Source organism: Sander lucioperca, chromosome 18 (assembly GCF_008315115.2).
Source record: "Sander lucioperca isolate FBNREF2018 chromosome 18, SLUC_FBN_1.2, whole genome shotgun sequence".
Classification (NCBI taxonomy): domain Eukaryota; kingdom Metazoa; phylum Chordata; class Actinopteri; order Perciformes; family Percidae; genus Sander; species Sander lucioperca.
Window position 1 is genome coordinate 9,718,060 of NC_050190.1, and position 72,089 is coordinate 9,790,148.

The following is a 72,089-nucleotide window of genomic DNA, read 5'->3' on the forward strand; positions in this document are numbered from 1 at the left end:
GAAGCCCTCGAGAAATAATGCCATTTAATTTGCTATTTCCTGAATTGCAGCACGACATGCCAGCATGTTGCAATTCATACATGCCAGCCATTCACTAAACATGTTTCTATTATTATGCATAGCATAGTAGTATTGTTAAATTTGATTGTATTGGCATGGACTCCATCTCTCCACTGTCTGTTTTGATTGTTTAGCACTTTAACCTTAGGCTGCCCTTTAATGGATATCACTTCTGAAGTCATGTTGACTGTTCAAACATTCCTACTTATCTATATTTTATAGTTCCATTTTCCGACTCACGATGCAGTACAGCTGTGTTTAATTCAGTATCTGCATGGTGCTAAGCAAACTGCATTGTAAAAATGTATTTCTGTTGCTAATTCAAACAACAGCAAACTGATTGTAATGTTAAGCAAAATGAGCCATTTTGTACTTTTTTGCATCTTTACTACAAAAAGTACTGTGCTTTACTATCTTACCTTTGACTGATGTTTCATGAATAGCATATTTTTAGAAGAATATTAACTATAAATAACAATCTAATTACATAATAACTATAATTTATAATTTGATATGTACTTATCCCGACGTTGAAAGTACGTTTTTAGTCCTGAGTAGTGTTGGCAGGTATTACTTTCAGGCTGCATACAGCCCCAACACTGTTATAGGCAGCCTGTATGTAGCCTGAGAGCTGAAACACAGGGAAATAAAAGTCTGCATAGCACTCGCAACCATGACGGAAATGACGTCCTGGTTTGAAGCTGATCTGATTACAAAAGGATTCCTTGTAAAGCTCCAATAGTCTGCTCCCATGTCCATCTAAGCATTATTCCATTTATCCCATCCCATTTTAGTGCACACTTGAGTAAACATTAGCTGACAGCGGAGGTAGCGATGGCTCTACCTCCTCTAAGCTAAATCAATTATCTCCAGTGGGGCCATGCGGTGTTTGCAGGCCTGCTGGGTTCAGAGGGTATGCCTATTTAACCCAGACCAACAAACAGGCTGCCACACAAGCTGCAGCATCTGCTTGGATTTGGCCCAAGCCTAAAGGGAATGAATTGGATTTGTAGTTAATGGGTGTGTGCAACGAGGCCAACTGAGCAAGGCTGCGATATTGTATACGGCTCCAGTTCTGCTCTTCGTCAGATCCACATGAACAAATTTGTAATTTTTTTGTGCTTGTTTTTAGTTTGATTTTACTTTGTTGTACCCACTTTTTCCTTGGTTTAAGGAAGATAAATGCACACCTCACCTCATTGAGCTGAGATATGCCTCCCTGTGTTAGATCTTCAATTTCAAAGCCAGATGTAGAAGCTAATATATTTCACACAAACAATACAGCCCAATTTAGGCAAGGCCTGTTCTTGATTGAGAATCTTTTTCCTCTCATCCATTCATTATGAACCTCATTACCTCATTGTGCTGTAAACCAGACCCTCAGGAGATAAGCCTTGTCCCTGACTTGTTTGATGTGTAAACAGATAAGCTATTCAGCCATCTATCAAACATGCTACTGTGTGTGTGTGTGTGTGTGTGTGTGTGTGTGTGTGTGTGTGTGTTAGGCCTGTCACGATAACAAATTTTGCTGGACGATAAATTGTCCCAGAAATTATTGCGATAAACGATAATATTGTTGTTCTGAGACAGTTTTCATCTAATATAATGATAATGGCATAATAATGCAGGTACACCTTTTCAAAGATAAAGAATATTTAACACTGGAACTGGAAGACATTTTAAATATCCACAATAAATGAACAAAACAACCAAAAACAATAATTAAAATGGACTCTCAGTCTCTGTTAACAAAAAATGCACTGGAATAAACCCAAACACAATCAAAAACAATAAATAAAATGGAAATTTTTCCGGCCGCGATAATTTCCATTTAAAAATGATCAAGCTCATTTTTATTTATCATGCGATTAATTGATGTATTGCATATTGCGACAGGCCTGGTGTGTGTGTGTGTGTGTGTGTACACCAGAAATATATTAAAGAGACAACTGAATGAATAAGTTGATGCTGTCCATGAAAATCTTCTTACTAAGCTCGGTGCGTTCAATATGACAACACTATAACTGAGTGTTATTACCATTTATTTTTATATTATCTCTTTTCCACTGATGCAATGAAGCATGACTGTCAGATTGTCATGCTGTGTAATACTTCACCCATCACTAGTTACAGCTATTTCAAATACATCTGCACGTCATGTTCTTTACACATGAAGTTTTGTTTACTCGTAACGGGGAGCACTATACAGCCTGTGAAAACAGTTGTATTATGTCTTCTGTGGTTCTGGAGAGAGCTTTCTTAAGTCTGAGGAAGGTTGTCTCTCTTTTGGCTTCAAATTTGTAAATACTAAAGACTTAAGGACAGACTGTTGACTACTCTTTTTATTTAAATGTGTTTGTTGCAATCTACCCCATCTTTATTCAAGTACAACACTAAATATCTGAAGTACTACTTTAATTTCATCTTTACTATGTTATTTACTATATTATAATTGGATTATTTTACAGTCCCTAATATCTTTGATTACAAAAAGTAATATACGGAGCTTGGGAGGTATCATGAAGAAGAAGAAACTAATTTGTGCTCTCAATTTATCATAAAATATCACCTTCATGCCATTAGTGTTGTCTTGTGTGTACCCTTTACACTCTCACGATGGATTGGATTGCATATGGTTTGTATATTGATGTTGGACTGAGATATGTGAATGTACTTCTGGTTTTGGCTGTTAAACACAAATGCACTGCAATGAGCTACCAAAGAAATGGCTCAGGGATACAACACATTAAAATGAATAAGTGTTATTGTTTAGGCACTTATTGGTATTTAGGATTAATTATTTATTTAACCTTTATTTAACCAGGAAAAAACCTCATTGAAATTAAAAATCTCCTGGCCAAGAGAGGTAGCAGTACAGTCACACATACAACACAAAAACATGAAACAACAACTAAAGCAGCATGTATTTCCCAAAGTCAACCACAATCATAAATGACTAGGATCCTCAGCCTAATCATAAATGGTGCTCAATAATAATTCAGTGCAAATAACAAACTGTAAACACAACTGTTTTAAAGGCATTGGACCTGGTTATTGGACACATATAGAGCAGTGCAGGACTAAAGCGCATGGTTTAGGAAACAGCAGTGGATACTCACTGACACTGTAGGACAGTATACTAACCAGTCCACTATAACAATAAAGAGCTACTCCTGTTTTGCAGCATTATTAAATTTCATAAATGCTGCACTGCAGAGCAGCAGTTAGACCATCGTTTGTGTGGATGTTGAGCATGTATTTGCCTAGGTGGGTACCATCACTACTCTGTGCCCTTTTCTTTGCTGCTAAACAGTACATTTGTGTCTTTGATGGAAGGCAGCCAGTAGTCAACCACCCTCACGGCCATTTGAATGTCATAGTGCTGGACAAAGCAGAGGCAAAACATATGCAGAGTTTGGTTTATAAAAATGTTCACGCTCACCTGAGAGTCTGTAAATGAATGCCCTAAACAGACAAGGCTGCTCTCATCTATTATTTAATATGCCTATTTATTGTCACGGACCAAGCACAATAATCCCCCTCAAGAGCCCAGCTGCCAATCAACACTTAGTTAATGGAGGTGATTTGCAGAGTTGGACGAGTCTCGACACTCGTAATGTGCCGGCAGAAGGATGTGTTGACTGTGAAAAACCCAACATTTGTAATTACTGTGGCAAACGCTGTTGCTTGTTTTTTTCTGCATCTTTGTTCCTTATTTACCCATATTTCAACATCACTTCATAGCTTGCTGAAGTGTGAAATACAAAATATTCCTGAGAAAATAATTAACAACTATACAAACCTTATTCCTATAATCAAACTTGTATATTTCTCTCCATTGCTATTTTAATTGTACAAAATCCATCTAACACACCTCAGTCACTTTGGCTTTTACAGTGCACATGTGCATATCTTTAAGAAAACAAAATACATTTTAGTTAAGCATTTACCATTTGTCACAAAGTTGATTAATATTTCTGTCGAGTCTCAGCAGTATTTTCTCTGTGGGTTGTATTACAGCGACAAGTGAATTAGAAGTGGCCAGCATCCGTGCTGCCACTCTTAAATAATAAATTAAAGCCAACCTAACATATAGAGGGAATGCCTTCTGTAGTGATTCCCACTGGGACACAATACCACATTTCCACATCTCAGTTCTTATCATTTTCATTGTACTTAAAAGTAAGTCAGCTCGCCATCCCATGATCATTTTCTGTTACCTGGAGGCAACATGGTCAGTGTCTCTTTGTAATTCTGAGCACCATTAACAGTAAATATGTTGAGTTTATATGTCACAAGTCCAAAAGTCTATTTGGGGTCTTCTAGGTAAAAGAAAAGCTTTTAATGAGCTTTGCATGCTTTGGATAAAATGATAAATTGGTATTTTTTTCTTTTGTTTCTGTTTAAACAAAAATATTATAATACTTATAGTATTAAATATATTTACAGTCAATCCAAATGAAATCCTGAGGGAATCAGACAGAGAAGGAATGGTGTGAAGCAACATTTTTCCGGAGTGTTTTTTTGTAATGACATTTTTTAAAGACAGGAAATGATGAACCAGGGATGTTATAATTACATGGTCAGCATCTCAAACCACTGCAACCAGGATGCCCCATATGTACGCCACAACACTGTGAACAATTTTATTAGGGCAAGCAGATGCTATGGCAGAAAATATTAAGTTATACCACAACAATCTGAAATAATATGAATAGTATTAATTGCTTTTATGTTGAGAACGTACATTGAATACCTTCGTAAAGTGTGCTGTTGTGTTAGTTCAGTGTGAATAGCAAAGCAAACAGGTTATAACTTGGGGGGGGGGATTTATATTTACCTCGCATGGAGATTTTAATGTCAGTCTTACAACAAATGTAATAAATCAACACAGCGGCTGGAGGTGTGTGGGTGTTAAGCTGTGTGTCAAGTAATAGTGCTCCATTATATGTTCAGGTCAAGGTTGAGTTTACAGATTGTTCACATGAATTTTTTGCCCCTTACAGTATGTGGGGGATTTGTCATGTAGGTGGTTTGTTTGTGTATGCACATGTTTACTATGGGGGAGGGGATGATGGTAAAGTGGAATGTAACTAATCTTCTTTCCTATCTGTCCCTCTCATTTGTCTCACCTAGGATGAACATGATGCAGAGGAAGCTTCATGACAAAACCTTAGCTCTATGGATGCCACTCCTGAAAGAGGAGAAGCTTACACACAAGCATTTAACCCTGGGAACCTGAAATAAAAACTTTGCTGATCACCACACCACATTTCAGCAAACTTCTGTACAACTGCCAAAAGCTATATGGATATTGAACAATTATACACAGGAAAAATAGATTTTTTTCCTCATCTGCATTATGTAACTGTAAAATTCTGGTTTTACAATATCATCAAAGACACGAGGCGCAGCCAAGTTTCAGTACAAACTGCAATTTAGAAGGCTTCATGTGGACTTGACAACAGATAAGAGAGAGATAACAAGCAAACCTTTTGTATCTGTCATCATCATCTTACATACAGTTCCACACTTAGCTTTATTGAAAAGGAGGAGCCCATTAAAGCAGTTGATAGATAGGAAGGTTTGGTCTGAAGGTGTTGGTGCCGGCTGGCTGCTGGTTGGAGATGAGATAAGAGCGTTGGGATGAGGGAAAAGGAGTGCCTGTCTGACAGGAGCTGAATACAAATTAGGATTCTTCTCTCCTGCAGCTAACAGTGAGACAAATTATTATTAGAGAGAAGAAATGGACAAATTAACTGGCTTCAATTACAGGAGCATTAGTTGTGGATGGAATTAGATGTTTGCTGAGGGTTAATATAAAATCACATTGCAATACAAGGGATATTGCAATGTGAAATGAGGATAAAATACTTAGCTTCTGCATTTTGCCTGAACTGATGTCATGAGGTGGGTTTAAACCTTGGAGATAAGGAGGTTTAAAAGTTGCAGAGGCGAGATGGAGCTGGATAATAGTTCACTGGACTACTTTACCAGCAACTTCACAGAGATTCCTGACACCACAACAACTCCACCCTGGAGCAAGGCCACGCTACTCGGCCTCCAGATCTCCCTGTCTGCACTGTTAGCTGTCGTCACCCTGGCTACCGTGCTCTCAAACGCCTTCGTCATCGCCACCATCTTTTTAACCAGGAAGCTCCACACACCTGCCAACTTCCTGATCGGCTCCCTGGCTGTCACAGACCTGCTGGTGTCTATTTTAGTCATGCCAATCAGCATCGTCTACACTGTCAGCAAGACCTGGTCGCTGGGGCAGATTGTCTGTGACATCTGGCTGTCGTCTGATATCACCTTCTGCACGGCCTCCATCTTGCACCTGTGTGTAATCGCATTGGACCGCTACTGGGCCATCACAGACGCCCTGGAGTACTCGAAACGCCGCACCATGCGTCGGGCGGCGATCATGGTTGGGGTGGTATGGGTGATCTCTATATCGATTTCCATGCCTCCACTTTTCTGGCGGCAAGCCAAAGCCCACGAGGAGCTGACGGAGTGCATGGTCAATACAGATCAGATCTCTTACACCCTATACTCCACCTTCGGCGCCTTCTACGTCCCCACAGTGCTGCTCATCATCCTCTATGGACGGATCTATGTTGCCGCCCGCTCCCGCATCTTTAAGACGCCGTCTTCCTCAGGGAAACGTTTCACCACAGCACAGCTCATCCAGACCTCTGCAGGCTCCTCTCTCTGTTCTCTTAATTCTGCCTCCTACCAGGAAGCACACCTACGCTCTGGCAATACGGGGGGTGGGGGAGGAGGAGGGGGAGGATCGCCTCTATTCATGAATAGCGTTAAAGTGAAGCTGGCAGACAGCGTGCTCGAGAGGAAACGTCTGTGTGCGGCTCGGGAGAGGAAAGCGACCAAGACACTGGGCATCATCCTGGGCGCTTTCATTGTCTGTTGGCTCCCGTTCTTTGTGGGCACGCTCGTCATGGCCATATGTAAAGAGTGCTGGTTTGATCCAGTGCTTTTTGATATATTTACCTGGCTGGGATACCTGAACTCCCTGATCAATCCTATTATCTACACCGTATTCAACGATGAGTTCAAACAGGCTTTCCAAAAACTCATTAAATTCAGACGATGCTGCTGAAAAAAAATTTATTAATTAAAATCTGTTGGAAAACAGGGAGTGAGAAACACAAAGAGAAAACAAGATAATAATGATAATGGAAGTACTGTACACTTAAATGTCCCATCTTGTAAACACATGCTAATTGTGATATGTTTTTGATTTTTATATTCAACAGTGCCGTGCCATGCTCTTTAGATACCTACAGCATTCATATAGACTTATGCATGCATGCTAAAAAAAATAGACTAAGAACTGTGGAACTCATCCATGAAAACATTAATAAAGAGGATTTGAAGTCTATTTCATGTCACAGGGGCCCTGCTGTTATTTAAAATAAAAAATAAAAAAAAAGCAGAGATCAAAAACAAGGATTGGTCTAACTGTATAGCAATATCAACTCAGAGAGAGTGGATTTAATCCAGCGGAAATGAAAAGACATGAAATATATGTTGTCTTTTAATCTCTGTGTCATTCTGTATGCTGCTGCTCCCCATATAACGTTTATGTGGTACATAAAGTACTTAGAAAACTGCAGAACTCTAGAGATTCAGTAAAACCATTGCCATATATGCATTGAAAGTGGTGTGTCATTGTCTGTGTGTGTGTGTGTATGTGTGTGTTTCTGCATGAGTGTGTGTAAAAGTTACTTTACTGTAATATATGCAAGTTTGAGGAGGGGAGGATTGTCAAGTGTTTGACGTTTATACTGTGCGTGCTATTCTTCAGCGAGCCTCGTCCCGTTGTTACAGAGGCAGAATTTGAAAGCGTTTTAACTCTGACTCAGAATTTTAAGTAACAGCCAATGCCACAGCAACAAATAAACCCTTGATTTTATAAAATGATGTGCTCAAGCAAAAAAGACGAGGTAAGAGCAAATGATCAGACTCCCGCCTACTGAGGGCAAATTGAGACTCATTTTTAATAATAATAATAAACTTTACTTATATAGCACCTTTCATACAGAGTGTAGCTCTAAGTGCTTTACAACAAAGTGAGAAACCACAAAACAAACAAAAAACGCAAATTAAGACAAATGCAGACACTTGTGTGATAAAACCAAGCAATCAAATGAGCAACACACAACAGAAGCAGCAAATATCAAGAACAATAGAATATGTAAAAGATAAAATTAAGACAAAGGAAAGCATAGGAACAATAAAACATGTAAACTATGAAAATAAAACGAACAAAGAGTGGCAATGAGTTAAAAGCAGTGCTGAATTAATCGGTTTTAATTGTCGTTTAAAAATGTTCAAAGAGCTTGCAGTTCCATTTATTAGTAGTTAAATGTGTTTGTATTCTTAAAGTGCCCATATTATGAAAAAATCACTTTTTCTGGGATTTGGGGTGTTATTTTGTGTCTCTGGTGCTTCCACACGCATACAAACAAAAAACCCATCCATGCTGTTTTGAGTGAGATACTGGTTTCTGTATATAACCTGCCTTCAGTCTCCGGGTGAGCTGGTCAAAATCTGCAGGGCTTTCTATGTCACTAGCCGAAACGAGCATGCTAGCAGTTAGCCCCCTCATTCTCAATGGCAAAACACTGCTACAACACACACGAGTTCACCATAATCTACAAAAGATCTACTTACATGTCCCTGTTCTGCAGGTATTCCACGCAAAGTTGGAAGTGCGCTTTCGTTTAGAAGAAGTCTCCTGGCTAATCCTGCCTTGTACTGACTGAAGTTAGAGAAACAGCTAGCTAGCTGATGTAATCCTTACCTAGCTACTGCACACGTGTGACTCGCAACAAAGATGTTACAGAAGTGAGATGTCTCACTCTGTAGCTAAAACAGAGAGCTCAACACAGGATGAAATGAGGAGCTGCAGCAATGTGTAGTACAACAAAAATATGGGTTTTTTGAAAATTAAACCATGTAAACCTATTCTGGTACAACCTCAAAATACAATTATGAACCTGAAAATAAGCATAATATGAGCACTTTAATGTAAATGCTTGTTTTTCAGTTATGTAAAAGAGTGTCATTGGCAGATGCTACGCAGGGAAGCTGATTTAATGGGAAATACAGTATGCAACCTGAATTGCTACTACATTTGCTGCAGGTCAATTTAGTAATTCATTTATACAGTAGTCGAAAGATATCTTTTTGACATCTCTGATTTTCATCAATAATGTACACACAATATCTTAATGTCAAGATTTTGAAATGTAAAAACAGGAGACAAAACAGTGGAATTTGGATAACCATCATGTTTGTCCAGTGGATTGTTTTCAGAAAGGACCTCTGGAGTGGTCACTGTTCAGTGTGTGCCAGCTATCCTGCAGGCATCAGTTCAAGAGGCTGGTGGCAGGCCACTCATATGAGTCAATAACTTGATCATTCTTTGTCCAGTCCAACAGATACAGAAATAATGATACATTGAACATACATGAAATTTTTTTTTATTTTTTTTTTTTTTTGTTTGGATAAGAGATGTAGTATAGTATTGTTATATTTGCAGGTGACTCAGTCCACATCAAACCAGAGTCACCCTATCACCCCCTCTGCAGCGAGAACACAAAGTGAATTCTTAATGTCCGTCTCTCAGAGTGCCTGCTGTATATATGCTATATATACATACATACATACATGCATACATCTCTGTGATATCATAACTTGCAGTACTCCTACTCTCTCTCCACTGGTCTGAAAATGATGAACGGCGAATGATGAACCAGTGGACTGGACAGTCAGTGCAGGATCAGACTAAATTTAGTCCACAAGAAATACAACTGAAGACCAGCTTAGTCTTCAGCAAATGCCAAGCAATCGCTACATCTTGGGTTTAAATCATGCTGCATGGGTCTCTCTCTACTGTGAATTATCAAATAAAGGCTAAAATGCCAACAAAAGAAATTACGAAAGGGAGCCAAAAGTAGTTCTATTTCTGTGGATCAGCGTGGATAGGAGATGGCTTTAGATAATGTTAGGCTGTCTTGAGCAGTGAAACCAAAAGGTCAGGCTGCACTTAACCTCATAGGATGGGGACGGTCACTTCTCAACTCATTATCCACTAAACAAAACAAGTCCCCAGAATCAGGCCGAAAAATAATAAGGTGCCACTCCAATATATACATCACATTAATTAGCCAGTTAAAGGCTCAACAGATCTATCAACTCAGTATCAGCTGCTTAAAAAAATCCCATGGGATTTGTTTCTGTGCTGCTATTTAAGAATGAATTGTGCACCTCAGTCACACCTCATCTCTGTGAGTTGAAAACATGCAGATCACTAATGTGGAAGTATGTCAAAATGACGGTAGGGCTGGCACCTTTTTTTATTTATTTTTTTTAAATGACGAATGTCTCACACATAGTACAGATCTAATGTTTAATATTCTTACGTTAACTTCCTGTATTTATTTTGAAAGATTCGGCTGTCTATAACCTGACTATGTCTTTACCAAAGTGTCAATATATCAACATCGTGTGAGAGACAAACTATCAAATACTCCTTTCTGTAGTCTGAGAACAAAGAGTTGCAGTAGGCTAGTAAGAGAGGAAACAGTATATAAATTATGCAATCATTCTCAACATTAGACGGAGTGCTGTCCACGAGTTCACAATTTGATTAACAAGCACATATGCAATTTGACAAGCTTCTCTCCACCTACCCACTATAGACTGCACTATGTATGTCCATGCATCTATAACACATGCATATTCAGTGTGGTCTATACTTCCCATGTATACACATCCACACACACTCATAAAAACACCTTTGCTAACTCAACATACATGATCAAACACAGGAGATAAATGATTTAAGAGGCCACATGAATACTTTATATTTCATGTCTTCTACAAGACAGTTTATTCAAATCCTTTCAAATGTACTTTTAGGGCAGAAAGCAAACATCATGGAGTGGCAATGAAATGAAAAAAACGTGCTGGCTCCATTGAAATGGGAATGAAATTAATTAAACAACTGTGATACTACTGAAAAAGAAAATATCTTCTTTCATCCAGAAACAGTGAAATGTTTTACTCCAGGGAGACAAAGAACAAGACTTAGTGAAGGATAAATAAAACCGCCCTTGCAATATAAACTGAAGTAATCAATCGAGTGAGTTAAATTAATTTCCCAAAACTCACAGGGAAGCTGTGATATGCTAATCATAGCCAAGATACAATGTTTAAAATACAAATGAAAAAGTAATGCTGATAGATTGTTTCAAAGATGACTTTGTTCTTTTTTTGTTAAAGCTTTTCTAGCACAAGCTGAGAATTCATATTTTATGTATGAAGCAAGAGCAGCAGGGGTCCATAAAAACATTGGTTTAAAACATATATGAGCTTCAGACACATTAGATTAGACCTCTGTCATATGGCATCAGGTTAGGAGGAGGTTGTCATCTCAACATCGACAACATGAATGTGTGATGTAAAGTACACTGCAAGCTCATATATACATACATACATACATGCATACATCTCTGTGATATCATAACTTGCAGTACTCCTACTCTCTCTCCACTGGTCTGAAAATGATGAACGGCGAATGATGAACCAGTGGACTGGACAGTCAGTGCAGGATCAGACTAAATTTAGTCCACAAGAAATACAACTGAAGACCAGCTTAGTCTTCAGCAAATGCCAAGCAATCGCTACATCTTGGGTTTAAATCATGCTGCATGGGTCTCTCTCTACTGTGAATTATCAAATAAAGGCTAAAATGCCAACAAAAGAAATTACGAAAGGGAGCCAAAAGTAGTTCTATTTCTGTGGATCAGCGTGGATAGGAGATGGCTTTAGATAATGTTAGGCTGTCTTGAGCAGTGAAACCAAAAGGTCAGGCTGCACTTAACCTCATAGGATGGGGACGGTCACTTCTCAACTCATTATCCACTAAACAAAACAAGTCCCCAGAATCAGGCCGAAAAATAATAAGGTGCCACTCCAATATATACATCACATTAATTAGCCAGTTAAAGGCTCAACAGATCTATCAACTCAGTATCAGCTGCTTAAAAAAATCCCATGGGATTTGTTTCTGTGCTGCTATTTAAGAATGAATTGTGCACCTCAGTCACACCTCATCTCTGTGAGTTGAAAACATGCAGATCACTAATGTGGAAGTATGTCAAAATGACGGTAGGGCTGGCACCTTTTTTTATTTATTTTTTTTAAATGACGAATGTCTCACACATAGTACAGATCTAATGTTTAATATTCTTACGTTAACTTCCTGTATTTATTTTGAAAGATTCGGCTGTCTATAACCTGACTATGTCTTTACCAAAGTGTCAATATATCAACATCGTGTGAGAGACACACTTATTCAAATCCTTTCAAATGTACTTTTAGGGCAGAAAGCAAACATCATGGAGTGGCAATGAAATGAAAAAAACGTGCTGGCTCCATTGAAATGGGAATGAAATTAATTAAACAACTGTGATACTACTGCAAAAGAAAATATCTTCTTTCATCCAGAAACAGTGAAATGTTTTACTCCAGGGAGACAAAGAACAAGTGAAGGATAAATAAAACCGCCCTTGCAACATAAACTGAAGTAATCAATCGAGTGAGTTAAATTAATTTCCCAAAACTCACAGGGAAGCTGTGATATGCTAATCAGGAGGTTGTCATCTCAACATCGACAACATGAATGTGTGATGTAAAGTACACTGCAAGCTCATCACTACTGTAGGTTTACCAGCAACCTTTAAACCAGCCATGCAACTTACAACCCCAACTGAGGCTAAGCAGGATGGTGAGGCAGGATAAGAAAGAGTTAAGATCAGGGAGTACGGGGGGGAAGCACTAAGTATTTGCCAATTCCACAAGAAGCGGCAGATTGGACTGAAGGTTAACCAAGCAAGAAGAGCTTAGTTGGAGGCTGAAGGACTAAAACCTTAAAAGAGAATTCCGGTCGATTTCAACATGTAGCTCTGTTGTTTGTTAATTTGGAGTGCTGTCAGTAGCATGAAAAACTAAAACAATCGGTGCTGCCTACACCGTGTTATCCTCCTGCTAGCATTAGCACCCAACAGGCTTAAACAGGGCAAGTTTTAAACGTGTTTTTAGCCTCTAAACATGCTCGAAATGTCATGTGCAGTGATTCCTTCCGAGGGAACACAGCAAATTCGACTGGAATGTTGGATTGTATGAGTTCGACAATCGACTAGTGTGGACTTGACATAAACAGAGAATAGAAATAAACAGAGGTATGTGCACTGGCTGGATTAACACAACTTTTATGCCTTTCTGTCACATCTACTGTAGTCAGATTCGCTGTGTTCCCTCGGAAGGAATCACTGCACATGGGTAGGCACTTGTAATGACATTTCGAGCATTTTAGAGGCTTAAAACACGTTTAAAACTTGCCCTGTTTAATAATAATAATAATAATACATTTATTTGTAAAGCGCTTTCAAGTCAAAGTGCTATACAGAGCATAGAAAATACAGTTTAAAAACATTTAAAATAACTGAAACAAAAATAAACACACACTCGGACTCTCAGGAAAACATACAGAGAAATTAGGCCTCGTACACAACAGTAAACAGATGGGTCTTTAGCTTTGCTTTAAAAGCCTCAACAGAACAAGCCTGCCTGATGTCCAGAGGTAAACTGTTCCACAATGTCAGTGCACGGAAAGAAAAAGCCCGTTCACCAATTGTCTTCTTTTTAACCTTTGGGACACTCAGAAGACCCAGTCCCTGAGAAAGCAGGGCTCGAGCAGGCACATAGGGGTTCACTAGGTCTTTAAGATACAACGGTGCGCTGCCATTTAATATTTTATAGGTTAGCAGCAACACCTTAAAGTCTGCTCTGGCATGAACAGGGAGCCAATGGAGAGAGGATAACTGGTGTAATATGTTCATATCTGGAGGCGCCAGTCAGAACACGAGCTGCAGCATTCTGAACCATCTGCAGACTACGAAAACTTTTCTTTGGCAGACCCAACAGAAGGACATTACAATAATCTAGCCTAGATGACACAAAGGCATGAATGAGGACCTCAGAGTCCTTAAACGACAGTATTGATCTGATCTTGGAGATGTTTCTAAGATGGAAAAAGGCAACTCTGGTCACCTCCTTTATATATAAATCAAATGAAAGTGTCTGTTCGAAAAGCACACCAAGATTCTTAACTTGGTCTCTGCGATTGATTGCACAATCAACGAGAGACAAAGTAATGTGATCAAAAAAATTTCATAATTATGCTGGTCCGATAACCATCATTTATGTCTTAGCAGAATTAAGCAACAAGAAATTTGTTGATAACCAGCTCTTAACAGCTGCAAGACAGGCCTCAAGTTTAGCTGTATTAGACTCGCTTCCTACACCTAATGGCATATACAGCTGCATATCGTCAGCATAACAATGAAAAGCAATCCCAAAAGAACGGAAAATCTGACCCAATGGGGATAGATAAAGTGAAAAAAGCAATGGACCCAGTACAGACCCCTTCAATTTTTCTGCAGCTCTTTCTAAGGATTTGTAAATCCTCATTTAACCAAGGGGTATGGTTCTTTATAAGACACCTCTGAGTCTTTACTGGAGCCACAGAGTCAAGAAGGCCCCGAAGAGCACTGTAAGGCGGTCAACTGAAAGAGCCTGACTAAATACTGGATCGACCACATCCGGCAAACCCATAGTGAGATCATGTAAAGCTCTTGTGCTGATATAACGAGATTATCTTATTATCCTTGTTTCTTTCCTTTAAGCCTGTTGGGTGCTAATGCTAGCAGGGGGATAACATGGTGTAGGCAGCACCGATTGTTTTCGTTTGATTTGCTACTGCCAGCATTGCAAATTTACAAACAATTTAATTTTAATGAGAGATAATGGTTTAAAAATGGTTTAATAAACCTTTGTAGGGGCAGAATTCAAAAGTGAGTAAACCTCTCTCCAATTATCTTCGAGCAATGCAGAACTCACTCTCATCAGTTTTCACTGTAAGATATCATCGGTTGTTTTGCTGTCTAAAAAACATCCACCAAGAATGAAATAAACCCAGAGGCAGGAAGTATGGCCTGTAGTTTAGATATTTGTGACACCCAACAGCCAAACATTTTGATTTAAATTGAGTGCTGTATTGGGTTTGGGTGTGGCTCTGAATAGTTTGAGGTTGATTCAAACGCCTGCAAAAAAATTGGGTCGACACCTAACAATGCCCCAAAACCCAAGCAATGGCTTTGCTGTCAATCGTCAATCGAAAAGGCATTGTTACAAAGAAGCAATATACATCTTGCTAATAAGGCTTCTTGTCTCTTCTATCCAATTTTTATCTCTGACGATTTCAACACACTTTCAAAGCAAAACTTTCCAGGCCTATTTACAATCAATTTGGACCCATTATCCTTTGAAATGGGTTCCTTAAAAGCTCCAAATCTTTGAGTAAATATTTAGCAAGCACTCCTAGCCCTCACAGAGTTCTTTATTTCTTCTTCTTCAAATAGATCTGTGATAGAGGATTTAAGCCTTGTCTCGTGTACTTTCCACGGGGAGAAGTCTCGTAATGATGTTTATAAATCTTTAAAGCAAGAGGAGAGGAGAAAGAACACCAGAGTGAAAGCAGATAACGTTCAAATACATTGAAAAAAAAAAGCATCCCTGTTAGAAAGTAGTGAACAATTTAAGAAATCCACAGCCAATCAATCCACAATCCTTCAGTTAAATTCTCATTTTGTAAAATAAATGACTCATGAAAGTAGTAACAGATAATATCTTAAGGTTTTGTCATCTTACATAAATGTATCTTTTTTGGGATTAGTCTCATTATGTTTGTGCAATTTGTTGCGAATGATTTACACAATATACAGAGCTCCAACACAACTGAGCTTCCCCAAAACTAAAGCTAAGCTGCACATGTTGTACTGTGTAATGTCAGTCTTGCAGTTTTACATTGCTGTGACATAATTAGCCGTTGACAGTTTCTTCTTTGGGCTACTGTGAGGTGCTAGACAGGAAAAGGTCAGGATATTAAAGGTGACTTAAGACAACAATTTGGTCACTGAGGCTTCAGCAATTAGCAAACCCATGACAGGTAAAGCTGTTCATAAAAGAAAATAGGCAGTTACTATAGGAACAGATTTAAACTCCTTTTAAAAATATACCCGTCTGTATACTCGGGAAGGGCAGGTGGGGGATTGGTTTGGAAAATGAGTAATGTCAGCTACCATAACAACAGAGAAAAATCCTAAAACTGCATATGCCTTGGCACATACATGCACACGTTTCATGCACTGACCGGAAAAGACGAGCTGTATGCACAGGTCACAGACACAAAGACAGACTGATGCACAAACATGAGCAAAGGGCTGCCATAACAACTCTTGCTGCTCACAACAATGTTAATCATGCTGAGGAGATCTTAGCAGAGAAAACGTGAGGTCTTAAAGTGAGGGGAGAAAAGAGAGAAAGGGGGAGGGCGAAGGAAGGAAAGACACGCACACACGCAGCCCAAAGGTTGTCTGTTCCAGTCAGTGATCTATCTCTAAGCAGATGAACCACAGTTGAACCCAAATGGAACGAGGCATGGCAATCATCTAATGAAGATTTTTTTTGTTAAAATTATTCAAAGCAGATGTTTGCTGTATGTATGTGCATCCAGAGTTGAAACAAATTAAATAATCTTCTGATTCTTTTTTAAATATTATTTTTGAACTCTTATTTTTCTGGAGAGGATGTGCAATGAATCCACTGGATAATGATGACCTCCAGGTATGTGCCCATGAATAGTCACACTAAAACACCCACACACTTCACACACCCTGAACACCTGGGACTGCAACCCAACACATACATGGTTGCTGTATTGTTTGTTGTTCTGTAATCAATTACTAGGAATTGTGAGGGGACATCAGCCATGTAATCGCTACCTCATAAAAAACAAAAAATCCTGTTATAAGGAGAAAAGAAATCATTAATTATTCAGAGACAATTTTAATTGTAGACAGATTCTTGCATCAAAAGATCTCTGTTCAATGACAACATGATCTTAATATAAAAAATATAAATCTCATACTAAAACCTGGCAACATTTTTTACGATTATTGTATTATATTCCTTTAGAATCCCCCTTTAATAGGAATATATCATTGACAATAATATATTATAGCAATATTCATTTGGTTAGCTTTGGGTTTAACCTTGGTCCCCTACTATGGGTAATACGTTCTACCAACACAATTGAAGAAACCTTATTTGGAGTTTGTGGAATACATGTTTTATGGCATTTTAATGAATGAATGTCCTTTTATTATGTCTATCTTCTTTTTATGGACACTTGCAATAGCTGCCTCAGTTGCAGCTCACCTTCAGTTAGAATAGGAGTTACGCCATCAATGGTGGGCTGCAACTGCTAAGCTGAGCAGACAACCCAACCACAGTGATCCTCCTACGCTGTCCAGTGAAGGCTCCAATAAATATTAAATAGTTGCTGCTCATCCAGGAATACAAAATGTCTTGGAGCATTAATACATTGCCTATCAGAAATCCTCCAAGAATTTACTCTCTGCCTAACTTTCCCAGAAATATAATTTCATGATGAGATAAGATGGTTAAGTCATTTCCATAGTTGCTGTAATGCCTGCAAAGTAGCATCGGGACTAATTAGTGTGTAATGGCAAAATGAAAAGTCTGATTTTAGGCACGTTTTGAAATACCCAATTATGTAATCCATCCATACCTGGCAGGAAACACATTTTACATGTCTGAATATGTGCCATGAGCTGAGAAGCAATGCCCCTAAAAAATGGAGTTGCACATATAAAACTATTAAGGTACTATTATGTAATTACCCATTCAAAAAGAGCTTACAGACAGATGATTGATGTGAAAATGCTTCAAAGTATTAATCCCTTAATGGTCTCACTTTTTATCTTCAAAACTGCCAATATACAGCATAATCTTGTCTATAGATCTGAGTCCTGATGTCAAATTCAAATTTCTCCTTCTGCAGGGTGATTTTGAACTTCATGTCTGGCTGTGAAACCTCTCCAGACATGAAGCTGCATTTCTTTTTCTGTGGCGTTCAAGTACATTTATAGGTCAAGTTTGATGGTATCTGATTTGAGCAGCCTTTTATCGATGTGGAAAAGCTGGCCTTTCTGTCAACCTCTGTCTCAGTCTCAAGCCGCCTGTATTCCCCAGATTAGCCCGGGCAGCTGGCTCATTTTCTGACCTGAGTAACTCACCAGCAGAAAAGAACTGAGCTGAGAGAGAATGCAAAGGATAGAGTGAGGAGGAGATATGATGAAGAAATGTGAATAGGACAGAGAGAGAAAAGACAGCATGAGATAGAGAACAGAGGGGTCAGAGCAACCATTGACTGACAGAGAGACAGAGCGTTATTTCATTTCAGAAGCTTTTTAGTAGAACTTTATCTCTCATGAAATGTGGTGTATGAAAGCAAGGTGAAAAAGCTGAAAGCAGACATTTTTAAAAGCTACCATCATAATCCACTCGTTTCACCACTCATAGGAGACACGTTTTAACAAGATGAATAATTAATGCTGCTGTGGAATTTTAGTTTTAGAAAAAGAAAATGTACAAAAAGAAACATCCACCTTACAGTCAGAAACAAGTCTTATATTTCTGCTTTCTGTCTTTGGCAACATAACTATAACCAAGTCTTACATCAGCACAACAGACACAGCTATATCATCACAAGTCGTCTCTAGTGTAGTGATAGGGCAGAGGACTGTTTAGTTTGGTGTTGTATCAAATGTTGGCTGTGTAAATATGTGTCTTTATGTGTGTGGTTTACATGGAAATTGGGTAAAACTAGCTGTCACTCTTCATTTAGATGTGTTGCCATTAAATGGATTATATTTCAATGCTTCAAGAGTTGAACCATGGAACAAGTTAAAGAACCATTGTTTTTTATTTTTAACTGTTGTGCTTGTCGGATGGTCAAACATTATCACATCTCCACCCTCTCTAGGACAGCAACCTTCAAGCGTGGCCATCTGGATCAGTTGAGGCAACACCGGTTCTGCAGACAACAAGTTTGAGAATAAAAAATTCAAATAGGGTCACTTCTGGCTCCAAAAAAATCAAGATGGTGATGGCCAAAATGCCAAACTCGAGGCTTAAAAATGCTAGTCCACAAACCAATGGGTGATGTCATACTTTATACAGTCTATGGGGGCTACATTATCCACTACTAACATAACACACCTGAATCTCCAGCTTAACTGCTGGCATTTGAGTTGCATTGTGGTTAATGTAGAGAATTGCATTGTGGTTTATGTAGATGCCAAGTTTTGACAAGAAAAAGACAAGTCATGAGATTTGATGAAGCGGTAAAAAACATAAAGTGACTGTTGCGTTCTCAGAGCATACATAAAATGAGCCATTCATGTACGTAAGACCAAATTTCAGTCAGTAAACTAGTGACAACAAATATGCGTGGGAATTAAAAACTAAACTGCCTGTGGGGTGTCAACCAATCAATCACAGCAACTGTTGGTGAAAGGAATATATTTGTACAAAGCAAAGACGTTTTTATACTACACCATTATTCCTTTGTAATCTGAGTTTATGCATTATTGTATTTAAACTAACTCAAAATGAATCAACATAGAAATGCAACTTTGCAATGTTTAAATCTGATTGTTAGTGTAGTTCCTCTCTTGAGTCTAAGCCTTTCCCTCTTTCAGCCTTTCCTCTCTTGCTCTCCCTCCTTCGTTTAATGTACTGACAGATGCAGCCGTGACAATCCTTTCAATCCCTTTTTCTTTGTTTTTGTGATAGATAAAGGGAGGTACAGACAAAAAAGAAGAGTCTGTGGTCTAACCCCGGGGACTCAGTTACATTATTGACATGTCCCTCACAGTGTTAGAAGAGCCTCCAGATTTCTACTGTAAAAGAGGCAAACGGTAAACAATGGCTACCTCAGCTTGTCTCCTTCATTACAACCCAAGACAAGACAAACCAGTGTTAGAACAAACGTCTCAGTGAGCACAAGTAGCCCTAGTCTTTTACATTGATTGCCAAACAATATAACTGCAACCCAAAGCCTTTGTAGTTGTCACACAACTATTATGATAACATGCCAATACACTATAATGTTTCAAATGTGGATGTGGGCATATTCCCCCTCACATATAATATTTAAAGCCTGTGTATGTTTTGCGCATGTATGTGTGTGTGTGTGTGTGTGTGTGTGTGTGTGTGTGTGTGTGTGTGTGTGTGTGTGTGTGCATGCAGGTAATGCATGTGTTTGATGTTCCTTTTAATGTTTCATAACCACCTGACAGACCAGAGCTATAGGCTCTTTTTTCATTCCTGTAATCTCTGACATGCCTTCGTCTCAAGCCGTTACAGACATAAGGCAAAAATATATCTGTGGTAAAATCTTATTATTACATCACTCCCAGCTCAGGGCTCAGTGGAAAAGCTGAAATCTCAGGTTTCCTAGTAAAGACGGCAACAATGATTCAGCCAGAGAATAACATTTCATTTAACACAGATTCAGTATGGGCCAGATTCACAGCTTGATTTGAAACAAATCTGCATTACTTCAAATATGCAGATCCCAAACCATACCATACTGTAACTTCATGCAAAGTGAGCATTAAATGTTCAAGCTGTATTTACATTTGTATGCATGTGTGTGTTTCTTGAGATGAAAAACCTGAAGGCGTTTCTAAAAGCCACACCAGGCCCTTCTGACCTACCACAATCCAGAATAGACTCTGAAAGATGCCGTTTGTGCTCTCATGGTGATGAGACAATTTAAGTTGAAAGCTGAAGATCTTGGCTCTCACAGAAATGAGAAACAAACTGTAATTGTTTTTTATTCTCCACCTACATCTAGACTTGTATACAATCATTAAAATCAACAGTTTTTGGCAAATGTCTAATATCTAGATTGACATTAACCTTAAATAGCTTATTTCACATACTTTGTAGTTTCAAGTCTGAAAGGTGAGACTTTCTGTTGAGATTTTTTTCGTTTTAATTTTCAGATTGCCAAATAAATCAATGCAAAGTCCCATTTCACATACTTTACAAGCATAACCAGACCTTCAAAATAGATTGAAGACCTAATAGCCCTCAGTGTGCTCCGTGATTAGTGAGTCTTTAACTTTTCCTGCTGTTGAAGTAAATGATTATGCAGGTTAGAGAGCCAAAGGGAATGTACTGGTTCTGAAAAGGCCTTTAATCGCTTCAGCGAGACAGAGGTGAGGATGGTGGTATGTATAAAGTCAGCACAAGTCAGCCAATCAATGGCCATTATGTCCATGTCAGAGCTCAATGGTTGGTGTAATTTTTCTTAATGAAGTTCTGGATTAGAAGGGACTTCTTTGACATCAACCATAATGACTTGTAATGGATGGAAAATAAAAAACAAACTTTGATTCTGAGGGTCTTCCCTTCATATTCTCTCTGTCACCTCAAATGAAGATCTATGTAAATTAACACACCTGTAGTCTGGATTGACAGGAGTGTGTGTGTGTGTGTGTGTGTGTGTGTGTGTGTGTGTGTGTGTGTGTCAACATTTCAAGATCAAGCTTTTGAAATAACTCAAAGAATTATTTTTGAGAGCTTAAAGCAACACTAGAGCACTTTTCCCGCTTTGGTCCCCCTACAGGTTGGAAGTGGAATTGTCCGGCTGTCGTAATGTCTCATTATGTCTCATTTGAACTGTAGTTCGAATGAGACATAATTATCCGATCTGGCAAACTTGCATAATGTAATGTAATGGACAATTCCGCTTCCAACCTGTAGGGGGACCGAAGCGGGAAAAGTGCTCTAGTGTTGCTTTAATGTGCTTAGATGTGCAATCAACCTAAATCTTTTCAGGTCGAATGATAAAAAGTGTCTGAATGCATAACATCTCTATCAAAGGCAGAAATCAGGCTGCAATACAAATGCAAATGGTAGAGCCAGGGAAGAGCTATCCTGGGAGCACTCAGACACCCCAGGGAAAGAAAAAGAGGTTAAAACTGGTGCAGCATGAGCTGTAGGTTGCAGAGCATGAGGTTTGATCCAACAGCAAGGTGACTGCAGAAAGTAGCTGCAGGTAAAAATGTTACCTTGAAGGAACTGGAAAGTTGAATCCCAGAGGATGATGTTCCTGAGGCAGGCCGTACATGATGTTCTTCCAAGTCCATCAAACACGCCGTCAGCTGGGGCAAGGTGAGGGCACCTGGATTCTATCTCTGTACACAGAGTGAGAACACTCCATCATGTTACACATAAGCATGTCAACATCCAATAGTTGCTAATGTTAAGCATGTTAAGATGCTAGCAGTAGCATGCTGATAATAACAAGAATGGCTTTGTATTTTACCCAGCAAATACTTTCAACATTTAGTAATTATCAAATATTTTAAATTATAATTGTAATTTAATCTGGGCTGGTTAGTCTGGAACCAGGCTAAGTGAGGATCTAAGAATGTTAAGACTTAGTCTAATTTACAACTCATTGTATAATGTTGATTTATTTGGCTTTTTCATGGCTTCAGAATGAAGAATCAAGAAACTTAATACTACCCAAAAGGACACATTTGATTTCACTGCTAACATTTACTTGTTTGTACACCCTGAATATGTGAATATATGCATTAGTTTTAGAGGTATTCTGTCGTTCGAATTTCCCCTATTGAGAAACATAAATTACCGTCTAAATCAATCTGCCAAGCCATGGCAGTTCCCTTTCACAATGAAAGCAGGTAAACAGACAGACATGCAAGTGTGACCGTGTGTGTCACAGTCAATACACATGTATGTGTTATCATTGGGGACTGTGCACCTGCGATACAGCACAGTGATTAGAGTCAACCAAGCCACCTTTCCCTTGTTACTCTCTGGTTATCTTTTGTTCTCTCCAGCAATATTCTTCCATTACAACAAGCTGTCCATTTCTCTCTCCCCTCAAACCCCTATCTCTGTCTCCCTCCTGGAAAAATAAACAAGCTCTTGATGAGGCCCATTGGCTGGACAGCTTTCTTATAAAACAAGCTGATGTTATGGTAACTCACACTTCACTGACTGTGCTGCACAGCACTGGTGTAAAATAAGTTAAATTGTTGTAGAAAGGGTTAGAGAATTTAAACCAGGTAATTCTCAAAGAAAGCTAAAAAAAAAATAAAATAAAATAAAAAAAAAAACGAAAATAATAAAGAGTCAGGAAAAGAGAAAATGAATATTTGAGAGAGAAAATTGTTCTCAGCCTGAAGTTGATAAATGGCTCTGGGCAGATTTATATAGGAGAAAAAGTAATTATTGAATGATAGTAGAAATACAAATATTCCCCTACATTGTTGATATTCTTTATTACAAGCTGCCTGTGAAATATTAGTTTATTCATTGCATTTCTTTGTGAAGAAAGAACATACTGTGATGTCTCACGCACAGTCATCCATCCACCCAACCACATGCACGCACACAAAAAAACCTATGTTGTTGCATTCACTGCTGTTGCTGACAGGAAATGAAGGGAGCCATATCACCCAGTAATAACGCCATGTTGATGATAAAGCTCTGACCATGGATAGAGGGAGAGATGGAAACAATGATTCAGAGAACAGAACACTCTCGGTTGCAACCTGATCAATACACACCAGTGTGCTGCATCGACAACCAGAATAGAAAACAATCCTACTCTGTTTGTAGCCCACACGTGTTCATTGCTCATGTCAGTCTGTACTTTTTTCTCCAATCAGTCATAATAAAACATGTGCTCGCTGTACATGTGAACACGTGTCAAAAGGACAGGTATAGTTTAAACTCTTTGGATTAAGTGGGAGTTCATTAATCTTTCAACCTACAGGCAGAGGTGAATAAATTCAAGTAGGTAGGGTAATGTCATTGAAGTTGCTTTAATGCAAATGAGTATTACAGGATCATGTGGGTAGTTTAAGTTTTCATCTATGGTTTTCACCCAATTTTCCAGGAAAGAAAATCAGATTTTGGGTTGTTAAAGTTACATTATCGTTGCATTAAAAATCTCATATGACAGGATTTCCTAAAAACTCCTTGGCCCCAAGTTTATCGTTTTTCCTCATGTACACCTGCCGTTAGGTAAATGAAAACCACTAGGAATCAATCTTATACAAAGTTCAAAAGCATGCAACACTCCCACCACGTGGACAGAGTTACATACTACAACAACAACAAAACAAAGATACATGGGGAAGACGAAACAACCATTTCTCATTGATGTGTTCTCCATGGAATAGCTGAGTTGAACTTGAATCTACACTTGAATAAATCTAATATGGATTTGTAGTTTCCATATAGTCGGGATTTCTGCTTTATATTGCCATTTGTTTGGACGGTGGTGTTTATATTCAGTGTGTTTATATTGCAGATGTGAGGATCTTGAAAATTCCATCAGGGTAGATAGGAAACATGAGTTTGTTTTTCACGATTCAGCATTTTTATTCTTTTATTTTGCCCTATTTAAGGTTTTTTTTCAGCTATCTGTAACACTGTTAAATTCACTTGACACCACCATGGCCCAAACAAGTTTAGCCTATAAACTTTAAGTCCATGTAACATCAGCCAAAATAGTCATGTCACGTCTTATTATACATCCTTGGACTTACCCATTATTATTATTATAGCCTTCATACATGGATTTGGTATTAGGCTACTTTATGTAGTAGCCTAGCCTACAGGCTTATAAAAGACTCACGCCCATTGGGAATAAGCAGTTCTTTTGCTTCTCTATCGAAATCTATCTCTATCTTTCTCCTGGTGTTGGTCGCTGAAAAGTTCACTTACTCTGTTGAATTCCTATATAAGCTACAATATGTGTTGTTACGTGTTTTGTAGTGAATGCTTGAAATGGGTGGGTCACTAACATAGCACTCCATGACGCCGATGACATAGCATGACAACCCTGAGTCAGAGCTAGAGACGCCGGTCAACCCATCATCTCTACAGTTGAAGGCCTAAAAGTCTACTTCCTCTTTTCGAGATACACCACTGCACTCATGTGGCAGTTACCAAATATTACAACCGGCAAAGGACACACATCTCTCAGTAAGGCTGGAGGACACAGCAGGTAGGCTACCATAGTGCAGCCACCGGCAGCAGTAAATTAGACGCTGACATGAGAACATAATCAGTATTTTCTTAAATTATGAACTATATCTTTTTAACAACGCATGAGTTGTGGAATGCAGCCAGCGCGGAAGCAGGATGACATCTAGTTGTAGCTCGGACTCAGTCACATGGTGTTTGGATGGTCAGTCGTGAAAGCCACATCAGTAGTGATTAGTAGACAGACGCTTTAACAGGGCATCTGCTGCTGTCTGTCTGTCTGTGTGTGTGACCACTGTTTCACCGCGACCTGCTGACACCGGGGATTCCCATCTCAGCATGCCTCACAAGAGCAAAAAAGAAAAGGTAACGTGGATGTTTGATGCAAATGTACTTTATTGTGATTATAATGTTGTGTTTAATCAAGTTTTGATCCTTTACTCTTTAGGAAACTAAATCTGGAAGATCTAAAAAATCGGAAAGTAAAAATGGGCCTGCAGATGACCAAGATGTAAGTATTTTGGAACTTGTCACTGTCCAAAGAGGACTTACATTGGCTACTTTATAAAAATGGGCAATACATTAAAGAAATGCATTACTAGCATGTAGAAAAAAATAAACTAAGCCAGTTATTTTAAAGATACTACAGGATACTATAATAAATATCATAAAGCAAGATCAGTGTAAACTAAATACTGAGTTTTATGTCTTCTAATATAGATGTTATGATTTGTTTTAGGACACAAGCTTTTTTCTTTTCTTTACAGTTTTCTTATGTTCATTTAGTCTTTTTTTGTTGTTGCTGTTTTTAGTGTTAATTGTGTTATAATGAGAGATAGCCTGAGGTGGAAACTTCTTTTGGCTTCACAGCCAATGTTTGCTTCTACTCAAAATCAAATACACACATTAAACATATTGTGTGCAATGATATTACACAGATCTTTTACTTAGCCCTAAGTTTAGCAGTTGCTTTTACAAAGGCATTCTCTGACCAATTGTTGTCAAGATATCCAGAAACACACTATTTCTTTTTATTTATTATACAAGTTTTCTGACCTTTTGTCCTTATGAAATGAAGGCAAAGTTGCTCATGTGATATCTCAGCATGATCTTATGATTTTATTTTCCCTGAAAACACTTGCATTCAATCCCTAGTTCTCCCCATCATGACTTGTTTTGGGCTCTGAGTATAATACGAGCCATTGTAGCAGCTATTTCTGTCCTTATCGTTTCTGGCGTGCGTCAGTGATGTTGAGTACAGTGCTTTGAGATTGGAAGAGACCTGATTGATTGACTGCTGGACCTGCTGTTTGTTCCCATTGACAGCTTTATCAGCTCCATCTGTGCTCAATTATTCTGTCCACTGAGGTCCATCACAAACTCTGTCAACAGATGCAATACATTACACCAGCGACTGTGATCAGGTTGCTTTGCTGGATCTGATTCGGAAAGGAACTTGACCCTTAAGCACAACATCCTCACTCCTCTTCTCCACTCCTCTCCTGTCCTGTCCTGTCCTGTCCTGTCCTGCCCTGTCCTGTCCTGTCCTGTCCTGTCCTGTCCTGTCCTGTCCTGTCCTGTCCTGTCCTGTCCTGTCCTCCTTTGAACTCCACAGTGACACTTGAGTACAGTGATTCCTGTGCCATTTCCTTTGGGTGCACGAACTACCTCGCCCTACCTTGCTCCAGTAACGGGAGCTCTTCCCTGCGACTCTTGTTTCTGCAGGGTTCCAATAAGAAAGTGCCTCCTGCAACTCAGGTGATGAGGGTGAAGCAGCCGGGGTCACACTCTGCCGCTAAGAGGGAGAAGAGGTTCAGCACTTCCTTTTTCCCTCTCAGTGCTAACAGAGAGCTACAGAAACTACTTACACTGACAGGTATTTCTCCTTCACTGTACAGTATCTCCGAATGCAACTTCACTAAATGTTCCTCCTCTGTAATAACTCATATACATAAGCTGTTACTCTTCTCCTGGAAAATGCTAGCATACCTTTATCTATGATTGTATGTTTGGCCCATATGGAGGAAGGGAATCATATTAACAATTCATAGCCTTGGTGGATCCTCATAACCGCCTTTTTAACCTTGAGGTCTTTGCTCACTACATAATTTATAGCTAAGCAGACTGCCCATCAGCTTCATCTGGAATGCAAATGATGTGCAATCAGCTGCATCTCCAGGCGTACCTGGAGGAAACAGATATTACCCCTGGAGGGCTTGCTTATGTAAGATAACTCTGACTCAGACTGAATTGACAGTTGTGGAATCTGGGCCATCCAATAATAACTCAAAATGTAAGTCCAAATCAAACATGAACACTCTGTGTTATGATGAATCATGCACACGTTGAAGGAGCTGATGGGATAACATTTCACTGGAATTGTAGCTTGTATGATTTCATGTGACAAATAAAAGTAATTGATTGATTGAACTGTAAACTCTGGCATGTCGTGGAGCATCAGGAGTCCTGCGTACACTTCAATGCTGCACTTTAACACAAGCTTATTTTGTAATACAGCCTGATCAAGCAGCAGTAAGAATAACTTTGATGGGTCAGTTTAGTTCGGCAAACTAACCATAGTAACTCTAACAAGCCAGCTGGTCCCACTGTCAGTGTTTACTGTAAATTTAACATGTTGATTAACTTTATTAGTAATCGCCACTGATGCCAATTCTGAGACGAGACAGTGAGGTTGAGGTTTGAAGATTTACATCAATCTTTCATTGCTTCTTTGTTCACACACAGCACTACAGGCAGGATCTGGCCTAAGTGGTTTCCTGTAAACTATACCCAGCTATGCTTTGTTCTCAAACCTGAATGAGCTGGGTGACACTTCGGATAAACAATAGAGATGGACAGGCCACCGTTGACAATGTGGGAAAATTATTTTAAAAAATACAAAATTAGCTCTGTGTTTTAGTTAAAGAAACACTATTTCTGTGAGTTTTGAGAAGAAGTTGAGGGGGAAAGAAATAAGAGAATAAGAAAATAACCTGCCTGACCCTTCAGTCGACTGTAGTGACCTGAAGAAACATGCATGAACAGGCAGGGCTCTACAGTAGAGGTCGGATGCAATTAGAGCTGTAACAATTCCAAATTTTGCTGTACAATTAATTGTCTCAGAAATAATTGCAATTAACAATATAATTGTCTTTTAGTCAAATTTAAAAATATTTATTTATTTACTTTTTCAAACAAATTACAGTTTTGAATGAAGTCCAGGTACATCTTTTAGTTATATCACTGTTAAGTGACCCAGATAATGTAGTAACACAGGTACACAGCCTATAAAGTAATCAACACCTCTTTATTATCATAAAACATTTATTCTAACTGTATCCCCCTTGTCATTTTTGGTGCTACTGTATAAACATGTATAGGGACAGGTGCCAACAACTAGCATAGCTTTAGCTCAACAGTCCAATAATTAGCCTACTTATATAATTACAGTTTGGCATATCTAAACAAAATCAACAATTACCCTCAACAGTCATACCCCTTAAGACCTTAGGTAATGTTAGCAAGTAATTGCAGTTTTACAAAGAAACTGCGATTACGAAAAGGAATTGACAATCAGACAATTATGTAATAATTGTTGCAGGCCTGGATGCAGTCAAGATAATTGCTTGCTCTGTTCCGCTTACTATGGCTGAGTGGCTGTTGTACTGTTGTTGTAGTATGTATGTAGTATGTCTCAGTATCTTTCTAATGTATCTTTTCAATTAGATGAGTAGACACTATACATTTGAACTATTCTGACAATCGATTCATTGGTTAAAGTCATCTTTTAAAGCGAAAAATGACAAATATTACGCAGTTCAAGCTTCTCCAAGTGAGGATGTTCTGCTTTTCTCTGTTTGATATCATTACAAATTGAATATCTTTGGGTTTTGGACTGTTGGTTGGTTTTCAGTTTTCTGACATTTTATAGACCAAATGATTAATTGATAAATCAGCAGATAAATCAATAGTAAAACAGCTCACCAGAACGATATTTAGTTCAGACATTTTGCATGGGCCTCCCTGTATGACATTTTTATTGTGTATGGTTAATTGATTCAAAGTTTTTCCAAACAGGTTTCAGTCCAATATTCTTGACCTGCAAATGTAGGTTTTATCAATCGCTGTACATGTAGATTTTAGGAGTCCTCTTAAAGAGGAAATGCTTTGCTTGTTATGTGGTTTAGGAAAGTCCATTATATGTTTGATTTCTCCTTCTGTTATTATTTAACATATAAGTAAAATGTCTGAGTTCTGTTGACGTGAAGACTTGAGTTGTGTTTTGTGTCAGATTTTATTTTTAGTGTTTGGGAGAAGAGAAAAAATTCATTACTTGACTACTTACAATGAAATGTTATATTTTACATTGTTTTCTAACAAATGCTGCTTTAACCCTTCCTCACAGTATATTTGCTGTCTTAGAAGTTCACGTGGGCTTGTTTGCATGACGCAAATAAACAAATGCTTCTACTGTAGTTCATCAAAATATAACTACATAGAAAACTACTAAAACATATCTTCATATATATCATATATTAGACCTTAGTGACAAGTACTTGGAGAGCTCAATCAGGCCACAGACAGAATACAAAAGTATTTGATAATGGATCAAATATACATTTTATCTCACTTTTTTGTCTTAAATTGCGACTGTTGACGGAGCCTTTCTTGCTGGTGTAGGCAAAATGTTGTCAGTAGGGCAACAATGCATGTTTGATGAAGAAGAGTTAACAGTATGTTGTTCCAAGTGTTAGTAAAACATTTAGTGATGGGCTTGTGTTACAGACAAATGGCCCATCCTGTGCTGCCATCTTCTGGCTGAAAATGGGAATTCTGTTGTTTCCTTGGCTGAACTTTTATAGTATGTTGAGCATTTTCACAGCATTTTAATATAATGTCTAGCCTTTTTATTTGCGTTAAGCTTTTGCCATATAAAAGAATAAGGCTGTCTTTGCTATTATGTATTCATTACTGTCAACAAATGTATTGAAAAGACCAAAACCAAAAATGTGTTAGTCTCCCAACTCTCAATGATTTCTCTACTCTGTGTGGTACTCAGCTGCAAGACTGTTTGTTCCTAGTGAAGACATGGATCTCTAAAAACATATTGTTTAATTTTTTTAAAGGGTTAAGTAATTTCCTAAAACAACTGTCCTACCAGTAGGAGGTAAGTGGCAGCTTTCAGAAAATACCAGCGCCCGTTGTCATGGCTGTGGAATGTAATGGCACCTCTTGGAGAGGCTTTGGCCCCTCAGTAAGAGAATGCCAAGTAAGAACTGCTTAGTGATACACTTGGCCTCCTCTCCTCTCCTCTCCTCTCCTCTCCTCTCCTCTCCTCTCCTCTCCTCTCCTCTCACCACCTGGGTTCTACCTGTCAGGAAGTCAAGGATCACTAGTTGTTTGGAAAACAGCAGGACCTGACGGTATCAGTGGTCGGGGTCATCAAACTCTGACCAACTAGCGCTGGTGTTCACAATTATCTTCAACCTGTCACTGGCTTAGTCTATACCCACGTGCATCAAGAAGTCCACCCTTATTACTGTGCCCAAGAAAACAAGACCAGCCTGCCTGAATGACTACCAGCCAGTAGTGATGAAATGCTTTGAACGACTCAAGGATTACATCTGTTCCCAGCAAAATGGAATCATCCCAATGGAATAGATCAGTGGAAAACACCATAGCACGCATCCTCCACACCACCCTATGTCACCTGGAAAAGAAAGGAAGCTATGTGAGATTGCTGCTCATTGATGTTCAGCATTTAACACTATAGTTCCCTCAAGGCTCGTCACAAAGATCAAGGACCTGGGATTAAACACCCCACTGTGCATTTGGACTTCCTGACAGGCAGACCCCAGGTGGTGAGGGTGGGCAGACACACATCTTCCACCCTCATCCTTAACACCGGAGTACCCCAGGGCTGTGTTTCGAGACCCCTGCTGTACTCCCATACACACACGACTGTGTAGCCACTTTCTACTCCAACACCATTATCAATTTTGCTGACGACACAGCTGTGGTGTGCCTGATCCCAGGCAACAATGAAAAGGACAACAACCTACTCATGAATTTCAGCAAGACCAAAGAGATGATGGACTTTGGGTAGAAGCAGGGAAGGTGTAGCCCCGAATGTATTTAGAAAAGTTTACTGACAAATATGAAACCGGACGTCGCTTAGTGTCCACTCTCGCTGTAAAAAGCTGTGCAGCTTCAGGTTTATGGATGCGCTCTGCTGTCGACATGCTGCGGCAGATGTGTCGCGTTTGTGCTCCGTGTATTTCTGCCATAGTTTCGGTTTTCCACCTCCGATGTAGAGCAGCATACAGCCACTTCCCTAAATTTTGTCTCATTCAGAGACCAGAGACCCAAACGGGGCTCTGTGTCTGTTAGAAGGTCTGAGATCTACCGTATCAGCAGAGCAATCACGTATTGCACAGCAGACTATGGTGCAGGTAGATTAATTTCTGAAATATAGTGACTTTATTCTTGTAATAGCCTATTATAACTTTATTTTCACAAAATATCATGACTCCTCCAAACCTCAGAGAACACAGATGGGATGAGTTATATTTTGAATGTGCACAAAGTTTTGGACATGAGCAGAAATCTTGCTCAAACATCTGAAATATTACAGTCCAGGGGTTTATTAATAAATTAAAATGAATAATGTATCATTGAGGTGAATAATTGGCATATGCACATTTACGGAGGTTACTTCCCCAACAAAAGATGCAAAAGAGAAGGGAAGAGTAAATTATACCTAGGCTGCTGTGCTGACTCAGATACAATTAAAAAAGTCAATCCAAAGGAGAATAAATAATTGAAAGCAATACAGAATGCCTGAGAGCCTTACTGCAATATATTCCATTATGTTTTTATATTTGGATTGTAATCTGTTTCCCTTTACTTAAAGATATTTCCAGCATATTGATTCAGAAAAAGGTAGAAATAGGTGCATAAAAATTCACCAGAATGCAGGAAATGAAGTGTTTAATGCTCAAAATTTTCACCTCCAGACCCCCTGTATCATAAGTTGCCACACAAATCTGGAAACAAAACCTTGGCCTTTGGGTTGCCAGGCCAGTTATGATTAGGCCAAATGTTGGTGCCATCTAACTTACATCTACAAACTAGAAGCTAAAATGAACATACACTGGCTATTAACAAGCTGGGCGAGCCAATCGCCGTTTTGCATTGCATTCAGTTTATTTAAATGGGTCCGGGCTAAGCCCCGAACCTCCTCAAGTCCTAGAAACGCCCCTGCTCAAATACTGAGGAATTTCTACTCCTGCACTAAGAGCATCCTGGCAGGAAACATCACTTACTGGCTTCTACCCTGAGGCCACTAAGATCTTACAGTAAATGAGGGCACTGCCTAATACTGTCCCACACAAGCACAAGCTTGATGGGATTACATTTCACTGGAATGGTACCTCGTACTATTTCATGTGACAAATTAAATTGATTTGATTGATTGATTGATTGAAATGGCTGTGAAATGACTGTGAAACAGGTGTCGAACCCCACTGTTATGTAAACTCTGGTCGGCATTGTGATGCAAATGTGGTTTCACTTCATGTGTCCTCTGATGTATCACATGAAATGAGGGACAGCTACAGTACTTCATTATGTAAAAATGAAATGCAGATTATGTATTTGTCGCTGTTGTTGGACTTATTTTGGTGTGCAGATTTTTGAAATAAGGGTTAGTCTATATTTAAATTACCTATATTGTGAAAGTGTGATAGGCTACTATGATTTGTTTTTTTAAACAGATGTTTAAGCCACTAGATACACTTTCAGACAGGCTGCAAAATACTGCTCAGAGCTGCAGCAGTTTCCTGCATGGTGTTCCCGTGCATTTATTTTTCTGTCCTCTCGCTTTCATTTCCTGTTTACAGCTAATTTTGTTAAGCACTTGTACGTCACTCAGAATAACATAATACAGCAAATACTGCCATTGCCCTAAATATTGTGTGAGTCATACAACCCTCTCACAAAAAATAATATGTGAAGCATAAAAATGAAAATGGTTGATTGAAGCTTCAATTTGTTCTAGTACAACGTCTATTTTATGTCTTTTTTAAACTGGGTCTAATCATTTATTTGATTTCATATTTTTTTATATTCAGGAAAACACTATGACACATTTACAAGGTCTTTCGTCTTGTAAAGTGAATAATCACACAGCTATCTACTGAATTTATTTGGATTTTTTGCTGGAGAGCACTGGAGTTTGAGTCTCCAATCGTCCTGTCCTCAGCCCTTATGTGGTTTATTCTTGTCTCCTTCTGTTTCTCATTTAATCCAAAGATTTGAGGCCCCCTCTGACCCTCTCCTTCATCTCCTTTTGATAAAGAACCAAGCAGAGATGACAGAAGGAAACAATGAGAGACTTTGAAGATGCAGCCAGGGCCTCTCTCTAAACACACTCAGAGTAAATTATTCCCAGCTTCTTATCCAAAGTCAGATTATGCTGAAAACCCTGCTAATGGTTAAACTGCAAAGGATTTAAGTCAATCTGATCTAAAATCTGTAGCAGGGCCTGCCTTGCAGAGCGTCACCAGAGACCAGTGAGTGGGGAGGAGGAGCCGGACCAAAAATTCCACTGCATGACCCGCCCCCTGTGCATCCTATCAGCCAATCACCAGCCCTCTCTCCCAGCAGCCTTTGCCTTCATTGCTCCAGAGCAGATTGACCTCAGCCAATCAGCTGGCTCATTCACTGCATACATCACTAACTAGCCAGTTCCCTCCAGCAGCGGAGAGCTTCATTTTCTGATCTGCTTTTGTGCTAAAATGGAGGCTGGCCTCTCGCCCTGAGCGGATCGCCTTCCTGGTTTAGGTTTAGATGTTGACATGCAATAAATCTGGAGACAGGATGGTTGTGGATGCACCTAATTCCAATGGGCCTTTTCAGCCGGTGGCTCTTATGCACTTCAGAGGTATGTAAGGACATATTCTTCCTGTATTGTCCTAGGGAATTAAGGAGAGAGAGAAAGAGAGAGAGCTGTGTTGCTGTGCTCCGGTTCCCCTCCACTGGTTACTGCTTGGTTAGTCAGCATTCAGACGTTTGAGGTACGACCATTGTTTTGTGCTTTGGAAAGCAGCTCTATTGTATTCGAAAGGGAATCGATGAATGGTTATTTGTAAGGGTTGTGTGCATTACTCTGAGACACAGGTGCTACATTAAAATCTGGTTTTACTAGCTAGCTGCTCTCTCTGCCCATCCCCCCGCCAAGCTAGTGATGTCAAAGGAAGTGAGGTCATAGCATAGGGAAGGGTCTTCTCGTGTGTTTAAATGTAATTGTGTGTTTCCGTATTTATGTATGCAATTATTAATTGTAGCCTTTGAGGAAAAGCTGAATAAGAGTCCTATATTGTGTTTCATCTTCACCTCCTTAGCTGCTCTACCCAGCACAGCATTTTTGTCACACTCCAGTTCATCTGGGCACACATTGGTCATAGTGTGTAGGCTGTAACGTTAGACAGCCACTGCTCTGCAGCAAGCAGCCCCCTACTCTATCCCCCCACCCTTTTCCCTTGTGAGCGACATGCATTGCTTAGGCACCTTTTTAGACGTTTTTTCTCCAAACAAGACACAATAAACTACATGTGAATGTGTCTCTTAAGTATATCTCTGTCAACAAAGCACCGCTGTCAATATGACCCAGCCATAGCAGTAATGTTTTAGGATTACAACATCGAGTTAGGCCTCTTAATATGTGTACAATGTACTCAGTCATGTTTGAAAGGGCCAGCCTGTTACCACTGTACTCGGGTGCAGCCCAGCGTTAGATGAAGCCTCAGGCAATTATTGATTACACTCTATTGAGCCACAGAGGCCACTGCCTTGAATGACAACTCAGTGTTGGGGGACAATCAGACTCTCTCTGCCTCTTTCCTCTCTTTGTGTGTGTGTCTCTATCACTCTGACCCTGTTTAGACCAAATGTCTTGTATCCAGATTTTTCCAGATTGTGTCTAGATTCAGTTGAAACTGATTGTAGTGTATACCTGGCATCTGAATGTGTTGAATGTTTGAGTGACCAACTGAGCTATGAGTTTTCACTTTCCTTCTCACGTTTGATTCTGTATGTGGGAAAGAGAAACTACTATAAACCAAAACAATGTTTATATGTTCATTTGGACATGCATATAGATTGGACAGAATCACCTCAGGCAAAGATTTACAAACCAGCATCGATGGTTATTTAGGCTAGTTTAGACAAATATTCTGTGTTTGAGCCTCACACGCACTACAAAAATGATCAGGTGGCTTATGAGTGTTGTTGAGAATGCATTTGCATCCATGGCCACCTCTGAATCAGACTCTACATCCCAACATTTCCTCAGTATGTTTTGGGTGCATTCATTCCTGCATTTGACCCATGTTCATGTTATCAGAAGTTTGTGTGAACACGGCCTCTGACTCTCTTTTGCTCCCTGTTTGTTACTTTGAGATGCAAGACATCATTTTAATAACAAGCACTGCAGAGCACTTTTTTCCTATGTCAGTCACAAGGGAGCCTCCAAATTGCAGCCATGAATGTGTCTCAAGAGGGGCAATTTTTTAAACTTTTCCCAAACAGCATGTTTGAGACGATTCGTGAACCGTACTTTACTGTATGTAAATCCTGGATGCATTCTCAGGTGCTGCTTACAGTGCAGCCAAACTTACTTTAATTAATTTGGCCAACCTAGTTGCTCACATTCCTTCATACCAGCAACATGTTGTCACATACACTATACACACGGTCCTCCTACATAGCTGTAAATAGCAAGCAGTCGATGTTTACATTGATCATAACATACTGTCGATAAAGCAGATTGCCAAACCAGTCCCAACTCCAGACTGGACTAGCAGCTGTTCATTTGACCCACTTACAGTGATAAAGTAGAGACTGTGACTCCAGTTATTTATTATCTTTGTTTGGAGGGGGGGGGGGGGGCATTAAGATAAATCTCTCTCTGTTCTCCCCAAGACATGATACACGTGTGTGCATGCGCATGCTTGTTCCCCTCCTAAGGCTTTTATTAGCTTAATTAATAGATGTCACATTGTGGTTAACATCAATTTTGGGATCACAACACTGGGTCTTTATCTGTTACACAACAACTCACTGGATATTTTCGGAGTGCACAGAAACTTTATAACACAAGCAGACAGACTTATGTAACGGGAGCAACGCAAGTCTGACACGGTCAGGGGGAGCAAGGCAGTACATTCCAGTGCAGCTTCATGTCCCAGTGCAACTAGCACAAATGACAAAATATGTTACAACACAAACCTTATGCCAAGGAGAGAGAAGGTTCACTGACAGAGTTTAGTGTTGGAATTGGAAATAAACACTTACAAATAAAATAAATGGTAATCTTATCCTTTTTTATTTCTGTTGCTGTTCCAGTTGTTTCTACCAGTCCTCTGGGTTGAAACTGGTGAACCTCAGTTGACCTAACAGGACTCATTCTGAAACGTGTCCACTTTGGAGTGAATAATATTAATGATAAATGTCTTGGATGAACCTCTCTTATGTGTTTTTAATCAGGCATTCTGGAATTCCCAACCTCTCACTGTCATCAAGATGAATTGGCCGACTCGAAACTGACACTGCAGAAGTGCGTGTGTGTGTCCAAGCCAAGTCTCCATTATGTCTGAATAGGATATCTCTCTTCTTACCTAGAATCTGCCTATTTGCAAGAATGTCAAGAACGTGTTTGTGTGTGTGCCCTTCTCTGGCCTTTGTCACTCTTTGTGTACATTCTGTGGAATTAGGCCATAAGCGAATAGGTTTAGCGTGTCTGTATCAAGTTTTTTCTGCAGTGCTTTCCTTGTTACACACCTGCGTGAATGAATTGGCAGAAGGTTTCAATGCCAGCAGTTAATTGGCTCATTACTTTCCGTTAAATTAAAACAAGATACATGTCAGTAACACAACACAAAGAGTTAATGTATCTCAGAATAATTTGTTTTATATACATTTCTGCATTAATATAGCATGTTTGCAATGCTCTGTTTACTGTCCTCAACTGGTTATTATTTATCTTTTTTTCCTTATTTGAACCCTGTGCCAAATCATAATTAGTCTAGTACAACCTAATTTTCTTATCTCTGTAATTGGAAGTGTTCTGCCTACAGGTTATTGTACAGTCGTGGAAGATAAATGGGATTTATCTATTTTTTTGGTTTCCTTTTGACGTATATGCTATGTACATATCTAATCGAATTCAGCTCACCCATGGTGCCAACATCTTCATTCATGTACAGACAGCTTCCAGGCCTCTGTGTCAGCCTATTGTTAATGCCACACCCTTATACTGATCAGTGTTGGGGAAGAGAAAAGTGCATCTTTTGCTGCGTTGTATGATTTATTGAGGTTTAACACCATATACAGTGGATAGGCTATATGAATTTGCTCACTGTACTACCTTACGTCCTTATTGCATTTAGAGTAGTAGAATTGAATTTCAGAGAATACCTGTTTATAAGAGGCCATTCCGGTTGCAGAAATACAGCAAAGTCTTAATGTAAAGCTACTGAAGGTGTGTGTAGGCTCTGACTCTTAATCTTCTCTCAGATACAGAACAAAGTTTACCAGCAGGGACACTAATGAAAGCATATATATGAGTCTAGTAAACCAACCACATTAAAGGTGCAGTAGGTAAGCCTTATAAAACTAACTTTCTGTCATATTTGCTGATTCTGACCCTATGTTCCAGTAGAACTACATGAAGCAGGTCATTTAAAAAAAAAAAATCCAGCTCCTCTGACACCACCTACAGCCTGTAGTGCGATTTGCAAAAAATCCACCGCTCCCTGTTCAGATCCACCAATCAGGGCTAGGGTTTTTTTTTTTTTTGCATCTTAATATACAACACCACCAGAAAGAATTAACCCTGGTTCCAGAGTTTGCACTCCTACTCTTTTTGATAAGAAAACAGTAATTGAGTGTACATCTGTTTATTTTTAATGGCCCTTTTGGCAATAGCTATACAATTTAATAAATACATTTTTTTACCTTCTTGGAAAGGGTTAGATGAGAAGATTGATTCCACTCTCACATCTGTTTATTAAAATGTAAGGCTGCAGCCAGTTAGCTTAGCCTTAAAGTGCTCATATTATGCTTTTTGGCTTTTTCCCTTTCCTTTATTGTGTTATATATCTTTTTTGTGCATGTTATAGGTTTACAAAGTGAAAAAGCCCAAAGTACACCCCAAAGGGACTTACCATCTCCAACAGAAAACACTGTTCACAAACTGCTCCAAACAGCTCTATTGTAGTCCAGCCTTTACTTCCATGACAAACGTGCGTCACTTTGTAACACACGTTATAATGCTCGCCTAGCTGCTAGCATGGCACGCCCCCATACTCTGCAACTGACTAGCTAGCAGTACTTACTGCGCGTGTGCGACTCCCAACGAAGATGTAACAGAAGTGAGATGCCTCACTCTGTAGCTAAAACAGAGAGCTCAACACACAGGGTGAAAAGAGGAGCTGCAGCAGTGTGCAGTACAACAAAAATATGGTGTTTTCTGAAAATTAAACCATGTAAACCTATTCTGGTACAACCTCTAAATACAATTATGAACCTGAAAATGAGCATAATATGAGCACTTCAAGGCTGGAATGGGGGAAACAGCTAGCCTGGCTCAGTCCTGTGACGAAACGAAGAACACCAAGGTCTTATTTCGTAATAAGTATGCTTTAGAAGTGTTGGTAGGCAGATACTTACCTTTGGACAGAGCCAGGCTAGCCGTTTCCTACCATTTCCATGTCTTTATGCTAATTGAGCTGATCGGAGCTTCATATTTAAAGTGCCCATATTATGAAAAAATCACTTTTTCTGGGATTTGGGGTGTTATGTTGTGTCTCTGGTGCTTCCACACACATACAAACTTTGAAAAAAATCCATCCATGCTGTTTAGAGTGAGATACGGTTTCTGAATGTGTCCTGCCTTCAGTCTCTGGGTGAGCTGTTCAAAATCGGCACGGCTTGTGACGTCACAAGCCGTGCCGATTTTGAACCGGAAACGAGCAGGCTAACCGCAACCATTAGCTCGTAGCGTTAGCATGCTAATGCTAACGCTAACTCTAGCATGCTACCTCGTTCTCAATAGCAAAGCACTGCTACAACACACACAAGTTCACCATAATCTACAAAAGAACTACTTACATGTGCGCCCTCATTGAGAAGTCTCCCAGCTAATCCTGCCTTGTAACTGACCGAAGTTGTAGAAACAGCCTTTCTTTTACTGTCTATGGAGCTAGCTAGCTGACATGATCTACATCTGAGCTACTGCGCATGTGCGAGTGCAATCAAAGATGGTACAGAAGAAGAACAAAAGAGATCTCACTCTGTAGCTAAAACAGAGACCAGCTGAAAAGAGGATCTGCAGCAGTGAGAGAGAGCAGTGCAGTACAACAAAAGTATGGTGTTTTTTGAAAATCAAACCATGTAAACCTATTCTGGTACAACCTTAAAATACAATTATGAACCTGAAAATGAGCATAATATGGCTGCTTTAAAGGACAGATGAGCAAGGTCGATCTTCTCGTCCGACTCTTGGCCAAAAGACCTATAAGCATGTTTTCCAAAATGCTCAACTCTCCCTTTTTTAAACAGTGTATAGCATCATATAAATTAACTTCAAGAAATGAACCGTGTATTTTAGATCCAGATGTTTTTTGAGCCATAATAGCGATTATTTGGGTAGCTGAGGAACGTGTAGATCTTCTTCCAATGTGACTATCAAAGATAAAAACCAAACATCATAGGAGAAAAAGGAAAAACAAGCTACATCAGTGTTGTGTCACATAACTACATAATTATGGTGTCAGTGTGTTATTACAGCACCACATGAGCAGGTAGGAATTAAGAGTAACCGAAATGGATGTTTCCTCTTTGTGTTGTCATGTGTGAGGTGTTGGCTCTGGCAGAATTGTTTGTTTACGAGTCTGTGCTCTTGAGTGCTTGGGTGGAAATAAAGTAAAAAGAGGAAGTCCTCAAACCACCATGGACAAATATGACATACAATGACTTAAATAGCTAGGTTTTCCTTTATGAAAATATCTTTTTGTTATTTTTTATTTTCAGCGTGTTTGTCAAATGGCTAGACTGTGACCATTCACCTAGTTCCCAAATCATCCTCCACTCCCTCTCCATCTTCTCTTCTCCTCCACTCTGCCGCCTTTCTCTCAATGCACTTTAGTCTTCGTTACTCATTTGTTAGTCTTCATCACTCTCTTCTACCTTATATTTCTTTTTTCTATCGTATTGGAGTTTTTAACTCTCATCCTTGACAGTTAAACCGCCCCTCCTTTCTTTTGTGACCCCTCACTCTTTGAACATGCCTTTATTCTCCTAAATTCTCAACCGCCTTATCTTATCGCCACTGTGTAGCATCGCTACGCCTTCAACTCTTTTGGTCTTCCCTGGACTCTTTCGCTCCTTTTCTTCCCTTTACAAAACTCACGTATCCCCCTCTTTGTCTCCTCAGATGTGGCCCCCGCAGAGCAGGAGAAGCTCTTCATCCAGAAGCTTCGCCAGTGCTGCGTTCTTTTTGACTTCCTGTCCGACCCGCTGAGCGACCTAAAATGGAAGGAAGTGAAGCGGGCGGCGCTGAGCGAAATGGTGGAGTACATCACCCACAACAGGAATGTCATCACAGAGCCCATCTACCCGGAGGTGGTGCACATGGTCAGTAAAACTGGAGGGGGTTAAGTTTGCGGTTCAAGCTGAAGATGAGGGTGAAACCTGGGCTGAGAATAGGGGCAGGCTGCAGCTGCAGGACAGAGATAGTAGGATCACAGCTTGGTGTCCCAGCTGATGCTTGTGATCAGGTTTTGTTGGGGGGGGTTTTGCTTAGGGCAGAAGATGTCTATTCAGTCCCCTTTTTTGAAGTGATTTGTTCAGCTAGTATGCTTGCTCTTGCCTTTCAAATTATTTTTTAAAAATGAAGTGGGTTAAAGCCAAAGAGGAGAGGAAAAAGATAGATAGAAAAATAGATCTTTTTTCTTCCATCAAGACTTGCAAAAGCTGTAATGATCTGCAAGATTTAATGTATACCAATGTTACATTTTACTACTGGACTTTTCATAGAGTCATTATCAGGGCAAAATTAAATGTGTCCAATACTTTGGTTTATGACTATAAACCTGCAAAACTAATAACATTCCCACCAGCCTTAGCTGTACTTTGAGTGCTAATTAGCAAATGCTACCATGCTAATATGCTAAACTAAGATGTAGGGCTGAGTAAAGTAGTATTTCAATTGTATTTTATGTAATTTATGTAATTTCTAAACTGTATGTATTTCTAATGTATTTATTATCTAGCCCTCTATCCCTTTCCCTATGCCACTTGTCAGGCCGCCAAGTTTATTTGTATAGCACATTTTAGAAACAAGACAATTAAAAGTGCTTTACATAAAACATTAAAGAGTCATTCAAAGAGAATAAAAAATAAAAACAAGCTACAGTGCAGTGTAAGAGAGAAACAATTACTTGATTTAATAGAAGGCAGCAGAAAACAGAAAAGTCTTCAGCTTTGCTGCTTCTCCGCATTTAGTTCTGACTGCAGAAAGCAGACCTGTTCCAGACAACCTGAGAGGTCTAGATGGTTCATAATGTAGCAGAAGATCAGAAATGTATTTTGGCCCAGAACTATTCCGTGCTTTATAAACCAAAGGTAGAATTTTGAAATTGATTCTTTGAGAGACAGGAAGCCAGTGTAAAGACCTCAGGACAGGAGTGATGTGATCCACTTTCTTGGTCTTAGTGAGCAGCCGAGCATACTATTATTCAACTTTTAAAGCCAGCGTTGCAGTTTAGCTTTCAACATCTGTCATTCACACCGCAATTTCTTCATAAATTGCCATGTCTAGTATAAGTTAGTCTTTCCCAGAAAAGCCTTTCTTCTGTTACAAGGGGTGTGATTAATTTTCAGCAGAAGCAAGATTTGTTTGAAATTATTGATTTACAACTAAACTTCAGCAGCACAGTCCAAGCAAACCAAAATGATCATGTTGATAGACGTTCTGCTTACCATCTCGTCACAGCCTTTAGTGTGCAGAGATACAAAAATGAAGCTATAAACATGGAAAGGTAAGAGTATCTTACTCAACCACAAACTATCAACAAAGCCAACAGCAGAACTGCGATAATCATGGTTATGACATTCCCATTTACAGTTTTCATTGTGGAGTTAATGCACAGTCATCGTCACAGCCTGTTCTGGGTTGAAGTGCGGCACAGTCCAGATAGTCTATCTACCTTTTAGCCTGTAGCCTGTCTTGTCAAACAAGGTTCCCAGTGTTTTAGTAGGCCACCTGCACTGTCCCATGATCTGCCTGGCGGAGAACAGCAGCCCACAGGGGAGTCAGTTGACACTGAGAGACCAGAAACACAACACACTTGGATTATTGTGGGACAAACCTTTTGAGGCCAGTTGCAAGGACAAAGTTTAACATTAACCTAAAACGAAAATTATTTTAGAATACCTAAGATGGGACATTTCATGGACGTTTACAGACACAGCTAAAATTGTCACCGGGACGGTCACCCTTTGTTTTTAATTTTCTTTTTCTTTTTTTTGGAGCAGTAACAAATCAAGAATTGAAACGTGGCACTAACATGAGTTCCTAATCATTTAACACTAAATAAATGAGTTGTGCCCCTGATATGATCCCAGCATTTATAATCAATCTTCAAGCAATTCAATTGATTTAAAACCATGCACGGTTAGGAGTTTATGAAAATTTGCATTTGTCACATACTCAACACTTAATCACTGCATTGTGCCGTGAAACGCCAGAGGCCTGTACTACGACGCAAGATTTGGCGTTACCGAGGTAACTTCAGGTTCAACCCAGGGTTTTGTGTATCATGACGGTGGATCACTTATTACCGTGTTGAATCGCCGTGGTAACTTATGCTGGACACCTAACCTGGTCGGGAGCAGGTTATGTTGGAGATTAGAGATCAACCGGTGTAAAAGCACCGCCTGCTGACCAATCAATACTCGATATAAAACGGCGTCACCGTTCTTAGAGGATCCGGAGGAGCTCGGTGCGCGGAGAGAGAGGTGCGCTCATGAAAGTTAAAACATTTAGAGACAACCCCGTTAACATTCCCTGGTGGGTATTTTTATGAAAGATATAGATTTTAAGCAGAGGGAATTTTGTATAGGCTATTTGTCGGCTTCTTGAGCCGTGTGTTGCCAATGCGCACATCGGTTTGAATTATGTTTTTATAGTTTTTTCACGATCGCTTACCACTGCCAGGGTTGCAACTGAAATAATAGGCTAAAGCAACGGCAGTTTATGGAAAGCACAAGTGTAATTATGGTCAGATCTTGGTCCTGACTGATGGGGAAGTGATAAGCGTTGTAATTTACGCATTTACAGCGTCGGCTATTTTTTTGCCAGCTTTCCTTCCTGTTTCAGGAAGCAGCGACTGTATTGCGTTTTGCCTGTAAAACCGTGTCTGTTTTCTTTATATTCATTTGGAATTATAGTTTGCTGTTCTTATGTAAAATATGCGGCTCTGGTAGATGTTTGCGATTGGTCATGCTGTGCAAACTCTGCCTCTTTTATGTGAATGTGCGCGTCGCTGGATTGGGAAACCCTGGGTTGATTGAACTAATTGTTAACCAGCGTCGTGACACAGCTTAAGCGGGACCGCGGTTGTTAGGTTAGGTGAAGCCGGGTAACTGAAATAAATCCAGGGCATGTTGATCTTGATTCGTAGTACAGGCCTGTGGTGTGTTGAAAATGATGCAGTCTATTGATGTGGTTTCACTGTTGGTTTAATGTGTCATGACGGGAAACATTTATTCAAGAGTGGGAAACTTCTGACAGGAAGTCTAGGTCTCGCTGTGTTTTTTTTTGTTTTGTTTTTTTTTACTTTGTGAAAATCTCATGTAACCTATTCTGGGTAGAGATTTTGGCATTGGTGTGGTTGGAACATGAACTATGACTTTGGGTTATCAAAACAACAAAAGGAAGTCCAATGGAATAAACACTCATAGTATCATTTTCAATTCTCTTCTTCCAGTTTGCAGTAAATATGTTCAGAACATTGCCTCCATCGTCCAACCCCACGGGAGCGGAGTTTGATCCAGAGGAAGACGAGCCAACACTTGAAGCTGCATGGCCACACCTCCAGGTTGACATTTAAATCGTTTAATCATCTGCAAAACAGTGAGAGGTTTATAAACGGTTATTTTCCGACAACCTCGAAGCCCAGCATGGCTTTAGTTTCTATAATTTACAAATCGGCATGTCTGTATTTGATTTTAAATTGTTTTTTTGGTGTTAGAGCATTTGTGAACTGCCTCAACATTGAGCAGAATTGAACCTTATTGTTATATACATTATGCACACTTTACTCCCATCATGCTTAAATTCCCTCTCAGCATTCATTCCTTTTTTTTTTTCTTGTTTCTGTTGCAGCTCGTCTATGAATTTTTCCTTAGGTTTTTAGAATCGCCCGACTTTCAGCCTAACATAGCAAAGAAATACATCGACCAGAAATTTGTTATGCAGGTAAGAAAATAATATTTTTGCCAAATTCTTCCGACCGTATAGTAGAAAAACAACAATTACAAAACACAATTTGCACGAGGACTGTCATTATGGTAATCTCCCTTCTCTTGCATTGTAGCTCCTAGACCTATTTGACAGTGAGGATCCCAGAGAGAGAGACTTCCTCAAAACCACCCTCCACAGGATCTATGGAAAGTTCCTGGGGCTGAGGGCGTACATCAGAAAACAGATCAATAACATTTTCTATAGGTCAGTGCAGGTCTCCCACTGCTCTAAAACATGTATACCAAGATAGATGGTCAACATATGAAACATTCATTTTGTTAGTTAATACAGTCTGTGTATTTGTTCCTACAGGTTTATCTATGAGACAGAGCACCATAATGGTATAGCTGAACTACTGGAAATACTTGGAAGGTATGGCCCTTAGTTAAAGTTACAAGCTAAAATGTCTTTGTTGCTTTCATACAACTTTTACATGACATTCAATGCTTCTTTTGGCATAACTGTGCTGAATGTTACAGCCTCCCAATTATCAGCGGTTGCATGCCAGTCTTCTTTTCAGGTGTGATAGTACTTTTGTGTTTATTTCACAGCATAATCAATGGATTTGCCTTACCACTTAAAGAAGAGCACAAGATTTTCCTGTTGAAGGTTTTATTGCCTCTGCACAAAGTCAAATCACTCAGTGTCTACCATCCACAGGTGAGTGTGTCGAAAACAAAATGAGGCATGAGAAGCTTGAAGTTTTTTTTTCAAGCTGTGTGGAAAAAGAGACATGGCACATTCATTATTTACAGGTCACCTTTTTAAAAAAAAAAAAAAAAAAAAAAAGTTTTGACATATTCTTGTCCAAACCTGCTTTGAGTACACGCCTCATGTTTTCACGAGAGCAGCAGGCCATTCTGCAGGTTTTGTCAAAAAATGGTGTTGCATGTCCCAGCCAGTCTGTCCCTCAGGTATCAACGTGTCTCCCTCCCCTTACCTTTTTAGTTTTCTTGTGCGTAAATCCAAACACTTGAACAGTTTAATACATTGTTTGCTTATGTGTTTTGCAGCTGGCCTACTGCGTGGTGCAATTTTTGGAAAAGGACAGCACTCTAACTGAGCCGGTATGTCAAATAAAAACATGGTTGAATCATTTTCATCTCTTTCATAATGCTGCTTGCTGAATCTCCCTTTTTTGATGCGCAAATTGATTTAAAAATATGAAGTTGGTGCCTTTTTTGGTTTCATAAACTGCTATCCCTTTATCCTCCCTGATTGGTTATTCAACACTATAATTTCTTTCGTCATCATCCCAACAGGTGGTAATGGCTCTACTAAAGTACTGGCCAAAGACTCACAGTCCCAAGGAAGTGATGTTCCTCAACGAGCTGGAGGAGATCCTGGATGTCATTGAGCCCTCTGAGTTTGTTAAAGTGCAGGAACCTCTTTTCAGACAGCTGGCCAAGTGTGTGTCCAGCCCGCACTTTCAGGTAACCAATGGGTGATCGGTGATCACAATCTTACCTTCATAAAGCGTGATTTATGATTCTGCGTTAAATCGACGCTGTAGCTATGTACATTGGTACGTGGAGATACCGACCCTACGCCGGACCCTTGCCGTAGCCTGACGTGCACCTCTCGAAAAATTTAAAGGGGAACTATGCAGTTTTTTAGCTTAATTTAACTTAACTGAACAGCTTCGGAGTCATTGGAATAGTTATATGACTTTTCGCCTGTGAGCGGAAAAACCACCCTTGCAACTTTTGGCCGGCAAGTCGCCGGCCTCAGCATCAGGAAGTATTGCGTGATATCAGGTCTCGCGATGTAACAAATTGCTTTAGGCACTGAACACATACACGCCCCCATCCAGGAACCGACTGGTAGCGATGGAGTTTTTCACTCTATCGTCATGGCTGATATGGCAAAAAAAGAAGCAGAAAGCTAGGAAAGCATTGTCGGAGGAACAGAGAAAGAGGAAACGGCAGACTGACCGAGCGAGTTTTTACACCATGTTGCCAAATATCTATTCCGAAGCTGTAGGGGGAGCTCTATAGAGAAACCTGCAAGCAAAAAGCGAGAAAACAGCGAAGAAATTGCCAAAACTGCATAGCGCCCCTTTAACTACACGTCGTAGCGACGCACATCGCCCAGCCATGGCTTGGTAGCGTTGCATTTCCCCCTACTCATATCCTGGTTCTTCTTCTCCATAAACAACATGAAATCAAGGAGAGGGTTAACTTTTCCTAATATAAATTTCCCACCGTGGTCAGAAAGCACAGGAGAGACACTGTTTCTCTCACTATGACTCTAGAGCCGCTACTCGCTCCGAAGCTATTCGGCGTCGCTCTCTCACTGGCTCTACTACACACTCCCCACACACACATGCCGGCCCTGCTTTTCTCTTAAAAAGATCGACGCACACACCAACGCACACGTATAAACTTCAGGCCACTAACGTAGGCTACGGCAAAAGCTCTGCATGGAGCCTCTGCAGAACCATAAATCACGCTTTACTCAGGGAATAAGTTATTCAGGTGGAGTGGTGGTGGCTGTCAGTATATGCCTGACTGAGATGTTCTGTGTAGGTGGCAGAGAGAGCTCTGTACTACTGGAACAACGAGTACATCATGAGTCTGATCAGCGACAACGCAGCAAAGATCCTGCCGATTATGTTTCCTGCTCTGTACCGCAACTCTAAGACCCACTGGAACAAGTAAGATACTTTGAATGTAGTTCTGTGCTACTGTCCTTTAAAAGCTCGGTAATTCACACTGCATGTAACACCAGTCTGACACATTAGCATAGTGCTATCTCTCGAGTGTGTGTAGACATTTGAGCTTGGTCACAGAATGTAATCCTGCACATCAGTAAAACACTTCCCTAGAAGGATTAGAGAGTAGAATTTCTAAAAGGCTTTATCATAACCTTTTTAATACCCTTTTTATTGTATATATTTCTGCAGATTCTTCTTATAATTTATAGTTTTGTACTTTCAGTGCACATTAAAAGACTTTCAATTACTTTAATATCTCTAATATCTGATATGATGAATATAAGCTGAAACAAACGATTAGCTGATGAACCGAAAAGTAATCTGCAACTGTTTTTTTTATAATCGATAAAGTAATTTTTCAAGCAAAAATGCCAAAAACAACCCTGTGTATAACTTTCCACTTACATTTTTATATCATTGTAACCCTTAATATCTTTAAGGCTTAAAGATGCAGTAGGTAAGCCTTATAAAACTAACTTTCTATCATATTTGCTGAAACTGACCCTATGTTCCAGTAGAACTACATGAAGCAGGTCATTTAAAAAAGAATCCGGCTCCTCTGACACCTACAGCCTGTAGTGCGATTTGCAAAAATCCACCACTCCCTGTTCAGATGCACCAATCATGGCCAGGGGGGGTGTCTTAACTGCGTGTCAATCACTCTCATGCACACGCATTCATTCTCCCTTGTGGGGTGTGGGGCTTAGGAGACCGTTTTGGGCTTTAGCAGAAAGGGGGGAGGGACTGAGAAGTTGTCGATGTTCACATTTTTTGGCTAAGTCCTGGATCTTCACAATCCTACCTACAGCACCTTTAACATTTAAAATAAAATGTGTTTAAAACGTTCCAACCAAAAGCACATAGCTATATATTTTTTTAAATGTCAGTTATTTGCAGGTGCTATCGCCAAGTGTCAGGCCTTAATGTGTGTGTGTGTGTGTGTGTGTGTGTGTGTGTGTGTGTGTGTGTGTGTGTGTGTGTGTGTGTGTGTGTGTGTGTGTGTGTGTGTGTGTGTGTGTGTGTGTGTGTGTGTGTGTGTGTGTGTGTGTGTGTGTGTGTTCCCAGGACCATCCACGGCCTCATCTACAACGCTCTGAAGCTTTTCATGGAGATGAATCAGAAGCTCTTTGATGATTGCACACAGCAGTTCAGGGCCGAGAAAAACAAGTAGGCACTATAGACTCTTCTCCCACTCAGTTAATCTTTTTTTTAAACAATGATGTCTGAGTGACACATAATTATCAGCCTCAACACTGCAGCTAAATGGGTGTTGGGTTTCACATCTTATCAGCGGAGTGGAACAGATTAATGACGTGAGGTTTGGTGCTTTGTTCAACAGAGAGAAGGCAAAGTCAAAAGAACGTGAAGAGGCTTGGATCAAGATCGAGAACCTCGCCAAGTCAAATCCACAGGTGAGCAGTATGTGCAACCATCTAACCTCACCTGTTTTTCACCTTACTACCACTGTGTGTGTGTGTGTGTGTGTGTGTGTGTGTGTGAGTGAGAGTGTGTATGTGTGTGTAGCATTAATCTTTACGAAAAAAGTGTTTTCTGTAAGCCAATTTTGTTGTAGAATTGTACTTCCCTTTCCATCTTATCCCATCAAGGACTCCATGTGTTCATACTATGACTTTGTAGATACTGTTTTCTAAAATTACACTGCTGGTGAAGATGGAAAGAGCATGATGAGTGGTCTTGTTCTGAGAATGTGCTTAGATGTGGTGAATGCTTGAATCGGACAGCTCTAAAAGGCTCTCTAAAGTATTTGATTCATTTAAAGATTAACTATATGCAGACATGTCTGTGCCCTCCCCAAAATGGATTTTAGCTTTCCAATGAAGTACAATACAACTTCAGTGTTGGACATTTAGGGGATAGTCCGACATTTTGGGAAATATCCTTATTCCTTTTCCTGCCGATAGTTAGATAAAAACAGCTATCCTGGCTCTGTCCAAAGGTAACAAAATCCTAATTAAATCCTAATTCTTGGCCGGGTGCAGTAACTTCCCTGGGTCTTGTTGTCACCGTGAGGTTGCCCGGCAACCATTGAAGACTCCAGGAAGTCACTGCGCCCAGCCAAGAAATAATCCAGCACACAAACCCGTTGTAAAGCAACAATTGTTGTTTTTACACTTTGGTTTTTGTACGGATTAAACACACAAGATATAATTTGATATATCGTTTTAATTAGTGAGCTTTACAGGGGCTGGTATACAGATTTTGTCATTGTTGGACAGAGCCATGCCAGCTGTTTCCAGTCTTTGTGCTAAGCTAACTATCTGCTTGCTTCAGTCACATACTGTATTTACAGTACAGGCATGGGAGTGGTATCAATCCTCCTTCTAACTCTAGGCAAATAAGCACATTTCCCAAAATGTTGACCTATTAATTTAAAAGTGCAAAAAAAAAAAATGTTTCAATCCAAACAGATCAGTGCCACAACGTCAATGTGCTATAAAAGATTTAGTTGAAGGAGTTGAATTCATTTTGGTGTCCCCAGCAACTGATGGTCTCTTAACATCTTTTGACACAGGTGCTTTTTCATAATCAACACTTGCTGTGAATCCCAAAAAATCAGTAGTAAAAGTCCTCAACTAAAGGATATAAAACGGCTAGCTGCAATAGATCAGAGCTGCTTTTTTTTCTTCAGTCCAGAGCCTCTTGATTCATTCTTCTTGCATGCGACTGAAAGTCTTTTCTCCATCCTTTTGTGTTTTTGTTTTTGTTTCTCTTTCTTTTCAACATAGTTCTTTATGTATGTTGATTCCTCTGACCTCAATAGTCCTGTAGCAATGGAGACGGATGTCCCTTTGATAGAAGATGTTCTGAGGTTAAAAAAGACAGTTGAGGAGGGCGCGACTCAGGTAAACCTGACTTTCTCTCTGTCTCTATGTATCTTTCCTGTTATAATCACTCTATAAATGAATAGGCTTGTGTGTTCCCGGAGCTTGCAAAGTCTTCTAATTGAAGCTACTCGCACTGTATCTATTATCATTGTATACTTACTGTATAAAATGATAGTCTTTGTTTGTGTTTTTGTTGTTAATTTAGTTTTTTCAAATCAAACTACTTTATAAAAAAGCAACGCATAAACAAATCATGGACTAAACACTGGAATCAAGAGCTTTATTTTGTGTGTGCCTGCCTCCCCTTGCATGTTGTCTAAGTAGTAGGAGCCCTAACGTGTTCAATATTACCTAAATAAGTATATCTGAAATAAATTTAAAATACATTTAATGTGTGTGTGTGTCATAAAATAAATGATTAAATAAAAGGTAACAAGAAAAAGTGTCTTTGTGTAAATTGCCATTATGAAATAAAAAGAGCCTTTTGGAATAAATAAATTCTATATTAGAATACAAATAAATCCTATAAAGTTTTAATAATTTAGTTTTTTAATAACAGTTTAGTAAAATGTTAATCATTTATGTTTTGGTTCAGATATATTTGACACAATTCTTATAGTTATCTCATAATGTCTTATTTATTTCATTCATTGAAGACTTTGGGGCTCCATAAATGTCTGATGTTGTGTATTCAATTTAAAGTTCTAATAATGCTAGGCAGGTATGGCTGGATCAGTACAATATGTTTTAACTCAGTCCTGGTTTTCCTCTGCAGATTAGATTTTCACGTATGTAACTGAATTGTGCCCAAGCTGTCGTGCTTCATCTTAAAGATATGATCAGAACAGACAACTTGACATGCTGACAGGAGATGACGATGAGAAACGTTCTAATTAAGTCTAACTTTCTCCTCTTGTCTCGGCTCAATCTGACAGTTGCAGCATGACCAGCGGAAAGAGCGGCCTATGGTGCGACGCAAATCTGAGTTGCCTCAGGATATCTACACCACAAAAGCCTTGGAGTCCCACCGCAGAGCTGAAGACATGTTGACCACCCATGATGGACTCTAGGTCCCGCCACCTGCCGGCTCTTTGTTCAACTGCCCCTTTTACCCTCGACAGCCATGGACATCCTCTTCGCCCAGGCGCCAGAATTACGACCTGTGTTGGGCTCTCCATCCCTCCTTCCAGCACCAGTTTTCCCAGAATCCTCAGTTCTCCTTCATTCCTGCTGCCCCAGTGCAGAAGCCCTGTTTCCTCCTTCCTCAGATTTCTGCTTTCTCAGGTTTTTTTTTTCTTTATTTGGAGAGGAGTGGGAGTGTGTTTGTTTGTCTGTTAGCCTTCGCCACATTCAATGTGTTCTCCGATTATTTCCCCCATCGGTTCCTCTTACCTTGCTTTCTCCTTCCATCCCCCTGTGCGCTCACTGTAATGTGGAACCTGGGAGTATGGATGCCACAACGCTGGCTCCTTCATTCCTTCTTGCAAACACAATGGATTGGACATGGAAACATAGGAACTGACTGACTCACTGTCTAAGGATCGTCACTTCTCTCTCTTCTCTGCTTGGTTTTCTTTTCTGTCAAAGGGAACAAAAACAGAACCTGTTGGTCAAATGAACGACATGACTTTCCTGTCATCCGTTGTATGTTTTCTTAATTTTTTTGCTCAACGGACATCTTGTCAGTGCCAAGACTGTTGTGTTCTTTATGTTTGTTTTCATGTTTTTATCTGTGACTTTAACAGGGACACCTGCCTTTGTTTTGGGTCACTGGTGTTTGAAAGTTTTTTTTTTTTTTTTTTTTTAGTTTAGCACACCAGACCAAACTGAGGCTTGTCCTTCAGCCTTGCAATGTCCAGGAAAGGTGGCGAGGAAAGAGTAAGTTGTCCTGTGGACATCTGACACTTTCCACCTTATTGTTTTGTGCCATATGCCGCTCTTTTATATGCTTGCTTCTTTATGTTCATTGGCAATATTTGAAAACCAGACCATAGTGATGACTAGACAGTTCAAACAATGGTACTTCCTGTTTTTGAGTTTCGTAGATGAGGATGAACCTGAATGAAAGCTGTTTGTATTTGCTACCTAAGTTGCATTAGCAGTATCCAGGGCTTGGATGTAACAAGGAGAGTCCATATAACGGCTGCATAATCAAGAGGAGAGCGTGGCTGTGGGGTGTTCAAGGTGAGTGGTGGGTTTTATATATATATATACTGTAAAATGAATAGGGATGATTATCTTTGTCAAGGAAATATAATTGGAGATTAGTTTTTTTGTTGAATGTGAGAGGAGGCACAGATCTGTACTGTCACAACACCTAAAAACTCCACTCACTGATGGTTTTTAGCAGCCGTTAGGACCTTTGCTCATTGTGTTTCTTTTTATTATATCGTATTGTATGCTATGAAGATTTTAATTTCCTCTGCTTAAAAATAGAAATTAATTTATTATCAAAAATAAGTGCTGGTAACCTCAGTAGCTATTAACATACGTACATCAAATGATTAATACACAAATTAGTTGATGTGAGCTACCAAAAAGTTGACTGACAACATTTGAAAGTGTGGCATGTTTGTGTTGCTACCATTCCTAATTCCAGGTGTCTGGTTTGCAGGCAGCTGTTTAAGGGTGGAAACTATCTTCCAGTTAGTACCATTGTTTAAACTAAGGAGGTCTGCTAGATTTCTTCATATTTGATGTGTTGTATTTCTTTGTCTTGTCTCTGGAGGTAAAGTAGCGTGGATGTCAGGTTTTGAATTTTTTTCTTCTTCTGGCCATTCAGGATGCCCAACGCTGAAACAGACTGGTATCAAATGGCCACAAAAATGCCAGATGCTGAAAATAAACTGACGTTGTGACTTGGCTTGTTAACTGTATTAATACTGTATTTGCTTGAATGCAAAAAGATGTAAATTAAAACTACCATGTTAAACATGTACCTTTTACCCTGGAGGAATGCCATTCACCAAACAGATTTTTGTTGTCAAGTTCATTGCATTTATGAAACAGTCCTGCTTGCTGGGAGAGATGTTTTATGGATTTTATGAGTTTGAGTCAAGAGATGTTTGAGGTTTATTTTAGCGCTGAAAAAACAAGAGGTGATTTAAAAATGATTTGGTGGCTTGTTCTCTTTCTGCAGGATCTTTGCAGATCTTTTAATTTTAACATATTATTTCCAAAACATAACTTAAAGTGTCCTTTTGTATGTGACCTGTACTATATGATTCATTTAATATTGTATATATGATTTACCTTGTCTCATGTAGTGTTATATATCTAGATTAATTTTGTACAAATTGTCCCTCTGTACAGAATAAAACATCAATAGCAAGTGAAAGAAGTCAATCTGGCACATACCGTCTTATTTCTCCTGTTCTTGGATGTACTTTCAGTGACGCAAGGATTTAGAAAATGTTCTTATTTTTGTTATTAAAATCTGCAAAGTTTCCTCCCTCCTCTATATAACTGACAAATGTTTATACCCGTTGTGTGCTCCTATCACTGTCTTTAGTGGTGTACAACTATGTAGGATGAATAAAGAGATTATTTGAATATATATATATTTTCAACCATGCATCCATTTTGGCTTTACTTGACTGGAAGGGCAGGGCACATCTCAAATAACTATTCTGAAACACTTGTAGGCTACAGTATATAAACTATAGTTCTTTCACTGTAACATGGATAAAAAGGCTAGTATTGGCAATGAGGGTGTTCTTAGTTTGGTTTAATGCATTAAACGGCAGTAACGAAACTTGTATAACCTCTGTGGCAGTGGGTCGTTTTGAACACAAGAGGGAGCCAGATACCTGAAAAAGGACATTTACCAACAGTTCTATTATTTACAGAGAATAACATTGGCGACACCACTTGTAGCATTCATCGTGCAGGTCTCAATTATCTCCTCTATGACTGGATTCAGTAACTCAAATATGTCAACCAAAGCTAAAAATGGACACAATAATCAGTCCGTCACATACGCTGCAATGAGCATGTCAGTCTCACTGGCTTCCAGCAGCGCCCTAACATGAAAAATTCTTATGTGACAGCAACCTAAATCTTAGTGTGAAATCATTTTAATAGGCCCGATATACAATGTGCCTGTTCTGTGGTTTAGGACAGATGTTAGCCATCAGTGTTCATAAGTAAACAATAGTTTCTCAGTGCTGGAAACAGAAACAAAACTCCAATATTTCACCAAGCTTTAGTATCTGGATCTGTTCTACTGACAAATATAGTTTCTATAATAAACTAACCAGAACCACAAAACTTTCAATGTTATCATCCTTTTCTCAAGCTGACTTTTTCCATCTATTTCAGTGGATTCACCTTGTATTTTAGAATTATAATACTGCACAAACTGTCACATTCTGTTGTTTTTTCATTTACAATTTCTAGCTATCATGTATGATCCTTTCATATTTAAGGTTCTTTAGTTTTTTTTGTTAATACATCAAATAAACTAACATTGGAGTAGAGCTGAAATAAAAGGACAATGGACATCTTTCAAGCAAAAATGTCAAACATTTTCTAAATTCCAGCTTCATGAATATGACGATTATCTGCTTTTCTTTGTCATATATGAAAGTAAAGTGACTGTATTTGTGGTTTGGACTGTTGGTCCAACAAAACAAGAAATTTGAAGATGCTACCTTGGTCTTTGGGCAAGTATAATCAGCAGGTTAATCAATAATGAATATGTAATTATTTGCAGCCCTTAATTGAATTTAACCACAATCCAGACAATGGCCTTAAATCCATTTTTTTTAAATGTTATAAAGTATTTAAATGGCCAATGAAAGTAAACACATGCATACATACAGTACTCTAAACATTTGCCGACATAGGGAGAGAGCTCTTCAATTCCATGAATGACTTTAATTGAGTTCCAAATGAGTTACAAAAAAGTGATGAGTGTGCAAAGCTGCTTCATATGTAGAGATGAAGAATTAGGTTTTTCTCAGAAGTAGCGAACAAAAGCATCAACCTCTTTTTTTATTACATGTGCTTTATGGATTACTTCCTGTTTCAGTAATGAGAGTGTTTTTGTTGTTATGTCATTTCCCTTGTACTTTTGTAACAGTTGGCTGTAGTAGCTTATCTCCCGGTGCAGAGAGAGTATTAAATCTTGATGTTACACAAGGTGAAGGTAAAGCCATCTGAGTCACAAAGGATTGGCGAGCGGAAGGCCAATTGTAAACAGGTGTGTTTGTTTTCGGAAGGGGGGGTGATTTCAGGGGAACCAGACTTTTGTTTTTTTTCCTAGAGGCATTTCCGCAAGATCTGTTGCCATGTCCCGAGCTGACACTGCTGATGGAAATAACCCTGGAATACACAGTTGGCCTGAAGTACCAATGTTGTAAACTCACTTCTCCTTTACTCCATTAAAGCAAGGTAAGTGAGGAAGAGGGATGACTATACTCTGATGGTATTTGGACATGTATAGTCCTGTTAGATGTTCAGACATGCAGCACAACAAATGTCAGCACCAACTGTCTACAAAACCATCAGTAAATCAACAGATTTCTTTATCTTCTCCCTGTGTTTGAGGAATTGAGGAATATGTATATGAAGAAAACCACTCTTTTCAGATTTATAAATAAGTAGTGCACTAATCTTTAGTTTGCTTACCATCTCAGGTAGATACAGGGTTTGTGACAGTTTTGTGTCATTGTGCCATTGTATTAGCATTAAAAACCAAAATGTTACAACACCACAGCAAAACTAGGCTACAAAAGTTAGTATTAGTGTGCCCTTTGGCCCTAGTGGTTGAGACACCTACGTTTACCATCATTCTGTTTGGAGTCTTCTGATGTCTGACGAGTTAATAAGATCACATGTATCGCCACACTACCGAGTTTCTTTTTTGAGCTCTGCTATTTATTCCAGCACAGCTGCAGGCACTGAGGAGAACTCAATGTGCTCCCTTCTCAGTGAGTTTAAACTACTGACATGCATCAGTCTGTAATCACAATCTGATACATAAATATATATACAGACAATGAATATATAAAAGCTAATACACTATAACTGCTTCCCATGTCCCACAAAGGACTGACAATTCTTATTGAATTTGGTCTCCTCACTCAAACATAAAGACGTGATTACATTAAGTTAAACAGTTTTTAACTTATGGAATTCAGTCCATTTTTGGCTTGTGTTGTCTGTGTGCTGGCTGTGTGTCTGCACTGCAGGGACCTTTGCTATTGGTTAATATATCTAAACTTATATATGTTTGGAAGTCTAGCAGTGAAACTATTAGTTTAATTAATTCCCTCTTTATGTTAGATAATCTGGTTAATTATTTCATCATTTACGTCCTATTGGCTGCTTATTTGACATTACCCATGTAGCCTATGCATTTGTCTAATGTTGGCTTTCCTTTCATCCCTCTCTGCAGGAAGTTGCCATGGCTGCTGCTGCTGCTCGACAGCCAAAAATGTTACTCTTGCCTTTATTAAACCTGCACCCTCCTGTACCTTAGTGTCTCTTTCTGCACTTCCAATGGTCATCTGACGTGACCGCCAGCATCCTCCTCCTCCTATCCAGTTACACCACAGAATAAACAACACATAAGCAATACTAAAAACACATAATAATAATAATAATAATAATAATAATCATAATAATAATCATAATAATCATAATATAAGGGTGAAAGTAGGCTAGGACAGACAATATGTAAGCATGTATGTACAGTATGTAAATATTACAAATCCATTTATTATGAAGTGTAGAGGCTAAAAAGGGGATTTAAAATGTTGTGAAATATGTCGACATAATAACAAAGTTATAAACGCTAGTGTGGTGCCGAATGTGTTTTCACAACAGTGTTTTTTACTGCAGCCTGGTGGGGAAACAGACGTGGTACTGCAGCTTCCAATCTGCTCTAAGTAGAACGCTTAAATGTGCTGTGACCTCAGCGATAATGGAAGATTATCAAAGCAATTTGTGCCTCTCTATTTTTCCAAATGTTAACCATGACCCTAAGTGAACCTGCAGCCAGGGTGTCACTCACACAGTGTTTACTGTCTTCTTTCTTATCTAGGTGTTTCTGTTTGGGACTTTCTTTCTTTTTTTTAAGATAATTTTTTGGGCATTTTAGCCTTTAATAGACTGTAGACAGGAAAGGGGGGAGAGAGAGGGAGGAAGACATGCAGCAAATGGCCGCAGGTCAGACTTGAACCCTGAGCCACTGTGTGACTGAGCCTCTGCATATGGACGCCTGCTCTACCAGGTGAGCTACCTAGGCGCCCTCTGTTTGGGACTTTTTAAGCATCATCACTGACAGGTTGCTGAAAGAAATAGTGTATCACTGCATTCAACATGTCATAACGTGAAAGTGGCTGTTTGGTTCCTAAACTCCTATGCTCTGGTTCTTGTGATGTTTCTTTTGACAGTTATGAATGAATGAATGAATGAATGAATGAAGAAATTTATTTCAGACATATCAAAAATAAACCAAAGTATCAAAGAAATATGCTAATAAGTAAAATAAGCAAAACATTCAATAAACAAGTAACATTGGCCAACTTAGACATGTCTGAAAAGGAGTAGGAAGAAGTATACACTTATTTAATCCTACCCCTTTTCCATAACTCAGTAAATTATTATTATTATTATTTCATTTACCACATATTTGTATCTCATTTATATTTATCACATTTATCTTATATAATATATATATATATATATATATATACATACATACATATACATGCATACATACATACATACATACACATACACACATATAATCACGCATAATCATACACATATGTCAAAGAACACATATTGCAATTATTAAAGCCCTCCTTCTTTTCTATATTTTTTGAAAATCATTGCTTTGTACCTTTTTTTTAACTGGATTATGTTTGGACATTGCTTAAGTTCTGTGCACAGACCATTACACAGTTTCACACCACTGATTGTAATGCACTGACTTTTTTATAGCAGTTACATTGCTAACATGACCGTACTATTATCAGATATGTGTAGTACTTTGCCATCTGCCAGTGTGACTGTTGGGGTCTGAAGGTAATGAGATTTGTTTGTTTGTTTGTTTGTTTGAAGTAGCAAAACACATTGCTATTTTGTACACATTAAAAGGCTGGAAAGATATAGGAGCCAACAAAAAAGACAATACCATGGTATACTACATTATATTGTCATTATATTAGCTGATTTTGTTGTACGTGTGATGTGTTTGAGAAATACAGGCGATACCGAAAATAATTGTCACTGATCCTGGTCAGAGCTGCTCTCTCAAATCCCACAGCATCTCCTTGGTTTGTGTATTGCAGTGTATTGTTGCCAAGCTGTCCTCAGTTGCCCTACCTGACTCACACATGGCTCAGAGCCAAGACTGACAGACTGCTGGAAGGGAAACCTGCCACCATCTGGAACATAACAGACCAGTTGCAGCCGGCTCCTAGATAAAATGTTAGTATCGATCTATAGATTCATCTATGTATCATCCATGGGAATTCATGAAATTGCATATTACCATTAATTTTGTGTGGATTATTTTATGGATTATGGACATTTTGCCTTTATTTCAAAGGTCACAGCAAAAAAAAAAAAAAAAAAAAAAAAAGTATTACAGCAAACCAACATTCCTGGATCTGAACCTGAGACAACATGACCACAATATACGTGTCCCAGATCGCTGATGCTCCAAAACCTCTCTTTTGTAATTATATATATATATATATATATATATATATATATATGCTTAGAATCTCATTTTAAGATTACAAATGTCAATTGAAGCAAGAGCTACATTGTTCCTGTTGTGCTCTTTAATTCAAATGTCTGTAGACCATCAACTAAATGCACAACAGGGCCAGCAAAGCTTTAAAACAAGCTTTGGAACATTTGGAACAATTACATGTTATGATGGAGGATGGGTCGGAGTTGAAGATCTTTAACACTTACATTGCAGCTTTTGCCTCACTCTGTATTTTTGGGAGAGCCAGTAATGCTTACTTGCATACTGAACTGAAAAACATGTGGGAGTGAAAGAAAAACTGATGTTGTCATAAAGACTTATTCATAAGCTACCTTTACATGTCTTTATTGTTGAGTAATTAATAAACTAGTGTACTGATCATCTCTGGACATCTCTGGAGCTCCACTGTCACTTCTTGAGTGTGAATGACGTATTTAAGTAGGACATATGGCAGCGACTCTATAAAACCACATTTTTTCATGCACCTGACTTTTGTGTACCCTTTGGTGTTAGGCGGCCATAACATCATGATGCAGTGTGGGGCAGGACACTTTAATTTCTCAAAATGTAATATCGTTCGCTGATTTGTCATAAAAAAAGCTGGTATCTTTAATTGCATGCAGACAGCAACTGAAATTAAGTATATTAACCTGCCCCAAAAGTACAAATTTGCATTAGAAAAACGAATGAAAAATATACATTCTAAGTTACACTGGACATGCTCATAAGAATAAGAATAAGAATTTGGACTTGAATTTGGACTCTTTCTCTAGTTTAGTATTCTCTTAATGACTCTCTCCACTCTAATCAGGCATACAGGATTTTGAAAAATATTTGTCTGCAGGATGCACTTGTCTTTATGTGAAATTTTAATGTTATATATAATCTTTTAGGCTACGGGTGAAAATGCACCATCTGTCTCCTGAGTAGTTTAACCCACTGCAGAAATTATGATTTATTTTCAAATAATTCATTAATAGTATGTGCTGTGCTGGTTTACTCACCTCAGAAGCCTTCATGAGAAGCAGCCAGGCGTTTGAGGTTTCTAGGTTGAAGTCCTGGCTTGATCCTACAGGGGGAGGTGTTACTCTGCAGGGACTAGATCCCGAGCCTAATGGAGGGAAGATGAGAGATGGAGGAGAGGGCAGATGAGGTGAGTGGCGGGGTGGCAGCCGGAGCCTACAGCCTCACCACAGCCTCAGCAGAGTAATCTAATCGGCTGTTTCAGCTCTGCATCTCTCTCTCTCTCTCTCTCACTTTCTGGGGATGGAGAAGAGCTACGATAGGCATCATCTCATTATCTTCAATCAGGTATGTAGAGGTTTGAAAACAATAACATAAAATAAACACTGCTATTTTTCCCCATACAGAAAGAAATGGTTTGGTCAGTGTATTTTGTTTGTGGGTTGGTTTTAATCTTTGCTTGTCTAAGTCGCATTTCTTCCTGGTGCAATTTAATACGATCCTCCGCTCACTATTACTCTCAGACCCACATCTATGCAAAGCTTGAATCATGAGGGGGATGTTAAAAAGGCAAGAACTTTCATGATATTTAGGCAATGTAGTTGATATCTGACAAGTTTCTCTCATGAATAGTCTTTCAATCACATTGCACAGGGAAGCAATTTAAATATGGAAGGACACGAATGAAGGTTAAAGCTACAGTACATCAAATTTAAAGTTCAGCCCACCTTAAGACCAGAATGGACACTGCCAAATTTGTCAGAACATCTAGCCACACCCTGACCAAGATATTGTGTGGACTGGAAAGGGTCAAAGGTCATAGACCAGGAGTAGGTGGACAGTAGTCTCACATTGCCATATCTCGCTGTGTCAGTGCAAGAGTGGCCTGGTTACACCGCTGATCTCTTCTGAGATAAGGGGAAAAAACTGGCTTGTTTGTATGCCTATTTTTTAAACCAATTACAGCTGCCCTGGGCGGCCCGGATGCAGCAACGGTGCCCTTGCAAAATAGATAATACAGTAGAAATAGATCCCAGCAATGTAGAGCCAGGTTAGTGGGCAGAGGAAGAGGCAATCAAGGATGGCACCTGCAACCACCTCCATCATATACAACCACCTTTTATCAGGTCACCAAACTACCATGATGACAACTGATCTATTTCCATCTGCTGAAGAAGACAGATGTATCGGTATCAGTGTAGGCTGTATGCAGGACAGAGACAGTGACCCAAATGACAGAGATCCTTAAGATTTATTTATGTTATCATGTTAAAAAAGCACAACAGAATATCAACTCTCAAATGTTGATTTTGGTATCAGCTACAAAAAAACAAAAACAAATCAGTATTGGTCCAGATCCAAAGCGCCAGAAAAGCCCAAATGGACATCAGTTTGTAGGCATTATTAATAGGTATTACTAAGCCTTTTTCACAGTAGGCTAGACATTGTGGCTTGTCATAGTAGAAAATGCTAGCCTGACATCGTCATACTGAAATGCGAACTTCCAGACCTCGAATGTTGTGGGCGGGGCTAAGTTCGGCTGGCATCCAGGCTAAGGAAATGCAGGTGTCATCCTCCAAAATGTCTGAGATGTCTGTGATCATCAAGGTTGTGATTGCAGGACTAGACTGGGTTCAGGGTTGTATCTAATAAAAACTAGAGTATACAGTGTACATATCCAATGCACCTTTTTTTAACATTAAACCAGATTTAAACTATCTACGCTTTTGCGTTGCTAGGTTACTGATGCACTGCTAATGTAGCAGGTCATAATCAAGGACACCTGCCACCACCAGTCGGACCCATCCATGGTCGCTTAAAAGCGTGTTTGTGGGCAACATATTCGAGTTGGCCTGCTGTAACTCGTTTCGTCGGTACTTTCTCACATCAGATTTCGATCTCCACCCCCACTTTTGGCCGAGAGTTGGGCTTTCCTTTCCCGGCCGTGGGCAACCTGAGACCATGGAGCCGAGACCCTTGGTAGCTTCACTTCAACGAGCTAACGTTAAGTATTTGCTGCCCATGCTAACATTTATCTGTTATGAGTTGCTGTCTTGGTTTAGAGTTTAGAGCTGGTTTAGAGTGCTTTACTGGCAATGCAAATTAGCTGTTGGTTGTTTTGTTTGTTTATTTGCTTTGGTGTTAATTGTGATTTATGCGAGCTAACTTCCTAGCTGAGCTCATTATTCTGCTGCTGAATAATGTTAGTAATTACATTCAAATAGACAGTTATGAGTTATGACTGTTATGGCCTGAATTGATCTTGGACACATTTTTCCCCTCAGTTGTTCCTATTGATTTTTTTTTTTGGGGGGGGGTTGTTTGTTCTAGGTGAGTGAAATATTACAACATTGGCAAATATGTCAATGTCAGTAATACTGGCTGCATGGGTAACAAAGCATTTCTTTTTTTTTTTTTTTATAAATGACAGGTAACTTAGGCACGTTTAAATTTTGTATACATACAGTTAAGCTATGACAACAAAAAAAGTGGGTTTATGGTCAGCTTGCTTGAAAATTGTTCACATCAGAAAGTGCTGATCTCCTGTTCTGTGGTTAATGCTGCTGCTGCACTTGGCTGCACTCATACCTATGCAATATTTAAGCTGTCATCTACTACTAGGCCTAAATTGATCGTCAGACGAGATGTGGTCAGGATCTGGGTGGATTATCACCTTGAGTCAACAGTTTCCTTAAGGAAACCCTGTAGTATGTTGGCAGCGCTTTCTTGGTGATGGAGTGTTGGGAGATTTTTCAGCTTCTTGGTGTGCCCCTAAAAGATATCTGAACTGTCATAGATGTTTCCAAGGATGTTTATGTCTCACCACGGTTTTTTGTTTTGCAAAAGTGCTATGAAATATCCTCTATACTAAAAGGTTGGGTTTAGATTAGACATCTGGTTAAGTTTAAAAACACTGAGATGTGTTTTTAATTAAATTAACAGATTTGTTTGGTTTTATTATAGTGACTTTATGAACCATTCCTCAACAGTGCTGCATGAAATGTACTGTGTAATGACTCTTTCAAACATGAAACGAACAAGGCTTAGTATGGCTAAATCCTCACCGTAGTTGTTTTGCATTTCGTTCAGTGGGTTTATGCACTAGCAGCATATTGAGCATTCAAACCAGAGCAGAACAAATTAGAAACACAATTCTAGATTTCTTTGTATGGTGTACCTTAAATAGAATTTTTAATTTCTGTCATTTGTGCAAAAGAGGCACTCCGTAGACTGTGACAAACTAGCCTAATATATTATAATACATATTGTGTAAAAACAGCTGTTTCCATTCAAAATGTGCTTGCATGTGTCTTCTTTGGAGGACAATGTGCACTTTAAGCTGCAGATTGTGTTATCAGTTTGTTCAATAGCGCAATCTTTAGTTTATGCCCGTCGTTGAGATTTTTATGTACACAGGCTTGTACCTTCTACTTTTTATAATTTTCTAAAGCAGCACATTTAAAATTGAAAATATCACGTTGGACCTAGGAAACTGTAATGGGCGTAATTTACTATTTTATAGCCTCTTATACAATACTTAATTAATTAAGTGAAGACTATTGTCAAACTGTCCTTGACCCCAGCCGACCTCTGACCTGTCTCTGAATAAGACAGTTTGGCTGATAGTATGGATTGTTGTACATAGCAGTTTTAGTGCTCTACTCACTGGGAGCAAAATCCCAGGATTTGGGGGGGGGGGGGGCTAATGATGTGAAGGATGGAAAGTTCACTCATCACCAGCTAGGAATGGGCGATATGGCCAAAATCTTCTATCTCGATATAGGTCATATATATTTCTCGATAACAATATCACAATATAGCTTGTTTTCTGGTAATTCAATAAATACATAGTCTATTATGAAATAACCACAAGGTTAAAGAGTTTTTATTTTATTTTATTAAGAACTTTAGTGCAAAATGAACACACAAAATGCAAGAATCGGAACGTGAAGCGTTGTCCAAATGATGTAAATATTGCCGTAACGCAGTTCGGCCGCTGTTTTTTTTTTTTTTTTTACATTGCGATAGAAACAATATAGAAAAATATAAACAATAGACATTTCTGTCTTGTGTAGGCTTATCAAATGTTTCGTCTTTGAAGGAAACTTCTCAGACAGCACACATTCTTTACTGTAATTGCTAGAACTTTCCCAATAAACTCCCAAATCCATAGTAACAGAGAACATACACTCACCTAAAGGATTATTAGGAACACCATACTAAAACCGTGTTTGACCCTATCCTATCAATATGGGCCAACATTTCTAAAGAATGCTTCCAGCACCTTGTTGAATCAATGACACGAAGAATTAAGGCAGTTCTGAAGGCGAAAGGGATCCCCCACACCATTACACCACCACCACCAGCCTGCCCAGTGGTAACAAGGCATGACGGATCCATGTTCTCATTCTGTTTAAACGCCAAATTCTGACTCTACCATCTGAATGTCTCAACAGAAATTGAGACTCATCAGACCAGGCAACATTTTTCCTGTCTTCAACTGTCCAATTTTGGTGCATTCGTGCAAATTGTAGCCTAATTTTCCTATTTTTAGTGGAGATGAGTGGTACCCGGTGGGGTCTTCTGCTGGTGTAGCCCATCCGCCATCCACAAATGCTTGGCTGCATACCTCGGTTGTAACGAGTGGTTATTTGAGTCAAAGTTGATCTTCTATCAGCTGGAATCAGTCGGCCCATTCTCCTCTGACCTAGCATTAACAAGGCATTTTCGCCCAGAGGACTGCAGCATACTGGATGTTTTTCCTTTTTCAGACCATTCTTTGTAAACCCTAGAAATGGTTGTGCGTGAAAATCCCAGTAACTGAGCAGATTGTGAAATACTCAGACCAGCCCGTCTGGCACCAACAACCATGCCACGCTCAAAGTTGCTTAGATCACCTTTCTTTCCCATTCTGACATTCAGTTTGGAGTTCAGGAGATTGTCTAGACCTGGACCACACCCCTAAATGCATTGAAGCAGCTGCCTTGTGATTGGTTGATTAGATAATTTCATTAACATGAAATTTAACAGGTGTTCCTAATAATCCTTTAGGTGAGTGTATATCTCCAGTGTTTAAATGTTGATGTTTTGCCCCAACGTGAGAACAAACCGAAAGCTCTTATGATAATTTACGTAAGCGTGACTTACATTTGGAACAGAACAGACTGCATGTAACCGAAAAACAATCATCGTGGGTGGTATAGAGACTGACTCATGACAGCATTCCCTCAACAGCATAACATGTAGTCATCAGTGTTTTTCACGTTGATGTCAAAGTAATGAGCACCCTGGCAGTAAAGTCCTAATAAAATGTAGCATATTTGTCGACAGCTGTTAAATATGATGCTGCGAGCAAATACCTGGATACTCGCTGTGTCTCCACTCTCCAGAAGGCACCAACCCTCATACTGCATTCATTGTGGTTTAGATCATCTCTTATTTTGACGATATTTACGATAGTGATCACATAACTAAAGAACAGTCCAGAATAGACTAGAATACTCTTACTTCCATTAAAGCTTCCTGTAGAGTAAATGATCTGATTAGAAGCACTTTGCTTCATATACAGTAATATAGAAGAAAAGAAACTAGAAACTTGAAACTAGAGCTGAAACGGTTAATCGATTAGTCGCTTGAAAGAAACTTAATACTTTTATTGGAATTAATAAACTCTTTTGACAATTAATTCATCCAAACATTTGCACAAAGGTTTCTGGCTTGTCAAATGTGAGAACTGGCTGTTTTTTATTGTCTTACAATTTTTAGTAAACTGAATATCTTTGGGTTGGTTGGACTAAACAAGCAATTTAAGACATCACCCTAGGCTCTGTGGAAGGGTTTTACATAATGATTAGTAGAATTAGTTAATCAAGAGAATAATCTGCAGATTAAGCAATAATGGGACATATTAAGTAATTGAAAAGAATGAGATGCCCGCACTCTGCTAATACTCCCATACGTTTATTGTGCTGCAATGTTTCGACCTTGCTGGGTCTTCCTCAGGCAAATGGAATGGCATCGCATTCTTTTCAGTTGTATCCAGCCCCTTTTTGCCCTGCACCTCATCGGTGGGTTTGTGCACACTACCACTACTGCTCTACATATTAAGTAACAGATGCAACTTTTGTTAGCATACCTTCTATTGATGTATTCAATCCCTCGAAGATTTTTCATTTATCGTGGGGACTGCCTTTTATTGATTGATTGATTGGTTCTTATACTTGTTTTACTGACCTATATGAAATCAAGCGTTTTTCATTCATGCTTTGAGTTTTACCATTATATTTGACTAAAAAAAGAACTAAAAAGATATAGAGCATGTTTAGTCAGGATTCGTATAGGAACTAAAAAGCTATAATAAAGGTTTTTTCTATCAGTTACATTGATCCAGTTTTTATGGACAGCCAGACAGCAATCCCTGTCCACATGGTAGCTTACATAAACATGATTCCAATAAGTTTCATGCAGTGAGATATACACATTTGAAATTTTGGACAAAGGAAGTACTGGTATCGGATGGAAACAAGAATTGGCAGATACCCTGAACTTGATGTATTGGGAGAGAAACAGTTGCACATAATGAGTGTTGGAATTTAGAGTATTACATTTTAATTCCAAGAAAAGATTTATTTGTGCGTCATATGCTGTCATTGACGTCAGTGGCTCCAGTCTTATCCCCATAAACCTATTGTGAGCTACGTCATACGAATAGTGTTTCATTATTACATTATATCATAATGCTGTTAAACTTTTCTGCATAAATGTAATAAGACAAAAACTCAAATAGAAATGGTAAACTATATGTTAACATTTTCTAGAGATGAATTTAACAGTGATGGATAAAATGTTCAACATATTGACTGATTATTTGCCATGCACTCCTCCCACATGCAAGCTTTCTGCCCCCTTACATCTTTTATTGCATTAATGTCTCCTGCTGATCCCACCATATGATTTATATGTTTGAGTTAGTGCGCGTTCTGTATGAGGCCCCTCATATATAGTATATCCTCCTTTCCAGTCTGAGATGAAATGAGGTGAATGTTAAAGGAGAGCATGTTTGAAAGTTACTGATTAAAAAAAAAAATCTTGACATCTGTAATCATATGGAAACCTGCAAACTTTACAAGGCATCTGAACATCTGAAGGTGTGCAGTGTTAATGCATACTGCTTTATGAATATGGCTTGAGCTTTAATTATCACGTTAATGAGAAGGCAAGAGTTTCATACTTAAGCCTACACCTCAGTAATGACCATGTTTGCTGAATTATATACATCCGACATGGCGTGACCTACTGACGATTTTAGTTTGAGTTTGAAAGTTGAACTGAATGCTGGAGTCATTCTATTTAGATGCCCTTTCATAACCTGCATTTTCTCCTGAAATATGAGGATGTGGGTTAATTTGTGTCTTTTATTAGGTGCAAAAGGGTACCATTTTCTTTTATGAGCAAATATGAAGATTTGAATCAGATTCAAGGCTGCTAATTATGTGAAGGATGGAAAGTTCACTCATCACCAACTGTCTTTTTTTAATCTTGTGTATAGTTATTAAATGTTTATATACCTCTTTGAAGAAATAAATTCAGACAGCACACATTCTTTACTGTAATTGCTGGAACCTTCACAATACATTCCTATATTCATAATAGCAGAGAATGCATAGTGTTTATATTATGAAGTTTTGACCCAACGCAAGAACATACAGAAAGCTATTATGATCAATAGCTGTTACATGCAGACCAGAACTGCATGTAACAGACAAACAAGTGTTGTGGGTGGTATAGAGACTGGAAGAATTCATCACAGCATTCCCTCTACTGCAAAACATGTCATCAGTGTTTTGCATGTTGATGTCAAAGTAATGAGCACCACTGGCAGTAAACTCCTAATAAAATTCAGCATTTTTGTCGACAGCTGTTGAATATGATGTTGCACGCAAATACCTGGATACTCGCTGTGTCTCCAGGTGTATGCATTTAATGTCCAACCATCATCTGGTGTTCAGTTAGTTCATGATTTTATATACCATATTTTTATGGTTTATTGATTTCTTTGTTTGCATGCACATTTTAATTTCAAATATAGTTGCAGCTTTTCAGTTTAAACACTGCTGATAACACAACTGGCTCATAAGTGTGTTTTAACACAATATTTACTTTTAAGATTGCCAAATAACATTTTCATCATGGCAGCAATCACTGCAACCCCAAATGTCAATGTATGTTTTCTGTGTTCCGTTCTATACTTTGCATCTACATTTTTCAGATTTTGCTGCATTCAAACTGTCTTTTTAATAGGCCAAGAATGACCAAAACAGACACAATATTAGGTGTGTCACAGTGTCTAAATAATCAATTCCTCATTGTTTCATTTGTGCTTATTATTGTGACACAAGGATGTTTCATGAATGGGATATTTGTTTTTAGATGCTTCAAAGTTTACATGTCCTAGAATAAGGAATGTACTAGTGGTATGGGATTAACTCAGATTTGTAACTTTGAACTCAGATGGTGGAGTATAGTAGTAATTGACGGGCGGCTTTGGGGGGCAGGGGGGTAGGGGGTGCGCGCGCATCTTTTTCTAGCGTTCTGATTGGCCGGAAAAAAAGAAAATTGAAATAAATGAAATCAATATACCCCGGTTTGTTGTCCCCCCTGAGCGGAAGGTAAGTATGACGCAGGTGTTAGACCAATGGTTAGGGTTAAAAAGTTATGGGCCCCCTATTACTGTATGACGGTCATAGAGGAGGGGTATGTAGGGGCTATGTCTAGGCATGTCTGGTCACTTTTTTACCTACTGTTTTCAGCGAGCTAGCTAGCTTGTCAGTTCGGCTTGCCACCTTCGATCATCTCAAACAGCTCAACGTTGCATTTTTATTTTCAACTCCTTTGGGGAAAAAGCAAGAGGAAAAAACGTCTTACAGCCATGTCTACACGCCTATTTGGACACCAAACTGGATCATCTGGTGAAGAAGGTACGCTTGATACACGCTCTACCAGTACATTTGAATTGAGACCCAGTACATTTGAACTGAATCGTGCATCCCGAAAGGGATCATCTAATACTGGAGAAGGTGTTGATATTATAGATACCCCTTTTGCTTTGAGTAGGGCACCTCAGAAAAAGAGAGCCCGGCCAGAGATCTTTACGCCCAGCATGATAGTCGTGTACAGCTGATATGGAATGTGATGGTGTCAATGGATATTTCTACTCCATTCGATACAGTGAGGGGTATGTGACATTATCTGTGTACACTAGCGTTGTTGCGGAGTTACCTAGCAACGCTAAAACAGAGTGTACAATCTCGGTGAAAGACTGGAAGCTTTTTAGGGATGTTGTCTGTAAGGATCTGGACAACCCTGGATTTCCTGAGATGGTGTATGTGTCCTAGTGGGATAGCAGCAGAGCAAGCAAAATCTACCGTGTGGAAGCAGACCGTTTCACAAGATCTGCTGAGGATTTTATCTTCCTAAGTGTATGCGAGGAAAAAGAGTTGTTGCAGCCAGAGGTCGTGTTTCTAATGCTGAATGCAACAAGTGGTTTAAAAACGGCTTCTTTATACAATGGTGTGACTGGGAGATTCTGAAGAAGCAGTTTGATACGGTTGATTATATCATCAGAAGAGCCCAAATAAGGAGGTCTCATGAGACCATAAGAAAAAAGTTGATCTTTGATGACGGCGGACAACCCTCTCTGCCCCTCCCACGACCACTTTATAGACCTAAAATCGTCAGACACAAAGACTAGTAAAACGGTGGGTCTATTTGTATGTGCTATTTAATTTCAAAATAGTTAAAAAAGCTTTTTATTTTGTTAGTGTGTTTTTACTGGGACTGTAATGTGTGGATTTTTTTTTCCTTCTCTAGAATGTATGGAGTGGAGCTGTGTATCACCAGGGACGCCTCCGAGCCAACACAGCATATTTGCACCGCTGACTGTCACCGGATCTCCACAATCACTCTTGTCATCCTCATCATCATCATCATCATATATAACCCCTGAGCTCTTCCTGGCGCCACCACAGATGTCCCCCCCTTTGCCCCCTGCTCTATTGATCTGCTCACCGCCACTTCCCCCACACCCCTTTGACCATGTGTTTTTCCCCAAATCGTCTGATGTCTTACAACTGCCAGATGGACATGTTTGCACAGACATTGTGGGGGATGATCAATCGGATGGAATGGTGTCAACATTGTTTATAGACAGTGTTAAAACAGTGTCTCTACATCTGCTTAATGTAGTACTTTACAAATATTGGGAGGAGGTGTGTCCAGGTTGTCAGATCAACCATCCTAGTCAGAAACAACACGAGTGTTTGGGTAGTATACCCGAGGGCTTCTACGTAAGACATTTTCAACAAATTATGAAAAGACTGTTAACGGATAAATTTATCCCTGTCGTACAGAGCTTTCTGGCTATGAAACAGCTCTGGGCTGATGGTGCAAGAATCCGTGGTGTAGCAGAAACTCTTGTATGAGTTGAAATCTGCGGAAGATGTCACAGTCAGAATACGAGAAATGTATGATACTATGATTGGCGAGGACGTCGTCAAAGTTGCTGAAATTCGCGAGATTGGAGACTACTGGAGAGATTTATATGAGAGAAAAAAGTAACGTAGTGTGGATATGGGGAATTGTTTACGTGTAATGTATAACCATAGCAGCGAGCGATATATGATAGTTTGTTTATCCTGTATTGTAAATCAAGCCATAGCCAACAATGTGAATGAGAAAAAAAGTACCAGATCATCCTTGGGATGAGTTGATACAAATGTTGTTATCAATACTAATAACTCGTGAGAGTGTTGCAGACACCTTTTGTACAGTCATAACTAACATCACACACAATTTCAAGATGCTGAAAGTATATCATATACTGGTTATGTACACTATGCTTATAGATGTGGTGGGTCTGTATGTCAAAGAAAAGCAATGTAACGAGGTCTTACATGATTTGCAAAAACTACATGTATTCATAATCAGTAAAACGGATGTATCCATTTTAGCCAAAACTCTATCTGCAATAGAGGGGGTTTCGCAGCCCGTATAATTGTCATGTGTGTTGTAGAATAAAAAAGGATGGCATAAAACTAATGTGCTCACTTGTGTCCTAAATGCATCATGGAGAGGGTTATGCAAAAAATATAATATCACCCCGCACACCCTGGGGGGTTAGGAGGGGTGTATAAGCTGCGCAATGCAGTCAAAGAATGTACGGGAGTCACTCCACCATTACCTACAGTTAAAAAGTTTCTGTCGCGTCAGGATGCGTATACTCTACACGCTCCGGCTTTGAGACATTTCCCCCGGAACCGGGTACTAGTTAATAGTATCGATAAACAATTTCAGGCCGATCTGGTCGATATGACTGAATATTCTGAGAAAAACGAAAACGTTCGGTATATATTAACCTGTATTGATGTGTTTTCTAAGTATGCATGGGCCAGATGTCTTAAAGACAAATCTGGCGCCACCGTCACAAGTGCTTTAAGAAATATTGTGTCAAGGGCGGGTGCTTACAAAACTTCAAACAGATGAGGGAAAAGAGTTCTATAATAAGGCCTTTCAAGGATTGATGACTAAATACAAAATGCATCATTTCTCTACATCAAACGAGACAAAGGCAAGTGTAGTGGAACGTTTCAATCGATCTTTTAAGACTCGTATGTGGAGATATTTAACAGCTGTTAACACACGTAGATATATTGATGTGGTGCAAGATCTGGTGAGTGCTTACAACGATTCATACCGTAGGTCAATAAAAATGGCTCCTTCTGCAGTGAATAAAGACAATGAGAAAACAGTCTTTAACAACCTATACAAACTGAAACACCCCGGAATGACATCCCCTGTTTATACATTAAAAGACACTGGCGGGGAGTTATTGACTGGAACATTTTATGAGGCAGAGTTACAACCCATAACTGTAGACAAAAACAAAGTGTTTAAAATAGAGAAAATAATTGATAGCAAGAAAGTAGGTCGTAAAAAGATAGTACTGGTGAAATGGTTGGGATGGCCTGATAAATTCAATTCATGGATCTCTGAAAAAGACATATTGGATGTGAGATAAAGCTAGCATGAAAAACACTTAAACTAGTCATTCTAACTCTGTAGTGAAAGGCG

General features: G+C 39.2%; 2 protein-coding genes across 6 annotated transcripts in view; both read left to right on the forward strand.

The window, feature by feature from the left end:
* Positions 1-7,428, forward strand: part of htr1d (5-hydroxytryptamine (serotonin) receptor 1D, G protein-coupled) — an 18,328-nt gene extending 10,900 nt beyond the window's left edge. Inside the window, exon 2 of the mRNA XM_031281975.2 lies at positions 5,197-7,428. Within this exon, the coding sequence (XP_031137835.1) occupies positions 6,020-7,177 (1,158 nt within the window). The 5' untranslated portion in view covers positions 5,197-6,019 and the 3' untranslated portion in view covers positions 7,178-7,428. The remainder of the gene's footprint in view (positions 1-5,196) is intronic.
* A 17,904-nt stretch (positions 7,429-25,332) lies between these two features.
* Positions 25,333-53,830, forward strand: ppp2r5ca (protein phosphatase 2, regulatory subunit B', gamma a). Of its 5 annotated transcripts, none has more exons than XM_035994446.1 (16): positions 25,333-25,482; positions 25,565-25,627; positions 26,842-26,992; positions 40,613-40,812; positions 44,169-44,279; positions 44,567-44,659; positions 44,778-44,908; positions 45,017-45,076; positions 45,256-45,364; positions 45,718-45,771; positions 45,967-46,137; positions 47,233-47,360; positions 48,486-48,587; positions 48,760-48,832; positions 50,168-50,284; positions 51,202-53,830. In XM_035994446.1, exons 1-16 carry the CDS (start codon positions 25,456-25,458, stop codon positions 51,334-51,336), a joined length of 1,725 nt encoding a protein of 574 aa, XP_035850339.1. In that variant the 5' UTR covers positions 25,333-25,455; the 3' UTR covers positions 51,337-53,830. The 5 variants fall into 5 exon arrangements, with proteins under 5 accessions (XP_035850339.1, XP_035850341.1, XP_035850340.1 ...); XM_035994448.1 differs by having other exon boundaries at positions 25,335-25,482; positions 50,203-50,284; XM_035994447.1 differs by lacking the exon at positions 50,168-50,284 and having other exon boundaries at positions 25,335-25,482.
* The last annotated feature ends 18,259 nt before the right edge of the window (positions 53,831-72,089 follow it).

Bases quoted from the DNA above. Each gene is read 5' to 3' on its own strand.
- ppp2r5ca (XM_035994446.1), top strand. From the start codon at position 25,456: ATGCCTCACAAGAGCAAAAAAGAAAAG. The intron at 25,628-26,841 runs GTAAGTATTTTG...TTGTTTCTGCAG, and splicing joins GGCCTGCAGATGACCAAGAT to GGTTCCAATAAGAAAGTGCC. The intron at 44,660-44,777 runs GTAAGAAAATAA...CTTGCATTGTAG, and splicing joins ACCAGAAATTTGTTATGCAG to CTCCTAGACCTATTTGACAG.